General features: G+C 41.5%; 4 protein-coding genes across 9 annotated transcripts in view; 1 reads left to right on the forward strand and 3 right to left on the reverse strand.

Moving 5' to 3' along the window:
* Positions 1 to 953, reverse strand: part of nucb1 (nucleobindin 1) — a 7,652-nt gene extending 6,699 nt beyond the window's left edge. The window contains exon 1 of the mRNA XM_058653553.1: positions 872 to 953. The gene's annotated coding sequence lies outside the window, so the exon portion shown is untranslated. The remainder of the gene's footprint in view (positions 1 to 871) is intronic.
* A 706-nt stretch (positions 954 to 1,659) lies between these two features.
* ccndx (cyclin Dx) lies at positions 1,660 to 4,912 on the reverse strand. The gene is made up of 4 exons (XM_058654364.1): positions 4,293 to 4,912; positions 3,978 to 4,193; positions 2,923 to 3,276; positions 1,660 to 1,882 (listed from the first exon to the last, which is right to left on the reverse strand). Exons 1-4 carry the CDS (start codon positions 4,560 to 4,562, stop codon positions 1,733 to 1,735), a joined length of 990 nt encoding a protein of 329 aa, XP_058510347.1. The 5' UTR covers positions 4,563 to 4,912; the 3' UTR covers positions 1,660 to 1,732.
* Positions 4,913 to 21,887: 16,975 nt separating this feature from the next.
* tbc1d17 (TBC1 domain family, member 17) lies at positions 21,888 to 32,360 on the reverse strand. Its single transcript, XM_058653294.1, has 17 exons — positions 32,202 to 32,360; positions 30,257 to 30,352; positions 30,095 to 30,172; positions 29,889 to 30,000; positions 29,151 to 29,334; positions 28,958 to 29,066; positions 27,736 to 27,903; positions 27,511 to 27,636; positions 27,319 to 27,422; positions 26,992 to 27,086; positions 26,781 to 26,897; positions 26,586 to 26,686; positions 26,214 to 26,313; positions 25,477 to 25,574; positions 24,467 to 24,583; positions 24,287 to 24,373; positions 21,888 to 23,715 (listed from the first exon to the last, which is right to left on the reverse strand). The coding sequence occupies exons 1-17, from the start codon at positions 32,226 to 32,228 to the stop codon at positions 23,539 to 23,541; spliced, it is 1,896 nt and encodes a 631-aa protein (XP_058509277.1). The 5' UTR covers positions 32,229 to 32,360; the 3' UTR covers positions 21,888 to 23,538.
* Positions 32,361 to 32,446: 86 nt separating this feature from the next.
* On the forward strand, positions 32,447 to 45,600 carry elac2 (elaC ribonuclease Z 2). Of its 6 annotated transcripts, none has more exons than XM_058653289.1 (24): positions 32,452 to 32,963; positions 33,526 to 33,576; positions 33,691 to 33,761; positions 34,700 to 34,764; positions 34,976 to 35,033; positions 35,273 to 35,341; positions 35,429 to 35,554; positions 36,825 to 36,877; positions 36,979 to 37,037; positions 37,504 to 37,576; positions 37,679 to 37,791; positions 38,824 to 38,916; positions 39,067 to 39,205; positions 39,546 to 39,631; positions 39,911 to 40,032; positions 40,547 to 40,637; positions 40,883 to 41,021; positions 41,153 to 41,191; positions 41,336 to 41,445; positions 42,216 to 42,315; positions 42,410 to 42,530; positions 42,953 to 43,031; positions 43,951 to 44,095; positions 45,176 to 45,600. In XM_058653289.1, the coding sequence occupies exons 1-24, from the start codon at positions 32,617 to 32,619 to the stop codon at positions 45,425 to 45,427; spliced, it is 2,601 nt and encodes an 866-aa protein (XP_058509272.1). In that variant the 5' UTR covers positions 32,452 to 32,616; the 3' UTR covers positions 45,428 to 45,600. The 6 variants fall into 6 exon arrangements, with proteins under 6 accessions (XP_058509273.1, XP_058509272.1, XP_058509271.1 ...); XM_058653288.1 differs by having other exon boundaries at positions 32,453 to 32,963; positions 40,544 to 40,637; XM_058653292.1 differs by lacking the exon at positions 32,452 to 32,963 and adding an exon at positions 33,843 to 33,894 and having other exon boundaries at positions 33,523 to 33,576; positions 40,544 to 40,637.
* The last annotated feature ends 25,788 nt before the right edge of the window (positions 45,601 to 71,388 follow it).

Below are 71,388 nucleotides of genomic sequence, written 5' to 3' on the forward strand. Positions count from 1 at the left end.
ATCAGGTATAAGGTATAAACATGACACAGAACTGCTTATGAATGGGTTTGAGTCTCATGTTTATAACCTTATACGTGATATAATTTACTAAATACCCATATACATATAATAACAGAATGTATAAGGGGATAAACGTGAAACAAAATGTCCTATATGTCAAAGTAGTCACTATTAACAGTGCATTGGCTTTAGACAACGAGATTTGGCAGTGGCTGTTGATTATTATTAGTATTACTATTATTATAACTATAAGCCGAATGCACAATGTGACCTTAGAGATTCATATAAGCTGAAAAAGTCATCACTTTTTTGTAATCATTAAACACCGAGGTAAAAACCAAAATAAAATATCAAATTTTCTTCGTGCGGTTTCAAGTATGAAATCTTACGGGAAATTTGACACAATATGACAAGGACACAGTCGCTGTGGGACACCGGGAGTGTTAAATATTAAGTATAGAACATATAGAAGCACATTTTAATGAGAATAAAAAGGTTTCATGGCATTGTTTTTTTATTTGTAGGTGGTTATAGCTAACGAGCTCACGAATTGGGGGATGATGCGACAACAACATTTTAGAACCGAAACCTAGACATTTCTGTGGCTGCAATCACACGTGAGATGTGTGTGAAAACTAACGTGGGATTTCAACAACATTAAAGCACTCCTTCGTTCTTAAAGAGTTTAATCTTAACAGCGATGTAAATGGCTAATTGTAGCCGTGGCTGTTGCAGGGAAAACATCTAGTACCGTTCTTTCAGCGCCATTTCTCTCATCATTTTAACACTTTACATGAAATACTGAGTAGTAGTTAAATCCATAAAATTAAATATGTCACTGCAGAGGAATGTCTTTTAAAAACAAACTTACCACAGCAGTTCAATCTTTAATTCCTGATTCCTAATGCTGCAATCTCGGACGTGTACTTGTGTCGCAAAATGTTGACGTCATGACGCGAGGCGCTGTGCCGCTTTCAGGGACAGCAGTAAAATACTGATTTGTCATGAAAACGAACGTAAACCGAATGCTAAATTTAATTATTACATCCATTTACCTATTTTACGAGTAAAAACATGTATTTATGTAATTGTTTTCAAAATTTTCTGAAACCTTGAAAGCTGCCATTTCAAGTTCGCAAAATGTTCCGAATAGCATTTGAAGGCATCATCAAACGATAGCTAGCTAGATAGCTAAATAAATAAATAAATAAATAGCTAAATGAATACATTGATAAAAACACATTAGAAATAAAAAGCACACCAAATGTGTTTGTTATGTACAAAACATTTTAATTGTTTGAAAAATAGATTTGCTGTATATTAAATTCAGTACAAAAAAAACACAGTCAAGGCGTGTTGAAATAAATTAGCATTGAAAGGTCACAAAAAAATCACACAATTGCACGTGGTAATAATAATAACAACAATAATAATAATAATAATAATAATAATAATATTAAATTAAATATAATATAAATAGAAAAACAGCATCTAATCCTAGAATAAAATAACAAATAGAAAATAGATAATAATAAAAATATGGCACATGGAAAACACGGAGTTGAGGAATAAATAAAGTTGAAATAAATTAATAGAAACACTCAATAATAATAATAATAATAATAATTTTAAAACATGTCAAACCACGGCTGAGCATTTTTGAGGTCATTTTTCAATTTATATCAGTTTGACTGATGAACGTGAAGCTTTTTGATTGATTCACACTTTTGATTCAGAAATCAATGTCTCTCATGTCTGTGGGTGTCCCGGCGCGCTCGTCCTCCACGTCCTCGTCCTTGTCCGCATGTCTCTGTTGAATGCCACTGTTCAGCCGCTGCCTGAGGCCGCACTCGATCATGTCACTGTAAGACTCCAGGACGAGCTGAGGACAAACAAGAGAGCGACGACAAACAAACACAGGGTTAAAACGCAAATATCTCTCTGTGTTAGACATGGAAAATACAACACAAATGTTTCTATAAGTAAAACTCCATTAAAATGTTTTATTCTTCAAAAAAAAGTGACCCAAAGGGAAAAAAAATTAAAATAAATAATGTTTAACATTCAAGTTTAAAGGCAGAATAAAGTTTAAATCTGTTATTTTGTTGTGATATTGCTTTTTAAGATCATAACTATGCCTTTTTTTCACTTATCTCACAATTATGACTTCTCGATCACACAATGTTGACTTTTCATTGAAATTGCTCCCATAGCAGGCTAATAAGCTAGTCAGCGGTTAGCTTGCCACTGCTAGCGGGGAAGAGGCTAACGCTAACTAGCGGTTGGTGGCAAGCGCACGGCTGTAGACAACACTTTTTTACACATTTACTTCCACCAAAGACACGTTCTGGTCCCACAAAGTCTGCAGTTAAACCTTGTTTATGTCACAACTGACTTTTTGTCTCACAGTTATAACTTTTAATCTCTTATATCTTATTTATGCCACCATTTTTCTGTCTCTAGTTGTGACCTTGTAATTTAAGTTTTTTATTTCACAACAGACTCTTTTTGTTTATCTCATTGTCTCTTTTAAAATCTCACAATTTTTACTTTATATCTTATAATGTTGACATTTTATCACACAATTTCACATTTTTTGTCTGTAATTATACCCCTTTATTTGAAAATAGTTACTTTGTATCCCAACATTTTGAGTTTTCTATCTCTATTTAGATCTTTTTATATCAATAACTGTGACTTTAATCTCAGAATTGTAACTTTTTTAATCTTACAATATTGACATTTTATCACGCAGTTTTCATACACAGTGTCTAAAAGATTCAGACTCACTTGTGCACTTTTACAATTGTATGATTTTAGACAAAGAACAACTGAGTTAGTTTGTTCAAATAAATCTTTCCTCATTCATTCCTTCCTTCATTCATTCATTCATTCATTCATTCAGTCATTCAGTCTCCTCACCGGGTCAGTGTGACACAGCTCTGCCAGTTGGTCCCTAAGAAAAGTCAGCTGAGCGGGGTCCCTGTGGCCCCTGCTGCTGCTGAGGCCCCTCAGTGCACAGTTGAGTGATGCGGCGGCGACGAGAGAGGGCGGAGCTCCCAGGAAGCGAGAGTCACACACACACATGGCAGCCAGAGTGTCACTGTGTCTCCTGAGGGTGGACAGAAGCTCCTCGTCGTCCTCCTCCTCACCGCTGTCTCCTCCTCTTCCTCCTCTTTGCTGCTCCACAGAGGACAGGAAGTGAGGGAGGAAGTCCTGAGGGGTCACCGCCGCTGTGTCCCACCTGAGGGTGGCGAGGACAACGCGTTCCATCTCCTGATGGAAGACGGAAAAATGTTGGTGTTTGTCTGTCGTTTGTTGACATTTTGTCTCATATTTTCACTTCATTTTAAAAATGAAGACTTTTTAACTCACAACTTTGACTTTTATCAACATTTTTGACTTTTTTTCCTTCTATTTCTGAAATTGTGACCTTTTTCTTAATCTCTAATGATATACTTAACTTTGACATTTAATCTCATTTTTATTTCTTATTTTATAATTATGACATGTTATCTTTTAATTATTCCCTTCTGTCTCACACTGACGAGTTTGTCTCAACATTATCTCGACTTTTCATCTGTAACAATTACATTTTATCTCACAATTAGGACTTTTAATCTCAAAATATTGACTTTTTTTCTCCACAATTTTGAGTTTCTATCACTAAGTTATGACACTTAACTCACAGTTACTACTTTTTAAAGACTTTTTTTCGGAATTTCTGCCCCTATTCTGTCTAGTCCCTATTCTGCCCACACACTGGACCTTTAATGTTTCCGTATGACGATTATATGGCACAAAAATGAGTAAAACTTGATGTGATATGACTAAAAATCCAGGTTTGACTGGTTCTAAAGAGGTCGAACTCAGGGCAGTGATGTTGTTCTGAGACAGTGAAGACGTCCACACGTCCAGCTGAGGTCAGGTGAGGTCAGATTAGGTCAGATTAGGTCAGGTGAGGTCAGGTGACTCACCCGCAGGGTCGAGGGCGTGAAGTCGTACTCGGCGGCGGCGCACAGAGTGTCGGCACTGACGTTGTCGCACTCTGCCAGTTTGGACGCGATGAGGACGCAGCCGGCGACCAGACAGTACGGGGACACGGGCAGGGACAGCGAGGCGGACAGGAACCTGTCCATCAGAGACACGGACAGCGGGAAGACGGCCTCGTCGCAGCCGCACTCACAGCAGACCTGAAGAAGAGAAGAGACACACACGATCACACACGTCAGCGTCTTCACTAGGACGCACGGGTTCAGGGACAGAGTGGACGGAGACGGAGAGTGTCATACCTCCAGCGCCCACTTGGCGAGCTCCTCCCTGCGCGCCGGCTCTCTCTGGACGAGGGCGACGTAGAGTGCGGACGGCGTGTACCTCTCCTCCACGTGGAGCAGCCTCTGGACGACACGCTGTCCCGACACCGTGGGGTCCCACGCCGCCCGCAGCAGCGGGGGGGACGCCCTGAGGACATCGCCCTGATGCGTGCGGCCCTGCTCCCGACTCTGCTCGTCCTCCACCTCCTCACACCACAGAGACACGGCCACGTCTCCGTCCATGTGCATGTCCCGATGAGTCAAATGTCCAAATGTGGGGGCTTTTTTTCTGTTGTTGACGCTCGCTTGTGCCGGGACGCTGTCCTCTCCTGTGGAAGCTGAGACGAGAGTGTGTCCCCGCTCGAGTGTCTCCACCCTGGGTTTTATACCCGGGGCCAGGAAGAGAGAGAGAGGGAGAGGCTCAGAGAGGGGCGGGGACCTCGAGAGGGACGTAAAATAACAAGAGGGTCAACAACAATGCGGTCGGTGCAACAACAGGTGGGGACGGAGAGCGAGGGGAGGGAGACAAGACGAGAGGACAAGAGAGGGAGTGGCCCGAGGGGACGGAGCAACAGCTTGTGTTCGACAGTGAAAGAGAGAAGGGGCGAGAGACACAGAGGGAGAGAGAGGGAGAGAGAGAAAGAGAGAAAGAGAGAGAGAGAGAGAGAGAGAGAGGTCACCTCCAGACTGTGACAATGGGATGACGGTGTGGTGTTTGTTTACGTGTGTGTGTGTGTGTGTGTGTGTGTGTGTGTGTGTGAAACAAGTGTTTGATTTGAAGATGTTTAAATTATTTAGAGCTTAAATCACATTTTTACTCTCACAGTTTTTGACTTTTATTTGAGTTTTTTCATCATTTGGAAAGTTTATCTCATAATATTAACAATCCCACTCATAATAACTTGACTTGTTTGATCATTTTGAATGTTTAATCTAATGTCCCAATATTTGGACTTTTTTTCTAAATCAAATTATTTTATGATTCATCTTATTTCACCATTTTACTTCATTATTAAGACTTTTTTTCAAACATTTCAGACACTTTGTATCTCATCATTTCAACTATTTAATCTAACATTTGATTTCTGTCGATTATTTTGAAACTTTTATCACATTTCTTCAACAGTTTGTCTCATAAATGATGTTAATGTTTATTCTCACAATTTCCAGTTTTGATCTCATTATTATGACTTTTTTTTTAATCTAATATCTTTGATTCATTTCATAATTTTGAGTTTTGTTTCCAGGTTTTTTTCCCTCAATATTTGGAGAGTTGAGCCTTTTTTTCAGATGTCATCATTCCAACATTTTAGCTCAATATTGTTGACTTATTTCTTCATTTCGAACTTTTATCAAATCTTTCACATTTTTGAATCTGATTATTTCATTTTCCATCTCATAATCTCAACATTTTGAACTCATTGACTTTAGGACTTTATATTAATTTCACGACTGTTTCTCTCACAATGTTGACATTTTATTTCCTAAACCTTGATTCTTTATTATTAATTTCCCAGTTTTTAATCTCATAATCTCACAGTTTTGACACGTTGTGTCTCATAAATTTGACCGTTTATCTTATAATTGTGTCAGAAACCTCAGAAATATGATGTCGACTCAACAGTAACTTTGTTTTGAAAGATTCAAACTCATTTAACTCGTGGGAACTTTTGGAATGAAGTCCATTTTTGGGGGGATTTATACTTCGATAAATAAATGTTGCTGCGTGAAGCTCATATTTATGTCTTTTCGGTCTCATTGTCAAAACAACCTGTGTCCCGTCACTCTCGTGTCAGTCTGCTGCTGGTGTTTAAAGAGCACATGAAGAGGACGGACGAGCAGCCAGAGGGGAGGGCAGGGAGTGAGGGGAGGGCGGGGCCACGTATGTGCAGCAGACAGTGGAGCCGCAGCAGCTCAATGAGACGTTTTTGTGTCTCTTTACAAATCAGTGTCAGACAACAGAGGCTGACCTTCTGCTGCTGCTGCTGCTGCCACACACACACACACACACACACACAGTCATGATAATGAGAGACAAAACTGGAAATCATGAGAATAAACGTTACACAAAAGTCACCATTTATGAGACAAACAGTTGAAATCATGTGATAAAGTCTCAAAATTACAAAATGTGTCAACATTCTGAGACAAAAATCAAAAACTGTTAGATAATAAAGTTTAAATGACGAGATACAAAGTTGAAAAACTCAGATAAATTCTTTTAAAATTATGAGATAAAATGCTGGATTGAAAAGTCCAAATATTGAGATAGAAACTGGAGATAAACTTCAACATTATGAATTTAAATGTTAATATCATAAGATTAACATTTTAAATTATGACATGTTATTAGGAGCAGGAATGTTGAAATGATGAGATTAAAAAGTGATAATACTGAGATAAAGTTGATGAGCTAAAAATAAACAATGTTGGATTGAAAAGTTTAAATTATGAAATAAAATGTCAACATTGTGAACTTCTGAAATTATGGGATAAAAAGTTGAAAAACACAAATAAAAGTCAGAAATTGTGAAATAAAAATGTGATTTAAGAGCTTAAAAAAGTGATTCTTTTGTATGAAAAGTCATAATTTAAACATTCCCTACACAGACACACACACAAACACACACACACAGACACACTTGTAGACACACTTTTCACACACACACACACACACACACTCCCCGGAGGATTCCGCTGATGGTCACAGTGGGGTCGCTCCCCCCACCCCTCTCTCACTCGCTCACCCATAAGTGTGTGTGTGTGTGTGTGTGTGTGTGTCACACTTGTTACAGGTTACAGGTTTCACACATTAAAGGTTTTCAATGACGGCTCACGTTTCAAATGAGACTTAAATGACTGAGCATCAATTATTCATGCATTCATTCATTCATTCAACGTCAGCGCCTGCAGGGATTCACCCTGTCACAGAAAATCTGATTTAAACTTTAAAAAATATATCAATTCTCTATAAAACGTGTTTGTTTTTAGGTCTAATATTAAGGTCTGAGATAGTTTTATTTGTTTTATTGATGTTTCAGCTGTTGTTGTTTTTAACATGCTTTATAAATAAAGTTCTTCAAGACAAAAAGTCAAAATGGTGAGAGAAAGAGACGTCGTTTGAGATAAGAATAATAATAAATATACACATGTATGAGATAAATATTCATAATTACACGAGTAAAAAGTCATGGATTCAACACAACGTCTCATAAAATGTGATTTTAACTTTTCTGCTTATTTTGAAAAATAGAAAAAAAACATTCTGGCTTCGTCTTTTTTTTCATGGAAAGTCAAAATTTTACAAAATTTAAGGTAAAAAACAAAATCATAAAAGTCGAGGAAAAGATTGAAATTGAGATAAATATTCATAGGTTCAAAGGTTCAAACGATGAGATAAAACGCCAGAATTTACAATAAAAATACAGAATTATACGATAAAGCGTCGGGTGGCGACAAAAAGGTTCAGATTATGAGAGAAACAGTGGAAATGACAAAAAAGTCGACAGAGCTTCGGATTAAGAAGAGGTAAATGTTCATAATTATCATATAAAAGTGAAATATTTGACATAAAAACACACGCGTGTATAATTAAAAGTCATATTTTGACCTAAAGACATACTATTAATAGTTATGTGATTAAAAGTTTGAGATTTAATCCAGAAATGACTTTGATTTGACGTTAAATCCCATGAAAGCACCAGTTAATCCAGTTCCCTGTGATTACAACATAAACAGATTCATGTCAGGGATTAATTCTGGGGATTAACTTGTAAACATGGGGGGGGGGGGAAACAAGATTATAAAAATAACTAGTACTGAAAATAACTAGTACCGCGCGCGGTTCTGAACGGGTTCGAGCCGACCCACGCGGGTCGCCGTGTGCCACGGCTCCCCGCGTGCCTCGCGCTCTCACCCGTTCATTCACCGTGCGCGGTACTAGTTATTTTCAGTACTAGTTATTTTCAGTACTAGTTATTTTCAGCGGCGTCCCTGCGCATGTCGTTCCAAATTTCGAGGGGGATCGGGCAACGTATGGCAAAGTTATAGGGCACTTCCTGTTTAAAATGGCAGACTTCCTGTTCGGTCAAGTGCGTGTCCGTAAACGTGTTCAGTGAACTTCCCTTGTCTTACATATCAAGTTTTGTGCAGATCGGACAATCTTAGAGTTTACTTCCTGTTTCGGGCATTCCACTTCCTGTTGGGAGGTCACCTTTTGCAGACATGCTCAGGACAGGTCCCTGGTGTCACATATAAGGTTTTGTGCAAATCGGACAATGTACTGCAAAGTTAGAGGGCACTTCCTGTTTAAAATGGCCAACTTCCTGTTCATCTCTGGAAACATGTTCAGGGAAGGTCCCGTAACTCACATATCTAGTTTTGTGTCAATCGGACAATGTAAGACTTTACTTCCTGTTTCGGGCATTCCACTTCCTGTTGGGAGGTGACCTTTTACGGACATGCTCAGGACAGGTCCTTGGTGTCACATATAAGATTTTGTGCAAATCGGACAACGTACGGCAAAGTTAGAGGGCACTTCCTGTTTAAAATGGCCGACTTCCTGTTCGTCTCCGGAAACATGTTCAGGGAAGGTCCCGTAACTCACATATCTAGTTTCGTGTCAATCGGACAATGTAAGACTTTACTTCCTGTTTCGGGCGTTCCACTTCCTGTAGGGAGGTGACCTTTTACGGACATGTTGAGGAAGGGTCTGGGGTCCCACATACTAAGTTTCAAGCGGATACAACAATCCCTGTTGGAGCAGCATCAAAAACTATAAATGTAATTCTGTCTGCTGTCACCAGGGGGCGCTGTATTTGAAAATGAATATTTTCATATAGACGTGTTCAGGGCCGGACTGTCATCAATCCTTGCAAGTTTGGTTCAGATCGGACCAGGATTAGCAAAGTTGTAACAGTATGTTTTTTTAGAATTTTCTACCACCACCAGGAGGCGCTGTTTTCAAAATGTACCGTTTCAGCAACTAACCATCATCAACTATAGCAAGTTTGGTTGGGATCAGACCTTCCATCGCGAAGTTATAAGAGTTTCATTGTCTGTTATGAAAAATTATTATTATCTCCAATTTTGGCGCCCCCTATCTCGTACGCCATACAATATTTTAAAAAGCTTTTGATAACTTTTGATGCTCAACTCGTCCACATTGATCTCACCAAGTTTGAAGGTGATCGCACAAAAGCTCTAGGAGGAGATAATTGAAATACAAGCTGTCATATTGTCTGCTGTCACCAGGGGGCGCTGTTTTCGAAATTGAATATTTTCATATAGACGTCTTTAGGGCCGGACTATCATCAATCCTAGCAAGTTTGGTTCAGATCGGACCAGGATTTGCGAAGTTGTAGCAGTTTGATTTTTTGTCCCAAAAATCCGACTTTGCGTCGTTGCCATGGCAACACCGTTAAACGATTTGTCGTCATATTGATCACGCATCATCTACCATGTGTTTTGACTGTTGTCACCAATTTTGAGTGCGGTACGATTATCTGTGTAAAAGTTATTCCCGAAATCGTAAAAAAACTTTTTTTTTGTGTATTTTCTTTCACCACAAGGAGGCGCTGTTTTCAAACTTCACCGTTTTTTCATAGACGTCTTCAGCCATGGCCCATCATCAATGGTAGCAAGTTTGGTTCGGATCGGACCTTCCATCGCAAAGTTATAAGAGTTTTGTTTTTCTGATGCGAAACATCAGAATCATCACGAACTTTGCCGCCCCCTATCTCGTGCGCCGTGCGACATTTGAAAAAACTTTTGATACCGTGAGCTCCTCAACTGGTCCACAGGGACCTCACCAAGTTTGAAGGTGATCGCACGAAAACTCTAGGAGGAGTTAGTTCAAATACCATTGCTGCGAATTCGCCAAAATCGCCAAAAAATGGCCAATCAACCCAAGATGGCGGATTTCCTGTTGGGTTTGGATCATGGTCATAATGTAATTTTTTCTTCATCCTGACCCACTACACATGTGTACCGAATTTCGTGCATGTGCGATATTTGTGTTGGTCATGGTGAATTTGGACAGGTGGCGCCGCACTTATTGGCCCCTCCCACATTCAATTTTGGACGCACATTCCCCGAACCTTTTTCAGACGTAAATTTACACCACGATTGATGCGGTCACAAAAATCTGTGAGTTTTGGGGTATGGGAAAGGCCTCAAAAAGGCGATTTACTTTAAGGAATAATAAGAATAATAATAATAATGAAAATAACTAGTACCGCGCGCGGTTCTGAACGGGTTCGAGCCGACCCACGCGGGTCGCCGTGTGCCACGGCTCCCCGCGTGCCTCGCGCTCTCACCCGTTCATTCACCGCGCGCGGTACTAGTTATTTTCAGTACTAGTTATTTTCAGTACTAGTTATTTTCAGCGGCGTCCCTTCGCATGTCGTTCCAAATTTCGAGGGGGATCGGGCAACGTATGACAAAGTTATAGGGCACTTCCTGTTTAAAATGGCAGACTTCCTGTTCGGTCAAGTGCGTGTACGTAAACATGTTCAGGGAACTTCCCCTGTCTTACATATCAAGTTTTGTGCAGATCGGATAATCTTAGAGTTTACTTCCTGTTTCGGGCATTCCACTTCCTGTTGGGAGGTCATCTCTTGCAGACATGCTCAGGACAGGTCCCTGGTGTCACATAAAAGGTTTCGTGCAAATCGGACAACGTACGGCAAAGTTAGAGGGCACTTCCTGTTTAAAATCGCCAACTTCCTGTTCGTCTCCGTAAACGTGTTCAGGGAAGTTCCCATGTCTTACATATCAAGTTTTGTTCAGATCGGACAATGTAAGACTTTACTTCCTGTTTCGGGCGTTCCACTTCCTGTAGGGAGGTGACCTTTTACGGACATGCTCAGGACAGGTCCCTGGTGTCACATATAAGGTTTTGTGCAGATCGGACAACGTACGGCAAAGTTAGAGGGCACTTCCTGTTTAAAATGGCCGACTTCCTGTTCGGTCAACGGCGTCTCCGTAAACATGTTCAGGGAAGGTCCAGTAACTCACATATCTAGTTTCGTGTCAATCGGACAATGTAAGACTTTACTTCCTGTTTCGGGCGTTCCACTTCCTGTAGGGAGGTGACCTTTTACGGACATGTTGAGGAAGGGTCTGGGGTCCCACATACTAAGTTTCAAGTGGATACAACAATCCCTGTTGGAGCAGCATCAAAAACTATAAATGTAATTCTGTCTGCTGTCACCAGGGGGCGCTGTATTTGAAAATGAATATTTTCATATAGACGTGTTCAGGGCCGGACTGTCATCAATCCTTGCAAGTTTGGTTCAGATCGGACCAGGATTGGCAAAGTTGTAACAGTTTGTTTTTTTAGAATTTTCTACCACCACCAGGAGGCGCTGTTTTCAAAATGTACCATTTCAGCAACACAGTCGTCTTCAGCAACTAACCATCATCAACTATAGCAAGTTTGGTTGGGATCAGACCTTCCATCGCGAAGTTATAAGAGTTTCATTGTCTGTTATGAAAAATTATTATTATCTCCAATTTTGGCGCCCCCTATCTCGTACGCCATACAATATTTTAAAAAGCTTTTGATAACTTTTGATGCTCAACTCGTCCACATTGATCTCACCAAGTTTGAAGGTGATCGCACAAAAGCTCTAGGAGGAGATAATTGAAATACAAGCTGTCATATTGTCTGCTGTCACCAGGGGGCGCTGTTTTCGAAATTGAATATTTTCATATAGACGTCTTTAGGGCCGGACTATCATCAATCCTAGCAAGTTTGGTTCAGATCGGACCAGGATTCACGAAGTTGTAGCAGTTTGATTTTTTGTCCCAAAAATCCGACTTTGCGTCGTTGCCATGGCAACACCGTTAAACGATTTGTCGTCATATTGATCACGCATCATCTACCATGTGTTTTGACTGTTGTCACCAATTTTGAGTGCGGTACGATTATCTGTGTAAAAGTTATTCCCGAAATCGTAAAAAAACTTTTTTTTGGTGTATTTTCTTTCACCACAAGGAGGCGCTGTTTTCAAACTTCACCGTTTTTTCATAGACGTCTTCAGCCATGGCCCATCATCAATCATAGCAAGTTTGGTTCGGATCGGACCTTCCATCGCAAAGTTATAAGAGTTTTGTTTTTCTGATGCGAAACATCAGAATCATCACGAACTTTGCCGCCCCCTATCTCGTGCGCCGTGCGACATTTGAAAAAACTTTTGATACCGTGAGCTCCTCAACTGGTCCACAGGGACCTCACAAAGTTTGAAGGTGATCGCACGAAAACTCTAGGAGGAGTTGGTTCAAATACCATTGCTGCGAATTCGCCAAAATCGCCAAAAAATCGCCAATCAACCCAAGATGGCGGATTTCCTGTTGGGTTTGGATCATGGTCATAATGTAATTTTTTCTTCATCCTGACCCACTACACATGTGTACCGAATTTCGTGCATGTGCGATATTTGTGTTGGTCATGGTGAATTTGGACAGGTGGCGCCGCACTTATTGGCCCCTCCCACATTCAATTTTCGACGCACATTCCCCGAACCTTTTTCAGACGTAAATTTACACCAGGATTGATGCGGTCACAAAAATTGGTGAGTTTTGGGGTATGGGAAAGGCCTCAAAAAGGCAATTCATTTGGGGGAATAATAAGAATAATAATAATAACTAGTACCGCGCGCGGTTCTGAACGGGTTCGAGCCGACCCACGCGGGTCGCCGTGTGCCACGGCTCCCCGCGTGCCTCGCGCTCTCACCCGTTCATTCACCGCGCGCGGTACTAGTTATTTTCAGTACTAGTTATTTTCAATACTAGTTATTTTCAGCGGCGTCCCCGCGCATGTCGATCCAAATTTCGGGGGGGGATCGGGCAACGTATGACAAAGTTATAGGGCACTTCCTGTTTAAAATGGCAGACTTCCTGTTCGGTCAAGTGCGTGTACGTAAACGTGTTCAGGGAACTTCCCTTGTCTTACATATCAAGTTTTGTGCAGATCGGATAATCTTAGAGTTTACTTCCTGTTTCGGGCATTCCACTTCCTGTTGGGAGGTCATCTCTTGCAGACATGCTCAGGACAGGTCCCTGGTGTCACATAAAATGTTTCGTGCAAATCAGACAACGTACGGCAAAGTTAGAGGGCACTTCCTGTTTAAAATGGCCAACTTCCTGTTCGTCTCCGTAAACGTGTTCAGGGAAGTTCCCTTGTCTTACATATCAAGTTTTGTTCAGATCGGACAATGTAAGACTTTACTTCCTGTTTCGGGCGTTCCACTTCCTGTAGGGAGGTGACCTTTTACGGACATGCTCAGGACAGGTCCCTTAACTCACATATAAGGTTTTGTGCAGATCGGACAACGTACGGCAAAGTTAGAGGGCACTTCCTGTTTAAAATGGCCGACTTCCTGTTCGGTCAACGGCGTCTCCGTAAACATGTTCAGGGAAGGTCTGGTAACTCACATATCTAGTTTCGTGTCAATCGGACAATGTAAGACTTTACTTCCTGTTTCGGGCGTTCCACTTCCTGTAGGGAGGTGACCTTTTACGGACATGTTGAGGAAGGGTCTGGGGTCCCACATACTAAGTTTCAAGTGGATACAACAATCCCTGTTGGAGCAGCATCAAAAACTATAAATGTAATTCTGTCTGCTGTCACCAGGGGGCGCTGTATTTGAAAATGAATATTTTCATATAGACGTGTTCAGGGCCGGACTGTCATCAATCCTTACAAGTTTGGTTCAGATCGGACCAGGATTGGCAAAGTTGTAACAGTTTGTTTTTTTAGAATTTTCTACCACCACCAGGAGGCGCTGTTTTCAAAATGTACCGTTTCAGCAACATAGTCGTCTTCAGCAACTAACCATCATCAACTATAGCAAGTTTGGTTGGGATCAGACCTTCCATCGCGAAGTTATAAGAGTTTCATTGTCTGTTATGAAAAATTATTATTATCTCCAATTTTGGCGCCCCCTATCTCGTACGCCATACAATATTTTAAAAAGCTTTTGATAACTTTTGATGCTCAACTCGTCCACATTGATCTCACCAAGTTTGAAGGTGATCGCACAAAAGCTCTAGGAGGAGATAATTGAAATACAAGCTGTCATATTGTCTACTGTCACCAGGGGGCGCTGTTTTCGAAATTTAATATTTTCATATAGACGTCTTTAGGGCCGGACTATCATCAATCCTAGCAAGTTTGGTTCAGATCGGACCAGGATTCACGAAGTTGTAGCAGTTTGATTTTTTGTCCCAAAAATCCGACTTTGCGTCGTTGCCATGGCAACACCGTTAAACGATTTGTCGTCATATTGATCACGCATCATCTACCATGTGTTTTGACTGTTGTCACCAATTTTGAGTGCGGTACGATTATCTGTGTAAAAGTTATTCCCGAAATCGTAAAAAAACTTTTTTTTTGTGTATTTTCTTTCACCACAAGGAGGCGCTGTTTTCAAACTTCACCGTTTTTTCATAGACGTCTTCAGCCATGGCCCATCATCAATGGTAGCAAGTTTGGTTCGGATCGGACCTTCCATCGCAAAGTTATAAGAGTTTTGTTTTTCTGATGCGAAACATCAGAATCATCACGAACTTTGCCGCCCCCTATCTCGTGCGCCATGCGACATTTGAAAAAACCTTTGATACCGTGAGCTCCTCAACTGGTCCACAGGGACCTCACCAAGTTTGAAGGTGATCGCACGAAAACTCTAGGAGGAGTTAGTTCAAATACCATTGCTGCGAATTCGCCAAAATCGCCAAAAAATGGCCAATCAACCCAAGATGGCGGATTTCCTGTTGGGTTTGGATCATGGTCATAATGTAATTTTTTCTTCATCCTGACCCACTACACATGTGTACCGAATTTCGGGCATGTGCGATATTTGTGTTGGTCATGGTGAATTTGGACAGGTGGCGCCGCACTTATTGGCCCCTCCCACATTCAATTTTCGACGCACATTCCCCGAACCTTTTTCAGACGTAAATTTACACCACGATTGATGCGGTCACAAAAATCTGTGAGTTTTGGGGTATGGGAAAGGCCTCAAAAAGGCAATTTACTTTAAGGAATAATAAGAATAATAATAATAAAAATAACTAGTACTGAAAATAACTAGTACCGCGCGCGGTTCTGAACGGGTTCGAGCCGACCCACGCGGGTCGCCGTGTGCCACGGCTCCCCGCGTGCCTCGCGCTCTCACCCGTTCATTCACCGCGCGCGGTACTAGTTATTTTCAGTACTAGTTATTTTCAGTACTAGTTATTTTCAGTACTAGTTATTTTCAGCGGCGTCCCCGCGCATGTCGTTCCAAATTTCGAGGGGGATCAGGCAACGTATGGCAAAGTTATAGGGCACTTCCTGTTTAAAATGGCAGACTTCCTGTTCGGTCAAGTGCGTGTCCGTAAACGTGTTCAGGGAACTTCCCTTGTCTTACATATCAAGTTTTGTGCAGATCGGACAATCTTAGAGTTGACTTCCTGTTTCGGGCATTCCACTTCCTGTTGGGAGGTCATCTCTTGCAGACATGCTCAGGACAGGTCCCTGGTGTCACATAAAAGGTTTCGTGAAAATCGGACAACGTACGGCAAAGTTAGAGGGCACTTCCTGTTTAAAATGGCCAACTTCCTGTTCGTCTCTGGAAACATGTTCAGGGAAGGTCCCATAACTCACATATCTAGTTTTGTGTCAATCGGACAATGTAAGACTTTACTTCCTGTTTCGGGCGTTCCACTTCCTGTAGGGAGGTGACCTTATACCGACATGCTCAGGACAGGTCCCTGGTGTCACATATAAGGTTTTGTGCAGATCGGACAATGTACGGCAAAGTTAGAAGGCACTTCCTGTTTAAAATGGCCGACTTCCTGTTCGGTCAATGGCGTCTCCGTAAACATATTCAGGGAAGGTCCCGTAACTCACATATCTAGTTTCGTGTCAATCGTACTATGTAAGACTTTACTTCCTGTTTCGGGCGTTCTACTTCCTGTAGGGAGGTGACCTTTTACGGACATGTTGAGGAAGGGTCTGGGGTCCCACATACTAAGTTTCAAGTGGATACAACAATCCCTGTTGGAGCAGCATCAAAAACTATAAATGTAATTCTGTCTGCTGTCACCAGAGGGCGCTGTATTTGAAAATGAATATTTTCATATAGACGTGTTCAGGGCCGGACTGTCATCAATCCTTGCAAGTTTGGTTCAGATCGGACCAGGATTGGCAAAGTTGTAACAGTTTCCTTTTTTAGAATTTTCTACCACCACCAGGAGGCGCTGTTTTCAAAATGTACCGTTTCAGCTATACAGTCGTCTTCAGCAACTAACCATCATCAACTATAGCAAGTTTGGTTGGGATCAGACCTTCCATCGCGAAGTTATAAGAGTTTAATTGTCTGTTGTGAAAAATTATTATTATCTCCAATTTTGGCGCCCCCTATCTCGTACGCCATACAATATTTTAAAAAGCTTTTGATAACTTTTGAAGCTCAACTCGTCCACATTGATCTCACCAAGTTTGAAGGTGATCGCACAAAAGCTCTAGGAGGAGATAATTGAAATACAAGCTGTCATATTGTCTGCTGTCACCAGGGGGCGCTGTTTTCGAAATTGAATATTTTCATATAGACGTCTTTAGGGCCGGACTGTCATCAATCCTAGCCAGTTTGGTTCAGATCGGACCAGGATTCACGAAGTTGTAGCAGTTTGATTTTTTGTCCAAAAAATCCGACTTTGCGTCGTTGCCATGGCAACACCGTTAAACGATTTGTCGTCATATTGATCACGCATCATCTACCATGTGTTTTGACTGTTGTCACCAATTTTGAGTGCCGTACGATTATCTGTGTAAAAGTTATTCCCGAAATCGTAAAAAAACTTTTTTTTTGTGTATTTTCTTTCACCACAAGGAGGCGCTGTTTTCAAACTTCACCGTTTTTTCATAGACGTCTTCAGCCATGGCCCATCATCAATCATAGCAAGTTTGGTTCGGATCGGACCTTCCATCGCAAAGTTATAAGAGTTTTTTTTTTCTGATGCGAAACATCAGAATCATCACGAACTTTGCCGCCCCCTATCTCGTGCGCCGTGCAACATTTGAAAAAGCTTTTGATACCGTGAGCTCCTCAACTGGTCCACAGGGACCTCACCAAGTTTGAAGGTGATCGCACGAAAACTCTAGGAGGAGTTAGTTCAAATACCATTGCTGCGAATTCGCCAAAATCGCCAAAAAATGGCCAATCAACCCAAGATGGCGGATTTCCTGTTGGGTTTGGATCATGGTCATAATGTAATTTTTTCTTCATCCCGACCTTCTACACATGTGTACCGAATTTCGTGAATGTGCGATAATTGTGTTGGTCATGGTGAATTTGGACAGGTGGCGCCGCACTTATTGGCCCCTCCCACATTCAATTTTTGACGCACATTCCCCGAACCTTTTTCAGACGTAAATTTACACCAGGATTGATGCGGTCACAAAAATTGGTGAGTTTTGGGGTATGGGAAAGGCCTCAAAAAGGCAATTCATTTGGGGGAATAATAAGAATAATAATAATAACTAGTACTGAAAATAACTAGTACCGCGCGCGGTTCTGAACGGGTTCGAGCCGACCCACGCGGGTCGCCGTGTGCCACGGCTCCCCGCGTGCCTCGCGCTCTCACCCGTTCATTCACCGCGCGCGGTACTAGTTATTTTCAGTACTAGTTATTTTCAGCGGCGTCCCCGTGCATGTCGATCCAAACTTCGGGGGGGATCGCGGCAACGTATGGCAAAGTTATAGGGCACTTCCTGTTTAAAATGGCCGACTTCCTGTTCGGTCAAATGCTCGTCCGTAAACGTGTTCAGGGAAGTTCCCTTGTCTTACATATCAAGTTTTGTTCAGATCGGACAATCTTAGAGTTTACTTCCTGTTTCGGGCATTCCACTTCCTGTAGGGAGGTGACCTTTTACGGACATGCTCAGGACAGGTCCCTGGTGTCACATATAAGATTTTGTGCAAATCGGACAACGTACGGCAAAGTTAGAGGGCACTTCCTGTTTAAAATGGCCGACTTCCTGTTCGTCTCCGGAAACATGTTCAGGGAAGGTCCCATAACTCACATATCTAGTTTCGTGTCAATCGGACAATGTAAGACTTTACTTCCTGTTTCGGGCGTTCCACTTCCTGTAGGGAGGTGACCTTTTACGGACATGCTCAGGACAGGTCCCTTAACTCACATATAAGGTTTTGTGCAGATCGGACAACGTACGGCAAAGTTAGAGGGCACTTCCTGTTTAAAATGGCCGACTTCCTGTTCGGTCAACGGCGTCTCCGTAAACATGTTCAGGGAAGGTCCCGTAACTCACATATCTAGTTTCGTGTCAATCGGACAATGTAAGACTTTACTTCCTGTTTCGGGCGTTCCACTTCCTGTAGGGAGGTGACCTTTTACGGACATGTTGAGGAAGGGTCTGGGGTCCCACATACTAAGTTTCAAGCGGATACAACAATCCCTGTTGGAGCAGCATCAAAAACTATAAATGTAATTCTGTCTGCTGTCACCAGGGGGCGCTGTATTTGAAAATGAATATTTTCATATAGACGTGTTCAGGGCCGGACTGTCATCAATCCTTGCAAGTTTGGTTCAGATCGGACCAGGATTGGCAAAGTTGTAACAGTTTGTTTTTTTAGAATTTTCTACCACCACCAGGAGGCGCTGTTTTCAAAATGTACCGTTTCAGCAACATAGTCGTCTTCAGCAACTAACCATCATCAACTATAGCAAGTTTGGTTGGGATCAGACCTTCCATCGCGAAGTTATAAGAGTTTCATTGTCTGTTATGAAAAATTATTATTATCTCCAATTTTGGCGCCCCCTATCTCGTACGCCATACAATATTTTAAAAAGCTTTTGATAACTTTTGATGCTCAACTCGTCCACATTGATCTCACCAAGTTTGAAGGTGATCGCACAAAAGCTCTAGGAGGAGATAATTGAAATACAAGCTGTCATATTGTCTGCTGTCACCAGGGGGCGCTGTTTTCGAAATTGAATATTTTCATATAGACGTCTTTAGGGCCGGACTATCATCAATCCTAGCAAGTTTGGTTCAGATCGGACCAGGATTCACGAAGTTGTAGCAGTTTGATTTTTTGTCCCAAAAATCCGACTTTGCGTCGTTGCCATGGCAACACTGTTAAACGATTTGTCGTCATATTGATCACGCATCATCTACCATGTGTTTTGACTGTTGTCACCAATTTTCAGTGCGGTACGATTATCTGTGTAAAAGTTATTCCCGAAATCGTAAAAAAACTTTTTTTTGGTGTATTTTCTTTCACCACAAGGAGGCGCTGTTTTCAAACTTCACCGTTTTTTCATAGACGTCTTCAGCCATGGCCCATCATCAATGGTAGCAAGTTTGGTTCGGATCGGACCTTCCATCGCAAAGTTATAAGAGTTTTGTTTTTCTGATGCGAAACATCAGAATCATCACGAACTTTGCCGCCCCCTATCTCGTGCGCCATGCGACATTTGAAAAAACTTTTGATACCGTGAGCTCCTCAACTGGTCCACAGGGACCTCACCAAGTTTGAAGGTGATCGCACGAAAACTCTAGGAGGAGTTAGTTCAAATACCATTGCTGCGAATTCGCCAAAATCGCCAAAAAATCGCCAATCAACCCAAGATGGCGGATTTCCTGTTGGGTTTGGATCATGGTCATAATGTAATTTTTTCTTCATCCTGACCCACTACACATGTGTACCGAATTTCGTGCATGTGCGATATTTGTGTTGGTCATGGTGAATTTGGACAGGTGGCGCCGCACTTATTGGCCCCTCCCACATTCAATTTTCGACGCACATTCCCCGAACCTTTTTCAGACGTAAATTTACACCAGGATTGATGCGGTCACAAAAATTGGTGAGTTTTGGGGTATGGGAAAGGCCTCAAAAAGGCAATTCATTTGGGGGAATAATAAGAATAATAATAATAATAATAATAATAATAATCCTTCCAGTTTCAATAGGGTTCTTGCAACCTTGTTGCTCGAACCCTAATAATCCTTCCAGTTTCAATAGGTTTCTTGCAACCTTGTTGCTCGAACCCTAATAATAATCCTTCCAGTTTCAATAGGTTTCTTGCAACCTTGTTGCTCGAACCCTAATAATCTCACACACACACTCACACAGACATCTGTGTCTCATCATCAGACACAGATAATGAGCACATGAAGAGATTATAATCTGCCGACGCACGAGTGAGAGGACACTTTGACACTTGGACTGAGGTCAAGAGGAGGAGGAGGGGTCAAGAGGAGGAGGAGGGGTCAGGAGAAGGAGGCGGAGAGCGATGGCACACGAGTGACAGATCGTCAGTGTCTGTTTAAACAGCCGCTTAAATTCATAACATCGCAGCTGTATTCAAACAACAACAGAGATGGAGGACGGACGGGGGACGAAGAGACGCAGAGACACGTCCACCAGCCAAAAGGAGGAGTGCAGCGGGTCCTGAGAAGTGGGCGGAGCGGCCCCGCCCCTCATTTTCCAGCTCATTTCCCGGGACAGAAGAGAACAGAAGAGAACAGAAGAGGACAGAGGATCCATTTTCCCTGCTCAGTCAGACACCTGCTGCTCCCACTGCAGGAGGTCAAAGGACAAGCAGTTCACAAAGTTAAACACATAAATGTAACATTTCACACACTGAGGGACAAAAATGTCCCATTATTCATGACCGGGGGAAGAAGTCTGCAGCGTCTCACTGAGAAATAAAGTCAGTAAATATGAAGAATTCTGTGTTTTCTAAGTGAAATTATTTGTAAATAAAGTGATTTTGTCATTTTAATTTAACTTTGTTTGTTCTTCACGCATGAAAACACACTTTGGAGAGGGACCACTGGGGCACAGCACCCTCTAAAGGTTAGGGTCAGTACTACAAAAACAAACACTAAACAATTCTGAGATCATTTTTTTTCTTCTGTAGAAAAAAATCTCCTCAATAAAAAGAAATAAGGAGAAAAATCACATTTTTTTCTTTTCTTTTTTTTAAAGGGACATTGACAAATTCCCCACATCTGAAGCAAAAGTGAAACGTATAAAGGCAACTGAGGGGAACACAATTTATTTTGTGGTAAAAAAAACTGAGAAAAGGATGACTTTTTTAAAATCAAATTTTGTTTAAAATAAAAAAATAATAATAATACAACTTTTTATTTGCATTACAGTTGTTTTTCTCTTTTCTACGGTGGCTGACAGGGGCGAACACACTGCAACGACCCAAAACACATGCAGGAGGAGAAACTTCTGTTGTCAGCCGAGAGGGGCAAATGTTTTGGGACTTGCTTGCGCAAGTTTTCAAATTTTTTTAAATGTGAATTTCTTTTAAGATCTTTTATAAAATGACCTGAATGAGGAGCTAAACTTTAAAAATAAATAAATAAAAGAAGAAAAATCAGGAAAATTACCCTAAAATAAGTTTTTTCTTTGACTACCTTCCTGTTTGGTATGTGAGGGCCACCGTAGTTCCACAACGTGCTAAGAAATTTATTTTTAGCACGTTGCGTGAGCGGAGGAATCCTACGTTAACAAATGAAAGTAATAAAAGAAAGAAATCAATGTCCTGTGAAATCGGTGAGACGACCATTTATTTGACAACAATCAGCGATGAAAACAGATAATAACAAGGTTTGAAATTTAAAATATAATCTCAAACAAAGGCATGCGGTAACATTTGCATAGGAATGACTTTTAAAAACAAAAGAAATTCTTCAAAACTTCATTTTCTTCCCTTTTTCAGGACGAGGGGACGAGGGACAGGGGAACATGAATCACGTCAATATTTATACTTTTCGGTCATAATCAGGCAAATATTACACATTATTTATGTTCTCAGAACGTTTATGTGACAAAAGAGACAAAATATAGATGGTGGAGAGTTTATTTAAAGCCGCAGTGTGTGAGTTTTTCGTTCCAAACTTTGTCAAATGAATGTATTTAGTGTTTAGATCTGGTGTCGCCCAGTGACAACAAAACCTGTGGTTTTTGTTAGGCAGCAAACAAATAACGCTACATCGTTTCTGTTCGTGAAGAACAAAAAACAAAGCACAAAAATAACAACAGAAATCAAAATGTGTGTATTATTTGTTATTAAATGGTAAAACTTCACAAAAAAAGGAGGAGAAAAACACAAAGATGGCGTCGTAATATCGGAAACCAACATTTTAAAGGTGACAAATGATCGCGACATAAGCGACAAATCTGTGGGTTACGACGATAAACCTGGTGAAAAAACTATTTGAAAAGTGAAACCTAGGAAGTAGCAGTTAACCACTAGAGGGCAGCAACTCTGCTCTGCTGGTCACAAAAATAATGCTATGGGAAAAAAAACTTCTTTTAGAGTTCTCACTTGATTTTAGTTATAAAATAATAGTCAAATTCGCGAGTTTCGGCTGTTCTCCGACAAAACATGGCGTCAATTTCGTCAAAATGAAATTCGCATTTAGAGGGAAAATAGACGAAGTATGGCACATTTACGTAGACGTTAGAGGACTGACTAACGGAGACTGAGATATACATCGTAATACAGGCATAATGATAAGATATTTCACAAAAAACATTCGGATATTATGACAATAAGGTGATACATTTGATTCCCCCCAACCAAAATTGTATATTTTCAACAGTTTTCAGTCAGTTTTCTTCATCTTGTGGGATGAGTGGGAGGACGAGAGCAAGCCTGTTGCCACCTAGTGGTCGGAGGCTGAACTACAAGGCAAAAACCACCCGAAGAAAACTACTCTCCAGAATATTTGCATATCAGTATCATTATATTTTATTTCACCCCCTCAGTGGACAGTAGGGTGATTGACAGGTAGAAGGCGACGTCGGCGAAAGTTCCGGTTTCAATTTATGTGATCAATGGTCCTGGACCCAGGGGGGACGGAGGACATAGGGGGACAAGGGGACATCCAAACAAAACTCGAAAGTGTTAAATCGTTAAATAACGCATGAAAATATAAGATGGAGGAAGAAGAAAAAAAAAAGACGACGACAGAGTCAAAAACATTCACATTCAATCAAAAGAAAACAACCTCAACAGCGCCCCCTGTCCCTGACAAACAGTAAACCCCGGTCTACACTTTCCGTCTAGTCCTTCATTTGATCATATACAGTATATATGAATATATGTATTCTTTTTTTTTATATTTATATATAAATATCTTCCAAACATCAGCTCACACACACGCACGCACACACTCACACACACACAGGATTTAAGGATAAGTGGGAACTCGTGCTGCTGCATTAGAAGAAGAGGAGGAGGCAGCGCCGGCGTGTGATTGGCTGAGGAGTTGTGTCGTCTCGCTAGACTGGGTGGGTTCAGGACTGCTGTCCTCAGAGCTGAAGGGAACGTAGAGGCCGAGCACCTGCTGCACCTTTAGGGGGAGCTCCTGAGCAGGAAATACAGACATGTTTGATTTTAATTTTTATGTAAATGCTCTGAAAAAAGATTTCCAACAGGAAACTAAAGTTTGTAAACCATCTCCCTCTCCCACACAAAAATCAGCGTTTTAAGCTCACAGGGACACAGGAGCTGCTGGTCTACTGCTGCCTCATGTGGTCAGTTTGTGTCACTGCAGTAAATCTGGTTGAAGGATTTAAAAACACTGAGGTGACGAAATATCACACTTGCACTTACTGGCGGAGGCAGGAGTGGATTAAAAATGATGTAAAATCGCTGTTTTTCTCTATGGACTTTGGTGTGAGACAGTGAGCAGGTTATACAGCAACAAAAACTTAAATTTCCCGTCAGAAAAGGCTGCGTAATGATGAGATAAAGCATTTATTTTTGATTTACTAAAAATATTTTATTTTATTATATTTTTTATTGAGATATTTTAAAGTTATCTATGGAGATTTTATTAAGTGAGTCTTTTGTTACGCAGCTAAAAACAGTTTTTTCCGCAGAAAAGCAGCTGTTTTCACTGAGAATTTCCTGTAACTCCGCTCTCATCGTCTCACCTTGCACTGAACCAGCTGTAGAAAAATCGCCTCTGCGCCGCGCAGAACGCTCTGCAGATCCAACTTCATTGTCAGCTCATTAATGTGCTGCAAAATAAAATAAAAACAAAATAAAATCACAGTGAACCCGCAGGTGAAACCTGTGCCTGCCGATGAAGAAGCGACACGCGACACACGTACTTTCAGAATAGTGTTGAAGTCGTGGTCTGAGCCAATCAGCTCCCCCCGCTGGGACTCCAGGATGGAACAGGCGATCAGCAGGTGGAAGTTGTCGCAGGGACGGCGAGTCCACTGGACCTGAGGAAGAAAATAGCATCAAGCACGAGAGAGAACGAGATCACATACAAACTTTAGTGCCATGAAGGTGGAAGCATGTGAACTTTACTGCCATCCATTTTCCAACACTTTATTCTTAATTTTTCAGCAAGCTCTACAGGACGTTACGGTTATAGAAGCAGCAATGAGATGCATTCAAGGACCATCGAAAATCTCAGTACTTAAGAAAAGTAACATCTTTTCAAAGAACTTTGTAAAATTCATCACTTCTGTGAGCTCCACGGAATATTTAAGCTCATAGGAGCAGCTATGAGATGCATTCAAAGAACCTTATACATTTTAGTACTTCTGCCAGCTCCACGGGGGCAGTTACAACATTAAAAGTTACATAGTATTAAAAGAACCTCATAAATTTCAGTACGTCAGCGGGCTCCACAGGATGTTCAGCTGATAGGAGCAGCTAAGAGATGCATTCAAGGACTATAGAAAATGTCCTAACCTCTGTGGGCTTCACAGTATGATAAGCTCAGAGGAGCAGCTACAGGATGCATTCAAGGAACCTCATAAATTTCAGTCCTTCAGCAGCTAAAAGATGCATTCAAAGGCCCGCGAACATCATCATTTGGAAACATCATGGGAACATTTTTACCATTTTATGACATTTTGTGAAACAACCTGAATGCCATTTTGTTTCTCACAAGAATCTGTGGTTTGCTGAAGTAGCCTCCACCAATTAATCCCTGGTAGAGCCATGCCATCATCTGTAATCCTAAACTAACCCTCCATTGCTGCCCCCCAAAAAAGCTCTGGAACAATCTCCCATCTCATCATCTACAGATGTTTTAAAACCTAACTTAAAGCCTGATCTTTATAATCGTGCCGTGCATGTCTTTCTGTGTTCTTGTACCACTCACCTCCCACAGCGTGAGGATGTCCTCGAAGGAAAACTCTCTCTTGAACCAGATGAGCAGCCAGCGGAAACAGAAGCAGAGCGAGCCGCTGTCCTGAGAATCTGCCGGGACAAAAACACGTTTGTCTTTTCACTTTGGAAAACAAAAGCAGAAGAAGAATGAGCTCATTGTAAAAAAGATAAAGACCCAGAGTCAAACACGTGTTACCCACCCTGTGTCCCTGTCAATGAAAGTCATGAATTCCAGTTAAAGTAGAGGCTTTGTTTTTATCTTTATGTCTTTCACAATAATTAAATCTTATCATAACTGGAGCTAAAGCAATTATAACGAGCCGAAGCAAATACCAACTCATCTTTTAAGCACATGATTTTCTCCTGATGATTAAAAATGAAAACAACCGTTTAAAAACATCGACACATCTAGGTTGGGAAGTTAGTTTTAAGTTGCAGCAGCGGTTGTGCTTCCTTCAAACTAACTTCTTTATTAACTAACTTTAAAAAAGCATTCAAGTGTTCCAGCCAAACCTACGCGACAGACAGACGCATTCAAAGAACCTCGTAAATGTCATCACTTCTGCGAGCTCCACAGCATGTTGAGCTTCGAGGAGCAGCTCAAGGATTACAGTGGCATTTATAGAACAGCCTCTTGTTTCTGTACCACGTTTCACTGCATTATTTTAACACTTGTCCAGTTTTGCCTCACAGGTTTATTTTTAATCGAAGGATAAGAAGAAAACTTACCCAGGAAGTCACAAAGTTCGGGGTCCAGAGCCTTGAGCAGGATGCTGAGCTGAAGGAGCTGCTTCTTCATGGCTTCCTGAGACTCCTCAAAGTTCTGGTGCTGCAGAGAAGCAGAACCAGGCAAGGACGGTTAGACTTGGGGGACAGTATCTTGGACATGTGAAAAAAGACCCGGTGAGTCTGAAACCTTTGTCAATGATCTGACAACAGTACAACAATGATTAGGTTATCATTAACCTTTGTTTTCATTAGCACGGCAACCCCAAAAATCAGAAATGTCCTTAGTCAATATTCAGCCACAGAGCGATTCACATAAATATAAACTCATATTTCATTATTTTTAGGTTTCATAGGCTGGAAAACTCTTCTCACCACCAGCTCCATGAAGCCCGTCAGACACCAGAAAGACTCCACCTCGTTCTGTGTGACGAAGAGGAGAGGAGACAGCAGGTCGCTCATCCCCTGCACGTAACCTGCAAACAGAGAGAAGCGTGACCTGTGATTAGCAAATCATATAATCCGAGTGTAAAATTAAGGCAGCAATAGGTTTGTCCAGCTGTATAATACCTAGATCAAAGTTGAACATGCAGTACGTCATCAGGACATCGTGCAGCAGCGTCAGTCCAGGATTGTCGTTCCCGGAGAAGAACGTGTTGTGTCTGTCCGTCCTGCTGACGTCTCTCTCTGTCACAGAAGGAAAATAAGAAGTCAGTTCAGCTTCAGTGTCTCCTGCAGCTGACGATGGATCGACTGCTCTGTGGCAGATCTCAACACTGACCTATCAGGCTCCTGTAGCCTCTGAGGAGGGAGTTCCTCATCTCCTGCTCTTCACTGACCGACTTCCACTGCACCTTCATCCGGAAATACTCATCCCTGCAGATACGAATGAGCATTAAAGGCATTAAATCAACAAGTCCTGTATGCTGTCATGTAAAAGCGATGATTTTCTCCATGGACTTCGGTGTGGGAGAGCAAACGGTTTTAAATGACAAAAACTTTCATTTCCAGTTGGAAAATTATGTCTTACGGCAAGAAAGTGTGGCAATAAATTTTTTTTCCAAACTGTTAAACCATGAAAAGGACGTAAAATAAAGAAAACACTGACGTTTTGACCCTCAGAATGTCCTCCCGTTCCTTAGCTGTGCTGTTCCAGGGATAAAAACCCAGGAGGAACTTCCACACCTCCCTTCTTAGTGACGGCATGATTCCCTGCAAGAGGCCACAACCACATAAATATAACCGTTGAAAGCCATAAACAGGACAACAGACTATTCTCAGTTAGTATTTTCAGTCTCACCCCTCTGAACACGAGATCTTTGATTTTTTCTGGGTTCATCACACGGCCCTCGGGGTCCAGAAACTCCTCCCACTTGTCCATAGGACGTCCCCTGTTTACGTTAGGTCTGGGGCCAAGCTCCACCCCCTTGACGGAAACACATTAACAAACATAAACAACTCTCACGTCTCCTTGGACTCGCACGGATCATTTTAAAACGACCCCATTAGCGTCACTCTCGCTTACACAGGTGATGAGTTCAAATCCGGGCTCTTCGTCAGGATGGAGCGGGTTAGGATCCTGAGCGGAACGTGAGTGGGCGGGGAAGTCTGGAGGCCGAAGAGCCTCCCTGAAGAAATTGGTGACTTTGGAGAATCCGCCGAATGTGGTGGCATACGGGTCCTGGATAAATCTCTGTTGGAGGAGGAAGAAAGAAAAGAGGAGGAGTGGTTTCAGTCTGAGCGAGCAGAGAGTTTGTCTGCCAGCTTCTTCTGTTCATTTTGGTCTTTCATACACACAGCGATTCTTGGTTAGTTCTTTGACAGTTACAGCAGGGATGCTGTTTTGGTCAACTACAGAATCTCAGAAATATGTAGAATGTATACGTCCAACATGACTGCCACTGAAGGACAGATGTCTTTCGATTTGGTTGTTGCTTCCATTTTGAGTGACGAGCACGGACGAGTGCGGTGTTTCCACCATGCTACGGTTCAGTTTGGAACGGTAAAGCCCTGGGTCAGGCTTGCGTTTCGACTGAGAACGGTACCTTTTTCTCTGTAGACGGGGTGTGGGCTTCGCGTGGCATGACATCGCACCGACAACTTATGACAATGACACAACACCTGCTCGGTTTGTGGCTGTTTGTCTTAACAAGACGTCAAACTTTGTATGAGGATGCAGGCGATCACAAGGGAGCGATGTTTTTCGGACTTTCAAGCTGGTCTAGCTCCACCCTGACCTGTACCATTTCACTCTGGTACTCCCAAGGAAAAGGTGCCAAAGAATGGAAAGGTATTGTATTGTACCAAACTGAATCGTTGAAAACTGAAAAACGTGGCTCTAGATAGGCATCGCTCCTAGAGAAATTGCTCTGCATACTCTGGTCTGATCACCTGGTTGTCGGTCGATCTAATTGTGTACGGAGGCGTTTTGATCTTTGTCCATCCATTGATCGGACTTAATCTCCACTGTTTGACGTCAGTTTGACGTTGTGACATCATCACATTTGTTAAAATGAGGGGAGCTGTGTTTACCCTTTACTCATAGACTGCAAGAGAATACAAGTGGGAGCTTTGAAAACAATAAAATGCATCATGAAGGGGCAGCATTACACCCCTCAATATAACAATACTAATGAAATTACTACTGTGTGTATCTTAACACTGACGACGTTAATCCCCCATTAAATGCACCGTGCATTAACTCCTCCCATGTTCCCTTCATTAAAAAGTAAATAAGAGTTAATTACCGAGACCAGATCAGTGCTGTCGTCAAAGAGGTGCAGCTTGTCAAAGGACTGAGAGAGCGCACCCGAGTCATGCGGGTAAGCAAGGAAGAGCCGCCCGTCAACCGGTGACCTACAGACAACAACAACAGGAGTCATGTGATGTTTTCTTTTTTCCCCCACTCATGTGATGCATCAATAAAGACGTGACACTCACTGATCCAGGACGATGTAACGATGCATGGCCCGCAGAAGTTCCCTGGTTCCTCCTCTGTGGAAGTGCAGGGGAGGCAGCGGGTGTCCTCCTCGACTCGTCAGCACCAGGAAGTTTCGACCCAAAGAGAAGCGGGCCCTCCGAAGAGAGTACAGCTCCGAGAGGGGCAGAGAGAACGACCACTGACCTGTGCCAAGTGGAAAAAGGGATATTTTAACTTCACATATCCTTTTCAGGTGTGGTTATATGCAACTAAACGAGTTTTTTGCAAACAATAATTACTCTACTTATTTTCATGGTTAATTAATTTGTTGATTGTTTCTTGTTTTGTCCACAGGATGATGAGTATTTTGTTTGTTTCAAAGTGAATAAAGACCACTCACACCTACTTCTTTGGCCCAAGTATCAGCAGACCTAAAAATGTGATATTTCCCACTTAATCCTGCTATTAAACAGCTTTCTCTCAATGGAAATTAAGTTTGGAAAACGCTCACTATCCTGCACCACTAAGCTCACAGTCGCAGGTGTTGCTGGTCTACTGCTGCCTTGTTTAAAAAGTTTGTGCCAATGAGGTCACTCGCAAAACAAAATATTTCAAACACAGAAGTCGCAAAAATTTGACATTTTAACTAATTAACAGAGGCCAGAGTGCATCTAAAACTCTTATGTGCTGTGGCTTAATATTGACGATTTTCTCTATGGACTTTGGTGTAGGACAAAGTATCAGTTGTGAAACTGCACCTGAGTCTTGTACTGGAACGTGTTGCCGTTCTTTCTTCACAGTGCTGATCACCGCCCAGTCTGGCTCATAACCAGGGTCGTACTTTGTGTCCTCCTCCCCTGCTTCTCCGTCCTAAATCGGACAAATATGCTTGATGAAGTCAGATTTTTCATTTGAGCGAGAATAACATTTTCACATCATATCAAACACATAATCAATCACTGACCTTTTTGGAGTAGAGAACAGCAGGGGCTCTGTGACCTTCATACTCCAGGGGGCTCCACTCCAGAGCAGGCACTCCAGCCTAAAAAACAAAGGATGACAAAGATTTTCCTGATTTCCCCGCTCTTACAACCGCACGAGTCCTGTCTCCGATGTGTTGACTTACCCGCTCCACGATGCGGATAAACCCCGGGATGGTGGTCTCCTGGTTACTCCTCTTGGCATTTGTGTGGAGGTAAACGCCCTCCTTCTCAAAAATCAGCTGAGGAGGAAGAAAATCCCACATACAGTAAATATGAGCTCACAGACAGGAACAGGAATGGTAACGTGTTTTTCTAACATGGATTGAATTAGGGTCATTTTCAAATCAATCAAATCAAATCATGATTTAAAACAATGCAATTAGCATCAAGCACTCTAATTCAAACTGGGGTGAGTGACTGTAATCCTCACTTAAATCCCTTCCTCACATATCAATTAATTTCCTTTGTATTTTAGCATCACATGTAAGAAAATTCAGGAAAATTATATTTTCGGATTGGAAATAATGCTTTATTTATTTTTCTGTGTTGGCTACTTGCTGTCTAAGTCTGTGTTTGCAGTGAGCAAACAAACCTAAAGCAGCACATCAGGGTCCAGGTCAATAAAATGCCAGGAAATATTGATGAATATCGATCGGTGTTTACCAAAGCTCAGAAAGATGTTCTCAAAAGTCTCCTTTTGTCCACAAACCAAAAAGATCCAGTTTGAATGATTTCTTTGTTACATGGAGCAAAGAACAAGTAACCAACACAGAAAAATCAATCAATCAATCAATAAATAAATACATAAATAAAAGCATTTAGTTCCAATCCAAAACCATAATTTTCTTTATGCCTCCCTTAAAACATGTTCTGCTACTCCTAATAAAAACTATGAAATAACAAGTTGGATTTTTAATAATAAATGTAAACAAAATAATGAAAATACAAAGGAAATGCTATGTCATTAGTTGGTGTATGAGAGAAGGATTTAAGTAAAAGTTTGCCTCCATTTGGAGGTAAAATTACTAAATACAAAAAAAACAAAAAAGAATGATCTAAAACTACTATTATTATTGATATCACAAGGATGATACAATTCCAATTAATTAGGAATATAAATAGGAATAACATTTTAATATACAAATATTAATGTTTCACTATAGAAAGTATGGCACGTGATTTCGATATTGTTGACAAATAAGCATTGTCCCTGTCATAAAAAAATAATTATAGATATATTTAGGACACTATTTTGTTTTTTCCCATGATTAAAACCATTTATTTTTTCTTAACATTTTTCAACTTCTTAAAAGTGAATATTTAGTGGTTTATTTGCTCCATATAACAAATAAATCATTGCAACTGAATCATTTTGGTTTTAGACAAAACGAGACATTTGAGAAACATCATCTCCAGGTTTGGTAAACAACAATCAACATTTTCCGACATTCCAAACGATGACTCAAATAATCGAGAAAATTATCTGCAGTATAATCGATTATAAAAATAATCGTTAGTCGCAGCCCTACATTACACACACACACACACACACACACACACACGTACTCATCAAATGTCACCAAAATGATCAACAATAACAACATTACTGATCATAGATTAAACAAATTTAATCGGCAATGGAAATAGAGAGCTTTTATGTGTGACGTAATTGTGTAAAACACGGACCACAGATCGTTAATGACAGCGTTGTCACATGATCCGGTCTGACAGGTCGCTCCACCAGAGACAAGAGAAAAAGTATAAAAGAAAAACTTCACACAGACTTCATCGTAATAAAATATCTTCGAATGACACCAGACGGCTAATATTACTCCCTGATGGTAGATACATATATCGGCGAGCGTTACATGTCTTATATTTAACCGGAAGACAACGTTTATCTGACAGGTTTATTTTAGCGTTAACGTTACCGAGAAGAAGGCTATGGCTAGCATTTAACGGTAGCTAACATCGCCTGAAAGCTCGAGGAATTTCAGGGAAAATATCAAGTTACAGCTGTAGGGGAAGTGCTGTCAGCGTTCACATATTTAAATACAGCACATCTGTTAAGTTAAAGCGTCTCAATACCTTGTAATCTTCAACGTTTTGCTCCATTTTCTTCTGTCGCTCGAGTCACTGCGATGCTCGGCTTCTTCCACCACCACAACAAAATATTACGTCACACTTCCTTCTCACGCAAGGCCCCTCCCACGTCGAGTCACCCAGTAAGCGGCGAGCCAATCACAACCTCGAGTGAGTCGGAACAGCAATGGTCACGCCTTCTCTCGTCAAAACCTACGATGACTGGTGAGCACGCCTGCTCGTCAAAACCCACACGCCAATGACGGATAAAGAAGTACCTACGTCATCTTTAGATGCCGGATATACTGCGGTACATGTGTTTCTTCATGAAAGCTCCTGCTAAAATGACTTTCATGCGTGGAAAGGGAGCGAAGGTGTGATATACAGACGTGTGACGTATAGATTATTTTAAATATTTAGTATGAATACGGTCCATTTGAAGCTAAGTTGGTTTACGTGTCAATTTGCGAAAGGCTTCACTCTCTCCGCTGCTGCTGCTGCTGTCGCTGCTTCACGCCGGGATTCTCCAACTCTTTCCCACTTTTTACGTAGAATGGCGACGAACAGCCACAGCAGGGACAACAACAGTGGTGACCGTAGTAAGACGAGGAAAGTCAAGCAGAACGAACCGCTGCGGAAACTGAAAACCAAGGAGAAACGGATCGGACGACGGGACTTTCACGGACCGACTACGGTTTACCTGCAGGTGGTCGGTGCTGGAAGCAGAGACACGTCCGCGTCCCTTTATGTCTTCTCTGAGTACAACAGGTAGTGTCAACACCTGGACCCCACGTCCTTTGAGTTCAAAGTAGGCCTCTGAAATGTATTGTTGGATATTGGCAAACACATTGGTATGGTTTTTTGACCCAAGCATTCCCAAAATATTGGCAAAAAGTCCAGTATCAAAGTAGGGATGCACGATATTATCGGCATGGTATCGTATCAGCAGATATTGCCTCTACAATATATTATTGCATATTGGCAAACACATATATATCGGTATTGGTTATCAGCCCAAGCACTCTCAACATATCGGATATTGCCAAAAAGTCCAATATCGAAGTAGGGATGCACCATGTTATTGGCCTGATATCAGCAGATATGGGCTTTAAGATAACGGATATTGGCAAACGCTATATATCCGTATTGGTTATCGGCCCAAGCATTCCCAACATACCTGTGAAAAGTCCAATATCAAAGTAGGGATGCACGATAATATCGCCACGCTATCGGTTTTTTCTGTTTTAGTTATCTGTATTACTTTGGTGAATGGAGGTTGTTTTCATTGAAATGTGCTGCAGAAATAAACCTGGACTCTTCTCTGCTGCAGGTACCTGTTCAACTGTGGTGAAGGAACTCAGCGACTCATGCAGGAGCACAAGTGAGCCGCGTCGTCCGTCACGCTGTAAAAAAACAAAACAAAAACATCATCCTGGTCTTCGTCTGGGGTCTGATGTGTTTTCGAGAGTTAACGTGGATTTATTTGCCCCATCAGACTTCGAGCCGCTCGTCTGGACAACATCTTCCTGACCAGACTGAGCTGGGCGAACGTGGGAGGTTTATCAGGTCAGCAACATCTCTCTGATCAGTTTTGGGGGGATATTAAAATAACACAAATAATACATTTTTTGTTTTTTAAAAAAGCAGCAGTAAGCAGTGAGTGAGGATCAGGCAGGCAGATGCAGTCAGAGAGCAGCCGGTGAGCGTCACAGAGCCATTTATCTGCTCCAGTCATTCATTCTGTCCACTGAAGAGAAGGTAGATATGGATTAATGCCCTGTGCTGTGTTTGAGTCTGCCGCCCCCAAGTGGCTAAAATAAGGAATTACTGCAGGTTTGAAACATAAAAATCAGAAATTTCCTAAAACTAATACAAAATGTAATATTTTATAGAGAATATGTGACTCTTAATTCAAAAAGAAACACACACAGCATCAGCAGTAGGGAAGCAGGACTGTGAATAAATGTCTAATTACGATTATTGTTATTGGAGGGGTTTGAAAAACAGATTTAAAATAATAACTACTGTGTGCAGAGGTGATTTCTTTCTTTCTGCCTGTCTGTAGAATATAGTTTGTCGGTAGACCAGGACAATAGTTAATCTAAGAATGGTGTTTTCAATGAATGTTTTGTTAAACAAGTTAAAATCATCAATTAATCTGTCATTAATCTGTCAATTAATCTGAGTACTTGTTTTGTTTATAAAATGTCGATTGTTGTTTACTAAACCTGGAAATGTCTTGTTTTTGTCCACAAACTGAAAATGATTCAGTTTTCATGACTTTCTTTGTTCTATGGAGCAAAAAAAAAACCAGAAAATCACAGAAACTTGTTTTAAATTACTGAAAAAAACTATTTAGTGATCGATTGATAAACCTGCTGCTGCATCACACGTGAGTCGGGCTGATGACTAAAATAATTGTCAACTATTTTGTGATAAACGAGTGTTAAAATGTTTTTGTACCAGTTAAATGTGATTCTTGTGTGTTGTCGTCATAACTGCAGGGATGATCTTGACCCTGAGGGACACCGGTGTCCCCGAGTGTGTCCTCTCTGGACCTCCACAGCTGGTGAGAGACAAAAAAACAAGTCATTATTACATGTGTTATTATCTTAAATAATAAAATAAATTCCTTTTAATTTGTTTGGATTTTGCATCCCTAATTGTTATTAAAGAAAACTGTATCATGTACAACCCCTAATATGAACAGTCTGCAGGAGTTTGACATACAACACATTAATGTCCACCGTCTCTTTGTCTCTCTGTCACGTCATTTAAAGGACAACTACATCAACGCCATCAAGTCTTTCTCTGGACCTCTGGACAACATCAAGCTGTGTACGTTCACTTTACACTACTGAATTTCCCACGGGTCCTTGAAAGTTTTTGAAACTTGCCCCCAAAATAGGCACGGGTCATTGAAAGTGCTTGAATTTTGTGGCAGAAAGAAGTGACGTGATATTTAGTATACTTGCTCTGAGCTGAGTTGTTGTTTTCTTAATGTCCAGTGAGACATCATGGTCATTTTATGACTTGATTATTTACTGTTGTTGTGTTACTGTGTTGTGTTCTCGCAGCCGTTCGACCGTACACCGCAGAGACGTACTCGGACGAAACAATGACAGTTTATCAGGTGCCAGTGTTCGGTGAGTGTCTTCTCTGCTTTTTTTAAAAATGTCTTTTTTAAAAGTGCGTCTGTTGTCCACTCACTCTTTTCCCACTTGACTCCTCAGCCCAGTCGGGTCAAAAGAGTCCTGACAGGAAGTCGTCCCCCAGGTCCAGCAACCCTCCTCTTCGTCCTCCAAGTCCTGCCGCGTCACAGACGGACGACGTGGACCAGAGCTGGAGAACGAGTCCAGGTGAGTCCAGTTTCCTGTTGAGCCTGGAGGCGTCTCTGAGGGATTAACTGATCCTGAGAGTTGAGGGCAAAGGAAAAAGTCAACCAGACTAATAATTAAAGAGGATTACGTTTCCATGTTGTCCATCCATGACTCACGAATGTGATATTTAAGAAACAAGAATAGATTCTTATATTTGAGCGTGTCACCAGTAGTCCTCGTTGGTCCGAATGAGGCAGAGCCACGTTTTTGAGGGACCGGTTAAGTAGTTGGGTCAAAGTTAGGGTTAGACATGAACTGGTGCTGTACGTCCATGGTTCTCAAACTGTGGTACTAAATCAGAAATACTGTTGTACTGTATATACCACGGCATGTGATAGTAGAATTTTGACCCTGAAATGAATAAAGTAATAACTAGAATGTGACTGTATTTGTTTTATGTGTACAGATGCATATTTTATATTTATTTTATCCCTGTTTTATTCATTGTAAAGCACTTTGGAAACCTTGTGTTTGTTTAAATTTGTGCTATACAAATAAAGTGGATTGGATTGGATTGGATAGAACTCGTGTCTCCACACAAGTGTCCCCCACCCAAGTTGGGGAGTGCAGCAGTTCCCTGACCTCACGTCTGAATCCGTAAAAACAACTTTTCACCTTTTTTGATGTCTCGCTCATTTATACTTAGGGTGCAAATTGCCAAAATGGACACCAAGATTCCAAATGGCCGACTTCATGTTGAGTTGAGGCCATGGTTACAGGCGACGTTTTCGTTCGTCATCCTCCCACCAAGTTTCGGCAAATTCGGTGGAACTCAATTTGTGCCGAAGTTATAAGGCACTTCCTGTTTCGTGGGGAATGGTCGCCTTGAGTTGCCGTGGCCATATGCCGTCTTGTATCCGCAAAACCTTATGACAATATTTTTTTTTTATGCCAGTACGTTCATTTACGTAGGGTCGCCAAAATTCAAAATGGCCGACTTCCTGTTGAGTTGAGGCTATGGACTTTTGTCGACTTTTTTGTTCGTCTTGGTCGATAACATCCTCCCACCAAGTTTTGGGAAATACGGTGGAACTCAATTTCGCATTGTCACCACAACTGACGTCCTGTGACAAGTTTTTATGCACGTTAACGCCCTCAAAAATGACCGCAAAGCCAAGAATATAATAATAATCTGAACGATTAACAACATCTAATTTCAGGTTTACATGAGGAAGAGGATGATGACGATGATGAGAGAATAAATCAGCTTTATTTTCCTCTCTAATTTTATTTACTTATTTTTTTTAAGGCGAAAGACAGACCAGAGACGCGTCTGACCTGGTGGTCGCCTTCATATGTAAGGTAAGAGATCGAATATCCTCACGCTGCAATGTGACGTTTAAAACTGTGTTTGAATCACAACATTCTTCTTCTTCTTCGTCTCTTCTCTTTTCTGGTCACAGCTTCACCCAAAGAAAGGAAACTTCTTGGTGGCTCAGGCTCGAGAGCTTGGACTTCCCATGTGAGTAGAAGTTTGTCGCAGAAAGTGTCTGGTGTCATAACTGGGAATTTCATTAGTTTCTTTATTATTATTATTTTTATTATTATTAGTCCAGATTTGTGTCTGTGGGAACAAGGAGTAATATAAACTGTTTTGATTTTTCAATTGAACGTAACATACAGCATTTATTAATGTTATTCATCCCAGAGGAGACGCTTGTTCCTTCAGAAACACAAATAACACTTAACTGGATATAAAATTTAAGTTATAAGATAATTAAAACAGGATGAATCTGTTTAAATAACAAGAAACAAATGTGACGAGAATTATGCGTTTGGCAAGAAATATGACTATGAAGAGTGAATAAAAGAATTTAATTTAGTATTATAATTTTTTTTTCTGTATTGTTTGACGCCGTTACCAGACGTTGGATGTATTTAAGTGGAGTTTTATAAATTCATACTTCTTATATACTTTTCCCCTGCAGAGGCACAGCAGCCATCGGTCCACTCATCGCAGAACTGAAGGCGGGGAAAAGCATCACGTACGAAGGAAAAGAGGTGAGAGGAAAGAGTCTTTTTTTTACCTTAATTTACACCTTTACTGTGGCTGTGTCGCGTCTCCTGAGTCTGACAGCGTTGTTGTTGTTGTTGTTGTCGTAGATTCGGCCCGAGCAGGTCTGCACTCCCACTGATCCGGGACCCGTCTTTATTATTGTCGAGTGTCCGTCTGAGGAGTTTGTCGCAGCCGTTTGCAACAACGGTCAACTGAGACGGTGAGTGGACACTTTTTAACGGGACAGTTGTTGTGTTTTGAAGCGTTGGTCGTGTGAGGTCAGCGAGTACGGGTCTCACCTTCTTCACTTTTCACCCATTCACTCGCTGCAATGTGGGTTTAAGTGCAAGATACTTCAAGGACACATGTAGACGAGCAGAGCCAGGAATTGAACCCACAACCCTCCAGTTGAGCGACAACTCACTCACGCAGAGCGTCGTTATTGACTGGTTTTGCTTCCGTCTTCTTTGGAGCGCGGTGAACCTGGAGGTCATGTCACTCTAGGTTGCCGACTTCTGAGTTCCGACGTAAATGTGTTTAAACCTCAAATGTCCACGCTTCAAAAAACCCTGAACTATCCCTTAAAGGGGACATATTATGCAAAACCAACTTTTTAATAATTTTCATACTTATATTTGGGACTCTGGAGGCCCTACCAGTCGCCAAAGTTTGGAAAAAGAAAACTCAGTCCTTTGTTCGTGGTCCCCCTTAGTGTAAGTATAGGCGATAAAACACATAATGTTTAATTCCCTGCGCTTATGACGGCAGCATGCACATTTCACCGCGAATGTTACCACCCACCAGTAAGTTTACCTCGAGAGCTCCACCTTAGCTCCACCTTGTCCCTATAAAATGCGAGAGTGCAGGCGAGGGAGGAAGAGCGGTATTATGTCAACGCGGAGGGACAAGTGTGCTGTTGGTGGCTGCACAGTGGAGCACAGTGTTTTACACAAACTTCCAGCCTCAGAGGATTTTATATATGACGCTAATGTGACGGATAAAGTCAGCAAAAGTGTGTTCGCACCACTTCACATCAGACGGATGCCAGTCACCGTATTTAGTCAGCGACCGTTTAGCAGGGTTATTGAACTGCTATGGTGCTTCATCCTTATGGTATTTTGACCAAAGCATGTCATAGACATGTTCATTAGGACACCAGGGAACTATTTTAACTTGGGGAAATAGGGTATAATATGTCTCCTTTAAGGAAGTCATAGTACCTTTTAAGTATCTTCTCTCTCGTTTGTTCTAGATACCAAACCGGAGAGGACTCTGCCGTGCTGGTGGTTCACATGACTCCAGAGTCTGTTCTGAAAACAGATCAGTACAAAGGGTGGATGGACAGGTTTGAGAGTCTTCTCCTTCTCTAAGAAGAAGTCTTCTCTCTTATTATTTTTTACAGACGTTCTCACAGAGCAAGTGTTTCTTCTTCTTCTTCTTCTTCTTCTTCTTCTTCTTCTTCTTCTTCTTCCTATTCTTCTTTGCGTTCCCGCAGGTTCCCATCCACGACGGAGCACCTGATCCTCAACGAGCAGGTCTGCACCGACTACAATATCAGGAGCCACAAGATCCAAGCTCAGCTCAACATGATCCACCCCGAGATCTTCCCTCAGCTCAGGTCCTTCAGAACAAAGGTCAGACCTAAATGTGAGCAGTAGACCTGAAACACATTTTTTCACCCTGTGACTGAATCTGCGATTCCACCTATGCTTTCGGAGTTCAAAATCGCCCTCGCGTCCCCACGCGTGTCGGGGAATGCAGCAGTTCCCTGAATCCGCAAAACCTTTCGAGAACTTTTCGCCTTTGTTGCGTCTCGCTCATTTACGTAGGGTGCAAATCGCCAAAATGGACGCCAAGATTCTAAATAGCCGACTTCCTGTTGAGTTGAGGCCATGACACAGATATGATAATATCGGGCCCTAATCATGATGAACTGTTAAAATCCTTGTGGTGACAGTGTTTTCTCACCCTCAGGAGCCTCAGGCTGCTCTCCACGTCCCCAACGTCAGAGCAGAGTGTCTGCTCAAGTTCCAGCTCAGACCTGTGATGGAGTGGCAAAGGTCAGTTTGTCCTTCAATTCCCCCCAATTTAAACAACATCACTGGAACGGACGGTTGCACTCGACCTCCGTCTCTGTCTTCTTTTAAAAACTCATCTCACAAGTGTCGGCCTGTTTTCTTTCTCTTTTCCGCTCTGTTTCTGTCAAACGCTGTAGAATCATCACTGTGAGAAGAATCCCTGTTTTCCTCACCAGTGCTTTTTGCAGGGCAGTGGTGTGTGTCGCCCCTCGTCTGCTTCCTCCTCCTCCTCCTCACTCTGTGTCTCTGGTTTCGTTACAGAGACGCGATTCCCTCCTGCAGCGTGGAGGAGTTTGTGAAAGAGGCTTCAGACGTCCCGAACTTTCTGGACGAAGTGGACAAGTGCAGGAGGATCTGCTCCACTGATGCTGCAAATCCCTGCGGTCAGTTCTCCTCGCCAAACACGGCCGGATATTTTTAGCTTTACAGAGCCGGGATTGTGGATTTGTGTGTGTGTGTGTGTGTGTGTGTGTGTGTGTGTGTGTGTGTGTGTGTGTGTGTGTGTGTGTGTGTGTGTGTGTGTGTGTGTGTGTGTGTGTGTGTGTGTGTGTGTGTGTGTGTGTGTGTGTGTGTGTGTGTGTGTGTGTGTGTGTGTGTGTGTGTGTGTGTGTGTGTGTGTGTGTGTGTGTGTGTGTGTGTGTGTGTGTGTGTGTGTGTGTGTGTGTGTGTGTGTGTGTGTGTGTGTGTGTGTGTGTGTGTGTGTGTGTGTGTGTGTGTGTGTGTGTGTGTGTGTGTGTGTGTGTGTGTGTGTGTGTGTGTGTGTGTGTGTGTGTGTGTGTGTGTGTGTGTGTGTGTGTGTGTGTGTGTGTGTGTGTGTGTGTGTGTGTGTGAAAACACTGTGATTTAGAGTTATAGAGATTTAAAAAATGTGTTATTTGTAAAAAAAATTGACAGCAGAGCCAAAATATCCAGAGGTGGTTTTCTTGGGGACGGGATCAGCTCAACCGATGAAGATCAGAAACGTCAGTGGCACTTTAGTGAATATCAGGTATGAAAGTTGTGCTTTTATCTCACAAAACAAGAGATTCTTTAAATAAAAACAACTTCTTAAATGTCATATTTGCTCAGCTTTTCTGAATTAATCGTTACTTTTTTTCCAAAAAGTCATTTTCCACTCTGCTTTTTATGCCATTTTTGGTGGTCCTGGTTAATCTCCTATTAACCAGGAGTTTAAAATATTATAAGGTGACTCATTCTACGCCAATTTACTAAACTGTTTTCATGCCCTCATAGCCCGAGTCAGTCCATGCTGTTGGACTGTGGAGAGGGAACCTTCAGTCAGCTCTGCAGACACTACGGGGAGGACGTGGACGTCGCTCTGTCCAAGATGTCGACCGTCTTCATCTCGCACTTGCATGCCGACCATCACACGGTAAAAGCACCCGCACAGAACGTTCGGATAGATGACTAACGATTATTTCCTCAATTAATCCATGCAAAAGTGGTTTGGTGGATTACGGAGTCGGTTCTACATCATATTTAACCCCCAGACCTTTGTTTCAGGGTCTGCTGAATCTGCTGTACCAGAGGAAAAGAGCACTGGTAAATATAACGCTTATTAGTTCATCTTTTACGTTAGTTTTTTCCAGTTTTACATCAAACATCTTCTCTATAAAGTGCTTTAAATGTCACCTTCTTGTGCGTACATATGTCAGCCTCTAACGCCGTCACATTTCCGTCCTCCAGATGACACTGGGGATATCGTTCAGCCCTGTGACCCTGATCGCGCCGTCCCAGATCATGACCTGGCTCAACCGGTACCACGAGCACTGTGAGGAGATCCTCAGCCACGTGAAGTATGTGGTGCCGTGGTTATTTCTGATTTGTCTGATGAGTCGTGAAGTTCCTTTTCACCAGAGGAAGCTCACGCACTATTGGTGGTACATTTACCACAGCTTGAGAACCATGGTTTTAGACTTATTTGAATTAAAATGGGATCTTCATTTAAAAAAAGAAAAGAAAAAAAAGTGCTGTTTTGACCTGAAACTCGTCACTGAGACAATGAAGTCTTGAAAACTAGAGCAAAGACTGAAGTTGGCTCATTTTCTCACAGACCTACATACAAACAAGTAGAGTTTGCCCCCTGGTGGCCACTCAAGAGAATGCAGGCTTCACTTCACAAACCCAGAGATCCTGAAAAAGTCATATCAAAATTTTATTTAAGTAATTTAAGTCCCTGAAAAGTATTAAATTGTATTAAATTCGGTTTGAGAGAAGAGGGAAAAATGCAAATTTAATGACAAACGGCTAGAAGACTACAATTAAACAAAGATGATCCTTCAGGAAAAGGTGCTATTGTGAGCGTTTGATCTTGAAGATTGCTCGTGTTATTGTTCTTAAAATATTCCAAAAGTAACATTGAGGACAACATTGAGGACAATGACAATGTTTTTGTGCACATTTGTACAACGTTACTGTTATTTTAGATTATCTTTGAACAGTGTGTGGGTTATATTTTCATTCTTTTGTCTTGAATTTCATTTGAAATGGTCTTAAAAAGTCTTAAAATGAACTGATATTTCTGCTCGAGTTCGATTTGCTGACATCGTCTTTCGTCTGCTTTCAGTCTCATCCCGAATGCGTGTCTGTGCGATGGCGCCGAGTCACCTAGACAGTGGACGGAGTCGCTGATCAGAGCCGTGCTGAAGAACAACAACCTGACAAAGGTCTGCGTCCGTCTGAGCACGAACGTCCCTCCTTTTTTTTTCTCACTTAAAAAATCCCAATAATCCCAATAATCCCCCTGTGTTTGTGCCTCAGTTTCAGACGTGCACGGTGCGTCACTGCAAGAACGCCTTCGCCTGCAGCTTCACTCACCAGTCCGGCTGGAAACTGGCCTTCTCTGGCGACACCATGCCCTGCGATGGATTCGTACACATCGGTCAGTGATTAGAGAGCGCGTTCCACTGAAGTGTAATCCACACTGACAACGCTGTAGCTAATGGCAAATTGAGCGTGCACTTTATGCATTCCAGAGATGCACGTAGGGTCGTCGTCGCCAAACGGGGCCCGATCTGAATAATTTATGCGATATTTCTCGCCGCTCTGGATCACTCTCATCGCTGGCAGGCTCCCTCTAAATGGCTCCTGTGGGATCCCACTTCATTGACTCCTCCTAAATTGCTTGACTGGATTCGGTCCAAGAGGAACGGCAGCGAGCGTGCATCCCAGCCCGCGCCGGTTCATTAGAAATGGCTCATGCTCGCCAGACAAACGGGGGCGTGCCAGGGCTTGATTACCTGATTGATTTCCTGTGGGACCAGGAAAGAGACCGCAAGTGCTCGTCTGTTTTGTCTGCCGCAGGGAGGGACGCGACGCTGTTGATACACGAGGCGACGCTGGAGGACGGGCTGGAGGAGGAGGCCGTGGAGAAGAGACACAGGTGAAAACAACAGCGTCACCCAAACAGTTCATGTTTTAATAGCGTGGTAACGTGGCTGCCACTTAACAAAAGGCTCGCGTCATGACATTTACGTCTGATTAAGTCTAAATTTTTGGGTTTTTTTGCTTTTAAATTGTGAAATGAAGTGTTTACAAGACAAACGTGAGTGTAGATAGTTACAGCTTCTTGCCACAGGGGGCACTCAAAGCACAGATGTGCCAGGATCTCATAGAACTACACTTTTTCATTAATGTGATTTGCACAAATGTATTTAACTGCCAACTAACAGGTAAAAAGTAGATTATATCCACTTAACAAAAGGCTTTTACCTCATTAAAAACAACAAACCCCATAGAGAAAATCAGCGTTTTTAACTTGTGGGAACATGTAGAGCTGCTGGTCTACTGCGGCCTCATTTACAGACAAAACATTTCAAATAACACATTTAAAGTTACTGATGGAGGCAGCGATGGATCGACAACTCCTCTGTGCCTTGAAGTAAAATCACTCGTTTTCTCTATGGAGTTTGGTGTGAGAAGTGATCTCGTGGCAAAAGGAAGCGGCAAAAACATAATCCTCTAATATCGTAGACGTAAACTGGATTAGATTTTGTGTAAAAATCCTGAAATGTCCCTTTTTATGCAGACTTTTTGTGCAGACTGTCGGCCACGTAAAGACAAAATAACTTGATTAGCTGTCAGAGGTTTGCAGTTGTGGTTTTAGTAGCTTGTTAAATTTCCTTCACCCTCCACAGACGATTGCCATTGATTTCTTTTCACCTTTTTTACGGCGGCAGAGTGAGCATCCGTCTCCACAAAGGTGTCTCTTATGTCTGTGGAGAACGATATCAGCACCGGAACGTTTTCCCCTGAGAGTCTCTCGCTTAAACCTGTCTCGTTTTTGTTTTTTTTCCCGGCAGCACGACGTCCCAGGCCATCGGCATCGGCGTGAAGATGAACGCCGACTTCATCGTGCTCAACCACTTCAGCCAACGCTACGCCAAGATCCCGCTCTTCAGCGAGGACTTCACCGACAAAGTCGGGATATCCTTCGACCACATGAGAGTACGTAGCGCTGTATTATCGTGTTTAAAAAAAAAAAAACCGAAATAGTGACGGGTAAGGGTGGGTGTCACAGGGTACCTCACGATACGGTCCACGATAACAATAAATGTCCCCTATCACATTTTGAAGTTCGTAATCACAGTTTGAAGTTTGTTAACTGTCCTATTTTTTACCGATATCTCTCGTCCAAACTCCTCTAAAGTCGGCAGAGGACACACTTATCAACTTTGAAGCCCGTCAAGCAAACTATTGGACAGTTATGAGGGACAGATGGACAAATAAACCAGTTAATAGACCGATGAATTGGTTTGAGTGCTTTATAAGCCACTCAAACAAGTTCTAAATATCATTATTTTCTGGTGTTTTTTGCTCCATATAACAAAGTAATCATTAGAGCTGAAACAATTACTCGATTCTTCGATTATTAAATGATTCGTCAACTATGTTTGAAGCTTTTTTTCATGATTAAAACAAGATTTCTATTGTTTCAGCTTCTTAAATGTGAATATTTTCTAGTTTCTTTGCTCCAGATAACAAAGAAATCGATAAAAGTGAATCATTTTGGTTTGTGGACAAAACAAAGACATTCGAGAACAACATCATTTCCAGCTGATCAATGTTTTTTAACGTTTTCTGACATTTTATGGACCAAAACTATTACTCGATTAATTGAGAAAATAGTCAACCTAATTTACACTAGTGATGGGGTAATCGTATGCAGCAAAAAGACAATTTTTATATCTTAATTGTCAATATTTTTCTGTATTGCACATTTTTAGATGTGAAAAATGTGTGTTTGGAGGCATTTTAGATTTTAAAGACTAGTTTGACCGTCTGTGGTCTATTTTGTTGACATAAAAATGTTTATAACAAGATGTATAGACTAAATCTTTTATTTTATTGGATGAAAGTTTACTTTATGGCCATGATTATACAGTTGAAAAAGAGGGGGGGGGGAATCCCAATATATATATATTGCAATATTGTGTTAATATCGTATTGTGACGTCAATATTGTGATGTATCGCAATCATGGATTTGGTGCATTCTCTAAACCTTCATCCTCATCACCTGTTCTCAGATTCGTTTCGGAGACTTTAAAACCCTTCCCAGACTCATTCCCGCACTTAAAACCCTCTTTGCCAACGATATCGAAGAGATGGAGGAGAGAAGAGAGAGGAGGGAGCTGAAAAATCCAAGAGGCGGCTACGAGGTGAACAGCACAGCAGTTGCTGCCATGACTGCCGCGGTGGCGGCTGACGCCCGTGGTGCCAAACGGAACCAGGAGGAGGCTGACGTCGACGCAAAGAGACAGAAACTTTATGAAACATGAGCTAAGAGGAAATGACTTAGGCATTTTATTTAAATGAATTTCAGATTGTTTAATTTGGCTTGTGTGTGGATTGACTGAAGAAAACGCAATGTATATTGTTTTTTGCGTTGTACATTAATTAGTGAGCTCTGAATATAGGTTTTGGTTGAAATGAATAAAGAAATACCACACAATTTGTAGTTTTGTCCAATTTGTAAAACATGATGGAAACAGCCTCTACAAACTCAAAGAAATGAGGTGTTTTTAGATTTTGGGGATTAAATAAGTTATTTCTTAACTTAAGAAAATAACTTGGGTCATCTGCCTCTATGCCTGTAGTTTATCTACATGCTGCGTTAAATGTACGCCGTGATGTCACATCAGAGTTAATCGCGTTCCAGTTGAGAAGTCGCACAAAAAAATATAAACATAAACATGGGACAGTACATTTACTGCGAAGGAAATAATACTGAAAGTGCACTTAATAGTGAAACTAGCAGTGCTTTTACTATTTACGTGAGTGGGAGCCATCTTGGAAGCCTATGTTGGGGTTTGCTCTGAGTTTACTAGTTCTAGTTGTAGTCGTGGAACGCACTATGACTTTTAGATTGGGTTTCATTTTGTGTTGATCCCTTTTAAATAAAAAAAAAATAACCATGATTGTCATTGTCCTCGAAGGATTTACTCTCAATAAATTTGATGATCCTTTATCGGCTCAAAAGTTTAAAATCTTTGTTAGAGAACATATTTGCCCGAAAGAGACAGCAGTAGCTGGTCTACCATTGTGTCAACTATTTTCTCTCCCACACCAAATATAGAGAAAAGGTGTGATTTTGCGTCACAGCACACAGTTATTGACAGACTCTTGAATTCAGATTAAAGGAACTAAAACGTGTGTAAACAGGAATGTGGTTCAACAAAGTAGCTTCATGTGTTTTGTGTGCTAATTTACAAATGCTACTCTACGCTAACATGCTAGACGCCTATATAAACATAAAGTGACTGCTAACAAATAAGCATGTTAGCCCTTTAAATACAGTCTGTGTCACTTATTTTCTGTGGCTGCTTTGGTACATCTGGTACTGTTTTGTGGGTTTTTTCCTTGTTTTGACGTGTGTTACGGTTTGAAAATGACTAGATTCACAAGCTAGTTTTATGTTTTCTACCCAGGTAAAAGTTGTTGCTTCTTTCTCTTCAAACAAGAACATTAGAACCAATTTAAGAATATTTGGCTTGTTTCTAATACAGCTGTTTTTGCAGTCTAATTAACGTGACCTGTATTTGTCCTCCATTGCAAGAAAGTAAAATAAGGCTCATTTCTGGATTTCTTTTTTATTTTATTTTTGACCTATAAAGACCTAAAATAACTTTAGCAAGTTTTTCACTTGAAAAATAATGTTTAATTTTATCTTAATGAGGTAATAAAGCTTGTTTTAGCTAAAGTAACAAGTCGGAACAATTCACTATCATGGACTGGTGTGTGTACAGATTTAAGAAATTCGAAAGTATACATTCTTAAATTCAGTTTAAATATTAAAGACTGATTTTAAGTGAACATTTCTTACATGACAGAAATTTTTTTGCATGTGATAAGTACTACTTTGGCCTGTTTTTCCTCATTTTAAGGCACATTACAGTTTACAAGTGGCTAGATTTACAAGCTAGTTTTACGTAATCTATCCAGGTAAAATTTGTTCAGAGATTTTTGTGGTGTTATGAGGACTTTTTGTCGTGTTTTTTATTGAGAGGCTGTTCAATAATCATCAATCTCATTTCCCAGTTATTTTTGTGCCTAAATCACCATAAAATACAACTTTTCAACCAAGATGTGGACAAATATCTGCCGTGAAAAAGGTCTTTGACCAGTTTTATTACATACTGTAGGTGGGAGAAAAAGAAAATTCCACTTCAATCCACATGGGGGCTTCAGTAAGCCATCACCAACCATGCAGCTGCCGATGCTCTCAACATGGTAATAAGCTCATGAGGAGTTGACTTATCATCGGGAACCAGTGGAGGGAGCAGTGGCTGCATGGATATCCTCCCGTTCGCAGCACCATTGAAGAAAACAGTGAGGATTTTCAGTCATTAGAAGGGTCAGGTGTATTGTTTCAACCACTGGGAGATTTCGAGACACCGCCTTGATGTGTGCGCAGTGAGGGGGAGCATCTTAAATTTGGTTTTGTTTTCTTTTTCGTAGCCTTTTTGATGTGACATATAACAGATGCCAACCACACGCCCGTCTACAGGCATGGGTGCACTTTGATTTCAGAGGTCTGACCTTTCAATTACAGGGAGGAAGCAGCCTCTCAGAGAAAAAAAACAAAAACATTTACCACTGCCTTGTTTGTTTCCCAGCACTTTGCTTGCAGTACAATTTGAGCCCCGCTGTTTTTGTTTAAACGGTCAAATTTTATTTAATAGGAAACTCCTGGGAGGCGAATTCAAGGCCAAACGTGAAACAGCCTTCTGCACGCAGAGGAAACCGCCGCTGCCGCCGCCATGACTCCCTCCATCTCTCTGCAGATAAGACAGGTGCCAGAACTCTGAAGTAAATGTGACTTTTCAGAGATTAGTGGGGTTGAATGGAGTGTGAAGTGCCGAGATGAAGACGCACCGACTCCATTTAGGAGCCTTTGCCCGCCACCGAGGTCGCATCTATCAGAGCAGGCGTGGTTGATAAGCAGGGAAAAGGAGGCAGAGATGAGTTCTGACACAAGCGTCGCAGAGTCATAATAGTGGACTGATAGACCTAATCATCACTTGACCAGCAGTGAACCACGGCAAATGAATTTTGAAGGCACAATGCTGCATTCAAAAAACCCCATCTGAGCATTCAATGGGTGGCGTCTTCTTTTCTTTCTTTCTTTTTGGAAGGATCATTTCAATGTCAGGTTGTTTTTTTTCTCTATAAAGAACATTTTACGTTTATTACAATATAATTGTATTGATAATACATTACAGATTTAAAGTGTAGTTAAGTGTAGTTTACATTAAGCAAATCGACAGAGAACCTCTTTATTTGAAGGTAAGGAAATTTGAACCAACAGTTCATAGTTTAGGTCAGGGTTTCTCAATCCGAGTCCTTGGGGACTCACTGTCCTGCATGTTTTATGGCCATTTTGTAATATACAGTTCTAGCACCGCTCGAGCCGATAAAAAAACGACTGCCGGCCACTGATTGGTCAGAGAGTGTCATCACTGAAAGAGTAGTGAGCGCGACATCCGACACAAGAATCAAAGCAGACAATGCCGAACGGTAGATGAGTTAAAAATACTTAAAAAAAAAACAGATATCATGTATATTCTAAGGAGACAGACGAAGCCTTTAGTCCATACTTTGCGTTCCTTTACGGACGGATGGCGGACAAAATGAAGCAATACCACCAGAAATCGTGAGGGCAGTATAGAGTCATGAAGAGTCTGTATGGACATGAGTTTGAAGCGTCTTACATTCCCTCGGCACGAAAAATCCACTCCTGTGTCCGTCTTTCTCTGATCATGCACAATGAAATAGCCTCCTCAATGTTTGCTTATGCCTTCAGTTTGGTGCACGGCACTGCCCTCCAAAGGTACACACAAACACACCCTCAAGCATGTGGCCCTACCAAAGAAGAAGGGAACGATGCTACAGCTGCCTCTGACATGTCTGGTATGAGCGTCTCACAGCTGAAAGGCCCGTCGGGCAGGGGACCCAACGCGCTCTTTGCACAAGGTTCTAAAATCTGGAACGCAACGGTGCACATTGGGGGCCTTCACTGACTGAAGTCAGGTCTGTTAGATTTGAGTCTGTTGTCAGATGAAAGGAAGCAGCAAACAAATCATTTTGACATCATTTCTGTTGACGAAGACCAAACAGAGGAAGAGTAATGATATAAACAGACTGTCCTGGGACTGAACACCGGGAATAACATTATCAAAGCCGCCGGCAGCTGCGGTGCTCATGTTTGTCATTATTTATTTGGTACGGAATGAAGGGAGACAGACCTGAACGGAGCGGCACGCCACTAATCAGACACGCCTCGTCCACCTGAATTGTCCGCTTCAACCCTCACCCTCCCTTCACATTTTCTGCCCCAGCTGCTGATTCAGACAGTAGGCTGGTTCTGCTCTGGCAGGAATCAAAGTGTGAGGTAATCCGAGGGGACGAGGCACGGAGGCCCAGAGCCTCTCAGATTGGAGGTCACACTCCTGGCCGCAACGGAGGAGCGTCACACAGACAGGTCAGTAATTGTGTGCAGATCATCTCTCCCCGCTGATCCAAGCGGCTATTCCCCACATCGCTGTCCGTCAAGCTGTCACCTCACATCGAGGCGTATTCATCCAGACACCTTCATCCATCAGCTGTAAAGCACTCCAGAGCCAGAGGGGACCAAGCCGGAGCCTCGCCTGTCCCTCCCAAACATGGCAGCATGAAGAAGGCGAAAAGGCAGAGATCAAAGACCTTTGATACGTTTTCAAAAATACTTGACAGAAAAAAAGCCCCTTTTTCTGTACATGGTAAAGGAGCTGTGCAACACACGCGGCATTGGTATTCTATGTGGCTCTGCCTGTATTACCCCCCCCCACCCCACCCCCCCGCCACATCACACACACACAAACTAACATCACCCTCATCCACTGCTGTGCATTAACAGACTGTCTGAATGTGAAAGCTCTGCCGCAACCTGGTCCTGCATCTGAATGAAGTGAAGATAGAAAACAATCAGTACACCGTGGTCACCAGGCACAGGACGCTTCAAGGGACTTCAGGTACACGCACGTGCGTTCTATCTGAATTGAGCATTTTTCTCTGATGATTTATTGATAAAAGTGTGAATAAACAAATAACCAAAAAGCTAGTTACTGTTAGCATTTACAACCAAGCCAATTGTTTTACAGCTTGCTTTCACTGGCAGATTTTTAGCTAGTTAACAAAGTAGCTTAGGTCAAGAGTAATTCCTCGCCTTGAGCACTAGGTGGCCTTGAAACCAGCCTTGGACTTGGGCGTGTCTCCACTGTGGGGTACCACATGGTTCAACATTTGGACCCCTCGTTTTTTTGCTCTACTTTCGTCCTTCTATTTTAAGGAAATATGGCGATTAGTCATCGCTATGCAGACGACAATTAAGTATCAGGACACTAGATTATGCTGAGATAGATAACAAAACATTGATCTTTTTCTCTCGACTCTAAAGGGGATTAAGGATCTCGAAGAGATGCTTTTTGTCCATTTATCTTAACTTACGCGTTAAAAATGTTCCCGTGAGAGTTTGTGAGCAAAAAGGATTTTCTTCAAAATATCAGTCAGGCTTCAAGGATTAAAACGCCGCCTCTTTTTTGGGTCAACCCGTCGTCGTCTTCTTCGTTTTCCTTCTTTCTTCTTCTTGATGTTTTGTTCAGGGAGGGAAAAACATGGCAGCTGCTGCTGCTCTGTGTTTGGGAGCCGGTGAGTGACACAGATGTGGAGGAAAAAGCCCCACACGCCCCAGAGGACAGCGTGCAATACTGGAGAAAATGGCAAAGGACAAGCTGTAACAACCTCATACTTTACATCCACAGAGGCGGACGTACGTGAAGGTGAAGTGAGACTCTCTGTTTCAAGTGTCAGGACCAAAAAATATGAAAAACACAACACGTTTCCTTTTCTACTCCCCCCCCGGTACTTCTTCACTAATGAAACCGTCAGAGTCCACTTGTGCTGTACAGATGGAGGAGAAGAGGCCAGGGATCATTTCGTCTTTATATTATTGGCTCTGAGCAGGTGAAAGCACATTTTCAAAAGATTCTTAACCCTCTTTAATCAACCTTGACTTTTGTTTTAGTAAAAAAAGACCATCTATATTTTGACTCATCAAAGAAGCCACCTTTGGCAGATATAACAGCTGAACACTTGTGGAATTCTTTCTACAATGGAAATCAAATATTCTGCAGAAAGTTCATCCCAACTCTGTTGCAGAAGTTCTCATAAATGTGTGGGACTTGTAGGTTGCTTTGCTTTCACTCTTCTGTCCAGTTCATCCCAAACCAGCTCGATGGGGTTTAAGTCTGGAGACTGTGCTGACCACTCCATGTTTTCAAGCTTACCATCTTGTTCTTTTTTCCTGAGGTAGTTCTGGCATAGCTTGGACATATGTTTTGGGTCATTATCTTGCTGTAGGATGAACCCCTGACAGATGGTACTGCATGGCGCTGCAGAATGCTGTGGTAGCCGTTTTGGTTCAGGGTGCCTCTCACTCTGTACAAGTTACCGACCCTGGATCCAGAAAAACAGCCCCAGACCATCACGCTTCCTCCTCCATGTTTGACAGTTGATGTCCCACACTGAGGAACCATCCTTTCGTCTACTCGACGGCGTACGAAACTCCTGCGTGATGAACCGAAGATCTCAAACTTTGATTCATCAGTCCATAACACCTTCTTCCAGTCTTCAGTAGTCCATTGGTGGTGTTTCATGGCCCAGGCAAACCTCTTCTTCGTACTCTGACGTCTTAGCAATGGCTTTCTTGCTGCAACTAGACCGTTCAAACCTGCAACTCTAAGTCTTCTCTTCACAGTTGAAACTGAGACTTGCTTACTTTGACCAATATTAAGCTGTGCTTGAAGCTGTTGACTCTCAGAAACTTGTCTTCTGATTCTGTTGTGGCTTTGGGTCTGCCAGACCTCTTTTCTCACAGAGTTTCTCACAGTTTCTGAGTGCGTTTTGATGGTGAAGGAAACTGTACTCACTGAAACCTTGACTTTCTTCGCAATTTCTCTGTAGGAAAGCCCTACATTTTTAAGTGTTATGATGGTCTGTCTCTCTTCCATTGTTAATTGCCCTTTTCTTGCCATTTTTATGGTAACACACTACTTTCTGCAGTACAATACTGTTCAAATGATGCTCACAAAGTTATGGTACCACAGTGTGTTCCAACACTACCTTTATGCAGACAGAGGGGGTTGTAAGTAATCAAGAAAAGTTGGAACACCATCAAGCTCCATTGCTGCAGAACAGCTCTAAGTTGTTAACCCATTTCTTGTTCCCTGAAAAAGGTCATTCTGAAATGTATATTATTTCTCAGTTTTGGGTAACCTAACTTTTTTTTTTTAACCTCTAGCAGTTCACTACTTACCTTTGTACCATTTCAAACTATTCATTGGACTTGAATGGCTTAAATTTCAATAAAAAAACTGGAAAAATTGGGGTGTTCTAAAACTTTTGACCGGTAGTGTATATTTAAATGACTTCGTTTTAATAAGATAGTCAGTCAAATTGACTCACAGATTTGGTGTGTGTGTGTAAATATGACCAATCCAGAGGTTATAGTTTTTGCTTGAATTTTTTCATTATGCACGACCTCCTCCTGGTTTGTCTGCGTCCTGCCCTCCGCTGTCAGTCTGTCTGTCTGTCTGTCACTGTAATTGTATTCAAACAGTGGGAAAATCACATTACATGTTGCCTGCCTCTGCGGAAGGATTGAGGCCAGCGTCCGCACGGAGCCTCATGACTGCCTGACGCTAATAATGACATCATGAAGACATCGAGGCGACTCACACATACACACACACACATAAACCTGTGTTTACATCATCATGAGGACACGTCATTGACATTCCATTGCCCCTTAACCTAACCATAATAATCACAACTAAGTGCCTTACCCTGACCCTAAAACCAGATCTTAACTCCCGTAAAGCCCTTTAATGTTGGGGCTTAATGTTCCTTAAAATGAGGAAAACAGACCAAAAACTAGACAAAAGTTACCCACAATTAAAGAAAGTTGTACTAACCAGGCAAAGAAATTCAACGTTTACTGAAGACGAGTCTTCCTTTACTTGATTAAGCATGAATTTAAGAAGTTGTACCTCAGAATTTCTTATGATGGCCAGTCTGGGATTATGAATTTTACTTATTGTATTTAACACAAACCAGCGGTGAGCATTGTTTTAGCAAACCGTAAATATCGTATTCAGACAATGTGCAAAACTGGCTTGCTAAATTTTTTTTTTCTTTTTCTACAAAAAAAATAAGAAACAATTTGCCAGAAATGAAGCTCGTTTTACTTTCTTAGAAATCTGTCATGTGTGGTGTGAAGTTTGTGTCACTTTTCACACCAACGGCTCACTTGTGTTGCTGCTCTAGCAGTTTTTTACGCGTCACGTGACGCTCGGGTTTGAGTGATTGGTTGCCTTCATTACAGTGTGACGCTGGCTCCTTTCCCGCTGACAATCTAACGTATCGAGGGCTTTAACAGCTTTAAATACCTGCTCAATACCAACGATTAAACAGTTTCCTGACGATTCACCAGAGGGCAGATCAGTGGGGTCAAAAGGTCGTGTGAAGTGTGACGATGAGGTCACCGCGATAACTAAAGCCAAAGCCTGGTGAATATTCATCAACTCATCCATTAATCTGGCCATTTAATTACGAGGTCGGCACACACGCGGGAAAAGCTTCGGTCTAGATTCTGTTTTCTCCACAGATTCTCGGCCTCCATCCCTGCAGAGAGCAGAGCCGTTTGACCTGCACCTCTGCACGGCCCGCCCCCCCCATTATCCTGAGAAAACAAGACGCACACCCACACCGTGAATTAGGACGGCGCGGAGACACGGGCAGTTAGAGAGGACGGACGGGGCTGATATCACTGAGCACAGTTTCCCTCGCTCCTCTCCTCTCCACTCCACTCTGTCGCTCTTTAACGTGGATGAGTCATTCCACAATAAGACTCTGCTCGAGCTCTGAGGAGGACGGAGGAGGGACAGACACACATGCCATTTCATTAAATATGAACCACATCTAGATCTCTAATAGGAACAAAATCCTAATTAAAATGAAAGTAATGAGCTTTTATTTTTTTTTTACTGCAATGTACACGAACTATAGGTGTCAAGAATTACAGCTAAATTGCTTCCTGGTCCTTGTTGGCCTGAACCAAAGAAGCAAAGTCTTTTTTCTCTGCTTCTTTTTCCCCCAGACGATCTTCTAAAATAACACTATCACTGCCTTGATCTTATAGTCGGTACGAGACCTGCTGATTCTGAGGACTACAGACCGGTGGACCTGATCTTGCAAGGCTGGTTTTCTGCTAACTGACAGTAGGGGGCGATGGAGAGAGCCCCCCCCCATCTCCCCACAACAACACAGTTAACCATCACGACACTGAAGCTGTTAAAGTCCTGCATAGTTCTTCTTTAAAGCTTGAAATTGACACTGGTATCGTTTAATTTTGCCAACATGGCGGTGTTAATACTACTCCCTCTCAGTTAAACAAAATGGAGAGACCAAATGCTCTCGATCAGTGAGAGTCTGTCCGAATATTCGACACAGATTTTAACAAAAGGACGTCTGACAAATACTCTAATGAGGTGTGAACTCAGTGAAACTGCACCTGCTATGACGCCGTCGTCTCATCTCAGAAACAAGTGGAGGTGATGAGCTGCTTCGGCTTCTTCCTCTCCTCATTTCATGTCTCCTGCATCTTTTAGCTCCATTTAAGGAAACCACTGTGGAGCTCTTTGAAGGAGAAAACAAGCTCTCTGGATCAAAAGTGTTTTCCCTAAGTGTGCACAAACACAATTTGCTGGGAACGGCGGGTCAGTCCAATTACAGATGCAAACAGTGGAGGCAGCGGAGAGAAACTCTGTCATGGAGCTAAGAGTTCAGAGTCACTTGACGGAAAAAAAAGGAAAACAGGGGCCATTCGAAGACCAAGATCAGCTGCGATGAAGACAAATCTTTCTGTCTTTAATTACAACATCCACCAACAACGGTGTTTGCTCACTATCCAGTAACAGTAGGTGGAAACGCCCACAAAAACTGCCATAACAAATGTAGGATGTCACGGTCCTTTGAGAATGTTCCCGTGTGTTTGTACGGAGTTCCACTGGGGAGCAGGACCCAAACCACGAATGGCAGGGGCTGAAACGGCTCCTGGCACAAGTTTGTGCGAGGAACCTATTGTTATCCTTCCAATTATTATCATATCGGTGGCTTTGTGGTCATTTTTGAGGCCGTTAACGTGCATCAAAACTCTTGAAACTTGGCATGGAGGTCAGGTCTGTGTTATAATGTGATATTGGCACAGTAACCAGACCCGTGTGTTGCTCAAGGGCTCTATAGCGCTCTCTTGGGAAGATGTTATAGACCAAGACGAACAAAAAAGTCGACTGTAACTATGGCCTCAACTCAACAGGAAGTCGGCCATTTTGAATTTTGGTGTCCATTTTGGCAATTTGCACCCTACGTAAATGAGTAAACCATGGATGTATTATAAGAACTGGATAGAGCAACGCCTTGAAGACAATTTTGTCATGGTGGCCACTTCCATGTACTGCAACAAAAAATACTCCAGGTGCCAAAAAGCAATTTTCCCAATAGTAAAAGAGACGCCTCTAAAACTGTCCACAGGACACCTCGAGACATGGAAATAGGCATGTATAGATCTTTATATTCTATATAAAGATCTATACATGCCTATTCTCGGGAACGGCGCTACTGTCAGGGAACCGTACGATGTGAAAACTTTACGAGAAATGTGAATAAATTAAGGCAATTAGGAGAACACGGGCCGGCTCGTTCACATAGCCGAAAGGCATCATGGGGGGTAACACTACTGGGCATGCTCGTGCTCTACACAACCCGGAAATAAACATGGAAGTCAGAAACTTTTTTGGCATATGCGCTGGGTGAGAAACTCGGCGGTGCTCTAGCCAGTTCTTATAATACATCCATGGAGCACGTTTGTCGTACCGACATAAAAACACATCAAAAACATCGAAAAGTTTTGTGGATTTAAAACGTTTTGGCGAATTTTGACCATTTTATTCACGTTATTTATTTTATTTTGCCAGATTGGGGGACGATGGTTTGTTGGGATGTAGTTGCTGAGAAAATTTCAATAAAAACATGTTTAAAAAATAAATGAAAGAATATTTGTCTTATTTCTACCAGGGCTGTTTTTGCAGGACAGGACACGGGGACAGCAGCATCGTTCTGCTCTGTTATGAGTGGGTCTTAAATTGCACAGGTGATGCTGGCGCTGTAATGAGAGTGTTTGTGTTCACGATAACACCGTGTGTGTGTGTGTGTGTTTTCTCTCTGTATAGGAGCCTTGATTAAAATCACTGATTTGGCTCCTGCAGATAAAATGAATCAAAGCAGGAGAGTGAAAGAACAACTTCCACCGAGACACACGATTGGAGTAAATCACCACCTCTACAAACCTCTTCTCTTCCTCCTCCTCCTCATCACTGCTCCTCACAATCACCACACACACACACACACACACACACACACACACACACACACAGACACACACAAGCACACGATTACCTGTCCAGTGTAATCACAGAGCTGTCTCACAGCACAGGAAGTCTGGATGTGCACTGGAGGCTGAATATGACACACACACAAACACACACACACACACACACACACACACACTGCAGATAAATTACAAGTCGAGGTAAAAACAAAGTAAAGGAGTTTTCATTCACTGTGAATCCTCCTGCAGTTCATCATGATATTTTCCACTACACAGTCCTGGCACGCCTTGCCTCGGCTCTTCTATGGTTTTCCATTGCTATAGTTCCTCCTCTCTGTAGGCTGAGTTTAACTGCCACGGCGTGGTTTCACTCGCAACACAAACACACGCTAACTAGTGACTTGTAAAGCAGTTGCCTTGGGTGTAACAGAATCATTAGAATGAGTTGATTTTAAAAAACATTGTTCACACATGTTGTTGGAGATGTCACGTGTATAACTGAATGTCATCTGCATAACAGTGAATGAAATATCTTTGAGGATGTTTATTAACACTCTAAGCTTCCAGCAGGTGGGGGGTAAATAGCAACGGGCTAAGGGCAGAACCTTGCGGGACTCCACAGAACAGAAAAGTGTCTGCAAAGGTTTTGTCTCACAGCTATTTGGACGGGAAAAATAAGTAATTCTAAAATTCAATGTGGAAATCAACGTATGTCCGTAAAATTAAAAAAGAAAATTGAGAAGCCCCTTTAAATTAATTACTATCAACAACACAGTTTTCTGAAATGTATTGTGGAAATCAACTTCAGTCCTCATGAACATTTTCTAAGATTCTAATCAACTTCAGTAGAAACAAAATAGAACATTTCTGAAAAGGCCCTTTATGTTAAATCATATCAAAAACCTGGTTTTCCAAAGATTTTCTAAAATTGAATGTGGAAATTAATTTTGAGTAGCCCCTTCACATTAGATACCACCAACAGCCTAGTTTTCTAGACATTTCCTAAAATTTGATGTGGAAATGAATGTTAGTCCCCAAAAATGTAAAGCTATTGCTTTTCAATTTGGGGGTAAAATGAAGGTTTGGTTGAAGGGTCCATTTGCCAGGGGCCCACAGAGGGCCTAGATAGGGCCCTGATCCACACCTGACAGTGGTGTGTATAAATCCACTCAGGAAAACTGATGGTTCCACTTGGACAAGCTGAGGTCCTGAAGTGGAAAAGACCGGAATCAAATTCCCGATAAGAGAAAGTCCATCAGATCTGACAGTTGTTAGGATTAGAGATGAATCTGCTGAGATTACACGGGGTCAAATTCCCTCAATAATTGAAACAGCACGAGTCAGACTTTGTTGCAATCGGCCAATAACATCTTGAAGGAGCTCATGTTGGACGTCAGAGATGTCAGAGTGTGTGTCCACCTTATCTGCCTCATCTGGTTTGTACTGTGTTTCTATGCAGCGACTGTAGAAGAAAACAACAACAACAACAACAACAACAACAACAGGAGGGACTGCAGACTGAGGCAGAGTAACTGTGGACTGAAATGAGCCAGAATGATCATATTTACTCTGTGGATTGTTCATGGAGGAAATGGAGGATTTTAATCACATGCAGTGAAACTGTTCTTCTACAGCCTGTGGTGAGAGAAACTATAGAATTTCAACACTTTGTGTAATTCTGCTTCTACTTACTGTTGTTCATGAGTTATAACTAAACCCAAATATATCAAAATGCAGCATTTTTGTTTCATACACATTTAATTGTAGGGTATCGTCAGAATCATTGCAGTTAATAAGAATGGACCGTTTGGAGATGTTACAAGTATTACTGAATATCATCTGCATAGCAGTGAATTAAATATCTTTGAAGCTGTTTATTAACTCTCACAGTGGAAGCTGGTCGAGGGTAAATAGCAACGGGCCAAGATCAGTACCTTGTAGGACACCACAGAACAGAAAAGTGGCTATAAATTGAGTTTTGTCTGACAGCTAGTGTGGATTATGTATTACGGTACTGCCTGTTCATTTTAATACTATACACATTAATTAAATACTATAAAATGATATCTAGGGGTCTGGAGATTGACAGGCGGATCTGGAGACCGGTCTGTTGTGGTGAAAAGGTAGCTAAGCCGGAAGGGCAAAGTTCTCGATTTACCAGTTGATCTACGTTCCAAACCTTTACCTATGTTCTTGAGCTTTGGGTAATGACTGAAAGAATGAGATCGTAAATACAGGCGGCCGAAATGAGTTTCCTCTGCAGGGTAACCAGGCCCAGCCTTACAGATAAGGTGAAAAGCTTAGACATCCACGAGAGGCTCAGAGTAGAACCGCTGCTACTCCACGTCAAGAAGAGCCAGCTGAGGTGATTCAGGGATCTGGTTAAGATACCTCCTAGAGGTGTTTTCGGGTATGTCCTTGTGGGAGGAGACACTGGGGCTGTCTCAGGATACACTGGAGGGATTATATCTCTTGGCTGGCCTGGGAACACCTTAGGATTTCCCCCGGAGGAGCTGGCAGAAGTGGCTGGGGAGAGGGTGGTCTCGGATTCCGGACCCGGATAGCAGAAGACAACGGAACTATAAAATGATCACAACCAATTTAGAGCTATCCTAACTGAATGTAATACCCGCTGTTTTACATCTAGCCCTGGTCTCTCTCTTCTGTCTCTACTGTACCTTGCTTTCTTTTTCTGTATCTAACCTCTCCTCTGTCCCCCGATTATTGTCTTTCACCACAACCGGCCTTGGCAGATGCTATCAACAACCCAGTTTTGCAAACATTTTCTGAAATTTAACGTGGAAATCAAAAAAAAAATCACAAAAATTAACTATTTTGAGAAGCCCCTTTAAATTAAATACTATAAATACTATGTTCCTCTCTTCTGTCTCTACCTCACCTTTCAACATTCCTTTTCTGTCCCCCTTTTCTGTCCGTGACTTTTGTCTTTCACCCCAATAGACCTTGTCAGATGCTGCTGCACACGTTTGACTCTGATTCTGTCTGACGCCAAGTGCTTGCTCAAAATGTCCTCTCTCCATAAGGTCTATAACACACACACACACAGGCACGTACACAAAAGTTTGTAGCATATAGCAAATTTAAACCAAGGACAGAGTCAGGGATTTATGGAAACACTGAGATTATATCACCACACTGTACAATGATAATGCGTCTCCACCAATTCATCACCTCAGCCAGGAAAACCTTACCTCAGCTAAAGTCTCCATTCATTTCATCTCTCCTCAATAGAAACAGTCTCTCACACCTTCCACCTCCATCCCTCCTTCCCTCCCTCCTCTTCCTCATTCCGATTCCTCTTCTTGATAAATGGAAAGTTCCCTCGGCTCAGAAACAATCGCTTTCCTCCACGTATCTGTGAGTCTTTTCAGAAACACACGACTGCTCTTGTTCATTTGTACTGTGAGCTGCCGTTTACACACACACACACACACTGCACTTTATTCATATTGTTTAAATAAAAACAAAAGTAAACGCTCTAACACAGTGGTTGTCCATCTTTTTATACCAAGTACCATGTGAGAAAATATTGATCTCTCTCTCATTAAAAAAAACAACGTTAATTTAAAAGTCAATGACATGGAGGGAATTCTTTGATCATTTTTATTCCACACAGGGTCAAAAGTCAAAATCTACCATGCTGGAGAGAACGTGGTGTTACCATGCTAGTGATAGAGATTTTTCTTTAAATTGTATTAGCTTGTTACTGGTAATAAAAGCTATTAGGACAAAGTTTTTCTTAAAATGTTATTGTTTTTTTAGGTGCAAAACTAAAAATAATGCTTATACTCACTTGAAAATGTGAAAAAGGTCATATTAGAAATAACCCACAAACCTACATTTGTTTGCATTTTCTTGTTTTAAGGGAAAGAATCTGTCAATGCGGGTAAATTCAATTGATTGGGCTGGAAAAATTTTAAACTAGCTCATAAATTTAGCTACTTTCGGACTGTAATGTGCCTTAAAACACGGGAAAATGGGTCAAAACTGGCAACAAATTTGAGACAATTATACTCATGCTTATTATACTTTCTTGAAAATCTATTTTTGGTGTGTAGATTCACAAGCTGGTGGTAATTTGGAATATTTGGCTGATTTTGTAACAGGGCTATTTTTTTTACAGTGCAGTCTTCTATGACGTCCTGATTGGAGGCCGAGGTCCCAATTATCTCACAACTTCCTAAATGAAGCGTCTCTCGCATGCGGGTCGCCCGTTTAAGACGATGAGGAAACTCTGTCCTCGCCTGGCTGTTGTCCCGGGAGGTTCGCCGCCACGTTCATCTCCTCGCAGCCATCTCCACTTTTGCAGAGAGTGTGATTATCCTTTTCTTCTTGGCTCAGCAGTAAAGAAATGTTGTCACTTTCCTTCCCTGGGCTTTTGCAGGCTGCTCTTCAGTGCTGATTAGCATTTGTGAGGAGAGAAAAAGGGGCAGAAAAAAAAGGAATCCTCTTCCGTCCGTCCCTCATTCTGGAGGTTTATTATCACAGGAGAGCTGGAGATCACAGACCTCGTATTTCACAGCGTTTCCAACTTCACTTCCAGCAACAAGGACACACTCATCGTGATGAAGCGTGCATGGTTTTCCCATCTCCATGTTACAGGTGTGAGTGAGAGGGAAAACAGAACACAGCAGCGGCAGCGACCACCGCGGCCTGAGGGAGAAGAAAAATGCGGAGGTGGACATAGAAACTCCAGAATGCTGAGGTTTGTCGTGTTAGTTCCCGACAAATCTGACTGCAAATACAGCTTGTTAGCGGTGTTTGAAGGGAAGGCGATCAAAGTTCATCGTCCTGATAATTGTAGCAGCACACGAGCAGCTCGGGTCTGACAACTTATAGCTCCAGTACATGACTTTTAAACACAAACACAAAGCGTCTGTGACGAACTAAGCATACACATGCAGCAGTAATCAGACTATGAATCACATTATCCAGGTATGTTAGTCTGACTAAGACTAGCTCGATTTTCGTCTGACTAAGTGTATACATGCAGGAGTAATCAGACTATGAATCACGGTATCCAGGTACGTTAGTCCGACTAAGACGAGCTCGATTTTAGTCTGACTAAGTGTATACACGCAGGAGTAATAAGACTATGAATCACGGTATCCAGGTATGTTAGTCCGACTAAGACAAGCTCGATTTTAATCTGACTAAGTGTATACATGCAGGAGTAATCAGACTATGAATCACGGTATCCAGATATGTTAGTCCGACTAAGACGAGCTCGATTTTAGTCTGACTAAGTGTATACATGCAGGAGTAATCAGACTATGAATCACGGTATCCAGGTATGTTAGTCCGACTAAGACAAGCTCGATTTTAGTCTGAGTAAGTGTATACATGCAGGAGTAATCAGACTATGAATCACGGTATCCAGGTATGTTAGTCCGACTAAGACAAGCTCGATTTTAGTCTGACTAAGTGTATACATGCAGGAGTAATCGGACAGTTAATAATTTGTCAATTTTAAAATCTAATCTTTATTTGTTCTGGTTTGAACCACTTTACTATGTGGTTAAAAACCCCCAACATATATTTTCCACTGTACAAACACATGTCGGGTCTGATAGCAGCTTCAATCACGCCAGGAGAAACAAAACAACATGTACAATAAATGGCGTCTTATAAATGGAGACATGGAGACAAACGGAGACAATCTCACATTCTTGGGGGTTCTTTGTGTTTCAGGAAAAGAAACATCATCATTGTTCAGAACACCTGCATCCACACCACACATTGACTGACGTGTTTGTTGAGAAGTAATTTGCTATTCTACCCACACACACACACACACACACACACACACGCACACACAGGCAGCTGTTGTGCAGCAGCGTCTCCTTGCAAAACCCACTCTCACAGATAAACTGCAAGATTTGCATCTAAATTAGTGTTGAACTTGAATTGACACTTTGAAGCGTAGTTGTCAGAACCCAGAAGTGGGATTGACGTCACCTGTGAGTGGACTACATTCTTATTGAGAAGTCTGGGGGTGGGGGGGGGGACTAGTATCCAGTCGCTAACAACACTCTACAGCAGGGGTCAACAACTGCATGTGTTAACCCTTCTGTTACCATCCTGTCTACACCAACAGGATTTGTGGTTGTCGTGTTGTCCGTAGAAAGACGCCACTGCCGACTATACGTCGTCTCCTTCTACTTCTCTGTCAAAGACCGGGGAGGACCTTTTCGTTCGTGCCCTGAACGCCAAATCTGACCCCAGTCCGACTAAGTGTATACATGCAGGAGTAATCGGACTATGAATATCATTATCCAGGTATGTCAGTCTGACTAAGACAAGCTCCACTTTAGTCTGACTAAGCATATACATGCAGGAGTAATTGGACTATGAATCTCATTATCCAGGTATGTTAGTCTGACTAAGACAAGCTCGACTTTAGTCTGACTAAGCATATACATGCAGGAGTAATTGGACTATGAATCTCATTATCCAGGTATGTTAGTCCGACAAAGACGAGCTCAATTTTAGTTGGACTAAGTGTATACATGCAGGAGTAATCAGACTATGAATCACATTATCCAGGTAAGTTAGTCTGACTAAGACAAGCTCGACTTTAGTTGGACTAAGCGTATACATGCCTATCTTTACCGACAGGATTTGGCATGCGTACTTCTCATTACCATAATTCCTAGACGGTTGAATAACTTCCAGGAAAGTGAAAGTTATCTTTATCTTTATCAACTTTTCTCCAAACACTATTGGGGGGCCCAACCGTGTGTCTGCTCTACATCATTATTAACTACAAAGTCAGTTAGGCCGCATTTTCAATGAATAAATACATGTCATATTCAACAGAATACAATGAAAGAAATATCAATGAGGTCACGCAGAGCACAGTTACCCGTGAAGACCAGCGTGCACTGTGTCGTCAGCGCTGGTCCGAGCCGCGGCGCCTTGAATAAAAGTTTGAGAGGCGAACGTTCCCACATAAATCACACGGCCGTTATGAGTGGAACTGGCTCGGGCCAAGTCGAGGAACTGCTGGAGGAAAATAAATCATTTATCACCTGTGTGTAAAGCGTGCGATGAACCGTGAGCCGGTGAAATAAGGGAGGTGGGTGTGGAGAGCACTTTGTCACCGACTCACAAAGACAACGGCAGTCTATCAGCGACGCACTCGGCGAGCGTGAGGCGCAAGTGAAATGAGTCAGGCGACGAACACGACGTTAATCACAGTGTGAGGCAGGAAACAGCGGCGTGTGAGTGTGTTAGTGTGTTTGTTTTAATCATGAGTCGGAATTCACTTCTTGTTTTTGCTAAACGACATTAGTTTGAACTTGTGAGCGGAAACACGGTGGAATTTAAATTTCAATTTAAGCTGATATTAGATTTTTTTCCTGTTTCTTTTTTGTTGTAAAATGTGTCCATTTTGGAAAAGACAACAGAACATGGAGCTGACAGCAAAGATTTCTCCTCGTACAGAGAGTGGGAGGTGACAGCTGTGTGGAAAATCATAATAACATCTGGGACTGCACAGTCATAAAGTCACATTCTGAGAAATGTTTCAGAATTCTGAGATCATAAAATCGTAATTCTGAGATTATAAAGTCATTATTCTAAGATTAAAAATCATAATTCTGAGATTAACGTCAGAATTGTGAGAAAAATTTCCAATTGTGAGTCATAATTCTGAGATTGAAATCAAATTCTGAGATCAAACATTTTTTCAAACACCAAATTGTGTGTGCTGTGATGTTAAAATCAATGGTTTCCAGTCTGAAAATGCTGTCAAACAGTAAAATAAAGCAGCAAACATGTTTGTAAGAGACCAGAAACTTAAGGCGATGTAGATTTCACTACGTAAGCTGTTTAAGTTTAAAATCTGTTTTTGAAAAGAAAACACGAGGAAATGATTCAATAACTCAATAATTCAATAATTTCTAATCTTCTCTGTGGTTTTGAAATGATTCATTTGTTTTATTCTCACAGGAACCTTTAGCAAATAAATGTATGTCATTAAATAAAGATTTAAATTTGCTCAGTGGAACAAAATTTAACAAAAACTAATTCGACCAAATTAGATTTTGAGAAACGCTACAAAGAGACACTTTGTGATTGTGAAGTAAATACAAACACACACGAGAAGAATAATCTATTATGAGAAAAAAGTCAAATTGTGAGTCATAATTTTGAGATTATAAAGTCATAATTCTGAGATTGAAATCAAATTCTGAGATCAAAAGTTAGAATTCTGAATTGAAGCCGGAATCCATTTTTTCTTTTTGTCAGAAATTCTGAGTTAATTCAGAATTGTGAGATTAAATTTGTGATTCAGATTTAGTTTTTTTTTTAATATTGTTTATTATTGTTTGGTTTTCTAACACTTTTTAAACGTGGCTTGAGGTCAAAATGTGATCTAAGAATTGTGAATGTGATCTCAGAATGACTTAAACATTTTCTGGTTGAAAAGTGGCACTGTGAACTTTCTGTAAATCCCAGACTCTCCCAAACCAAATCCCATAGAGACAATCTGCATTTTGAGCTCACAGGGACACAGTAGCCACGGCTCTACTGCTGCCTCATTTGGTTAGTTTGTGTCATTTTGGTAAATTAAAAGGAAAGATTTCAAACACCAAAGTGTGTGTGCAGTTTCCAGTCTGAAAACGCTGTCAAACAGTAAAATAAAGCAGCAAACATGTTTGTAAGAGACCAGAAACTTAAGGCGATGTAGATTTCACTACGTAAGCTGTTTAAGTTTAAAATCTATTTTTGAAATGAGAGAAAAAACTACTTTTTAATCAGACGGGAACAAGAAAACATGAGGAAATAATTCAATAATTCAATAATTTCTAATCTTCTCTGTGGTTTTGAAATGATTCATTTGTTTTATACTCACAGGAACTTTTAGCAAATAAATGTATGTCATTAAATAAAGATTTAAATTTGCTCAGTGGAACAAAAAAAACCCAAATTTAACAAAAACTAATTCGACCAAATTAGATTTTGAGAAACGCTACAAAGAGACACTTTGTTGATTGTTTATCGTGTTTGTTTTATTTATTTATTTTGTATTTCATTTTTCAGACAAAGTAAATACAAACGAGAAGAATAATCTTGTTATATTATTATTATTATTTTTATCTGCTCCGTTACACAAGATGTTAATAAACAAAACACAAGAAAGTGAAACTAAAATGAGGGCGACTCGTCCAAATGTTTCTCAGATACATTTTCATATTTTAATTTACCTGACTCGACATAAAAGAGTCATTTTGTCTTTTATTGTCTTTAATTATCTCTGTTCCTTTTCAGTCATAATCCTGTCTGAATATTGGTGGACACAAAAATGATAAATGAATGTTCTTTTGAGACGTGATCCACAAAAAATATTATAATATGTAAGTAATTGATAATAAATGAATGATAAATTTGTGTGTGTGTGTGTGTGTGTGTGAAATGACATCACTGGCCACTCTAAGGATTTTCCCGGTGTAACCACAGCGATCACTCGTCTATCCTCCTCCCTCTGTCTCTGCTGTCCATCTCCCTTCGCCGTGACGACGGTCCCCCACAGCGGGGCTGAGAGGACGTTTGCTGGGATGTGATTGGTCAGCCTGGTTGCTATGGAGAGGCTGCTTTTTTTGTTGTTGTTGTTTTTTTTTTTTTTAAAAGCCAGTTTTCATACGTGTGTGTGTGACGTCCAGTGATTTGTCCCGCGTCTCTTAAATCAGACGCAGATCAGATTAAAGTTGAGTGGATTTTAACGACGGCTGTGAAGTGGGTCAGTCCACACTCTCTCACTCTCAGAAACAGATGTTCAGGCATGTTAACGCTGACCTTCACCTTCAAACACCCAAATATAGTCAATTAAAACCGTGACAAACGTGATCTAAGAAAAAATGTAGGTTCAGAATCATGTTTACAGACGTGGTGTATACAGATTATCTGTGATAATCCAGTGTGTATAACATTCAGCAGGGGTTATTGGCAGACATTGACTATAGCACGCAAGGTATTAACTGCATTTATTGTATCAAAGACACATTTCTGCATCTCCACAAAGCAGATAACATCATAAAAAGGCGAGTGAAATAAATGAAAGAATCAATTTCCTCAAATAAAAATAGGGATTTCTGTGGTTTTAAACATGACTACATGACTACTGTAAAAAAATATTTTAATGCAGAAATGTGTCTTTAATACAATAAATGCAGTTAATTCCTTGCGTTTTATACATTTACATTGACAAATGTATGTGTGCTATAGTCAATTTCTGCTAATAACCCCTGCTGAATGTTATACACACTGGATTATCACAGATTATCTGCATATACCATGTCTGTAAACATGTTTCTGTTGTCGTAAATACAAAGCTAAACGCAAATCAGTGAAGAATTTCTTTAAGTTTTCTCTCTTATATTTAAACATCCGTTTCTTTGTTGCTTGATTGCAGGAGGAGAACGTGAAAAACATGACATTTAATGACTAAAGTTAGTGAATTAAGTCAAAGTTTCCTCTTAACAATAACTCACTGGTCGTTACAGTGCTGGCATATGTTTACATTTGTATCTGCAAGTTGAAAAGTCACATGTTTTGCATCAGAAATAGCGAAAGTTACCAAACCTAAAAAAAAAGCCTCAGTTCTCATCTCAAAAACGTCTATATACAGAGATTATAGTAATATATGTGTATTGTAATGTGTCTTTTATGCCCTTTTTTCTGCACAATCTATAGGTATAGGCAAAATATATGAGATATAAAATGAATCATAACAAGATATGACGTATAAACACACACCCAGGATGTCCATATAAGGAGTTGTGTATTATTTCCATACAGAACTTTGAGGCTGTTTTTAAATGTGTGGTTTAAATAAACTTGCCGGTGTATTTTACCATTTTTACAAATAAGTATAATTTGAGTTGAGATTTATGAGTTTTACATTTAATCCCATTAAACTCTGTGGTGTGCTTTCATTGTCCCATCACTGCTCTTTCTTGCATCATAAGAAGAAGAAGGAAAAGAAAAACCCTGCAGATGACTCGATGACTGCAATATTCCCAACATCAGTGTGAAAGAGAATAAAACATGTTTAACTCCCACACTGCCGTACATGTGGAAAGCATCTTTTTTTTTTTCTCCTTTCATGCATTTTAGAGACGAGGAAACGGATCCAAAGGCCAGCGATACTTTGATCACAGCTCTGCTCGGTTTGTTTATTTTTATTTTTACTGTGAGTTGATAAACCATCTGCTCCCGTGACACTTCAGAGCAGAGCGTCGTCAACGGCGCCGCTCGCGTTTCTCGCAGATGCTGCTGCTGTCAGACTGTCAGCGGGGGGGGGGGGCAAAGAGACAGAGGGACGGACGAAGGGACGGGGACACCCACCACTGCAGACTCAGTGTACGAGTGTGTTTGTTGTTCAAGTCTCCGTTGACAAAAACTACAACTATAAACTAACTGGGAGGAGAACCAATCAGAAGAGAGAAGAAGAAGATCCAGTCTGACTCCGTCTCTCTGGCTCCTTCCAAGAGAGGGTGTCACGATAGACGACCAGTTGACCTTCACAGATCTCATGTCGCCTCTGTGACTTTGCACTGTTCAATATAAGAAACATCCGGCCGTACCTGACTCAGCAGATTACCTGCAAACATGAGGAGGACATTTAAATACCTGAATCTCAGCGTGCACAACACCCATGTCTGTTTAGGGCCATTTTCAAAAACTTTCAAAGACCCTTGTCGGGTTTTTTCCTTTTACTGTAAAACTCGTGTGAGAATGTGACGGCGTCGTCGACTGATGTTTATTTAATTTGACTGAAGCTTCCGTCTCTTCATGACGCAGCCTGACGCAAAAGAGCGAGACTTTTCAACAGAACAATGGCACAGTTTCACATTGTGAAACCTGGAGAAACACGCGCTGTAAAATATTGAAGCAAAACTCTGACTTCCTCAAGTGTCACATTTCATCACCGGGTGAAAATGCAAAGACAAAAGGAAAAGAGAACGAAGCGCAGGCCTCAGCGTTTCCTGTCCTCTTGTCGTCGTCATGGAAAAAGCTGACGAGATGCAACATGTTTGTTTTTTGATTAGAGGAAAAAGTCTTGTCTGGATGTAAAGAGAGAGAGAGTGAGAGGGAGAGAGAGAGAGAGGGAGGGAGAGGGAGAGAGAGAGAGAGAGGGAGAGAGAGTGAGAGGGAGAGAGAGAGAGAGAGAGGAGCGTGCTCTAGCACGTTTGTTCCATTATTCAACTGTCTCTCTCTCTCTCTCTGTGAAATCTGATTATTTGAGGACGGGGGCCCGTTGCCACGACGGCGGCTGCCGGAGCCCCGGAGAACGACAACATGGTTGATATGCACTCAGCGCGGTCGCCTTAAGAGAAGTGGGCAGTGAGTAATGGTGGAGGAGGAAAGATCAATTCGTCCCTCAGCGTGTGCATATATTCATGTCGATGCAGGGAAACACACTAATGGAGTGTAACACACACACACACACACACACACACACAATGACTGTGGCGTGCAGGAATATTAAAATGTCTGATTCCATGAGGGATATTGATGTGACTTCTACCTTTGTGCCGACGCTATTTTTCACTCTCCCCCTAAATATGTATAGTGTGATCACGTTTGATAGGACTTTATTTTGAAAGGCCTCTTACTTACTTTTTCAAAAAAAAAGACAGTTTTATGATTGTCTTCCCGTGTGAGGCTCCTCCCCTGTCACAGGTCACTTCCGGGACCTTCAGGTTGCGTAACTTGCTGCTAGCTTTTTTTTCTTCATTTTATTTTGAAAATCAAATTCACAGTTCGTTTTTCGTTTCATTTTGAAAGATGAAAGAAAATTATTAAAAGAGTTATTATGACAAAAAATCAACGATCCTGGACAAGTATAACAGCGACAGACCCGTCTGTGCCAAAAGAGAGGAAAAAAAAGATCAAGAAACTTCTACTGAAAACGTATTAAATCCAAAAAGTGCCTCAGAAAGAAATGTTTTTAATCAGCATCAGTGAGGAACGCAAAACCCTTCATCATTACTGTATGTTTTTATGTATAGTTTTAGATTATTTTCAAATATAATGCTACATACCAGCCGTAAACCATGTAATATCCTCTTAAAGTCAATAAAAGTCGACTTCTGCCTAAAGAAAAAAAAAAAAAAAGTATTGCAAAGATAATAAAACTAATCAAATGTGTCCCAAACGTTCACTTCAGTATAAGATGTGACCTGGGAGAGCTTTAATCTCAGCGCTCAGTTTTAATTCTTTAATTCACCCACTGGATTTTTATAAACACAGTTCATTTGATTGAACGTATCAAATATATATTATATATAATATTTGTTTCAATGATTCCCCGGTTTCAGAGCGAGAGCCTGATTTCACATCAATTACCACTAAATCTCTATTGGTCGATTCTGAATATCATATACTGTAAGTTTAGCTGCCGGCTCAAGTTAAAAACATTAAAGTAGGAAATTACATCTGCATGAAGCTAATTTCCAGCATAATCTCTTTTCATAATCTCAGTCATTTCTACCGCTTTTACGTTATAATGTGGAGCTTGTTCCTGTAGATCAAGAGCTGGAGTCGCACACCTGAGGAAACTGTTTCAAGAAGGTCTACACTCAGGCTTTGAGGAACTGGCTCTGGAATATGTTCATGAAATAACCTACAAGTTTTAAAACTGTAGAGTTTTCACTCGTCATTAGCTCATTTTAGTCGACATCAAATGTTGCCTTGTTGTTTTTCTCCACATCTCTGATGAAACATTTAATGCACAAATACTTCAGATACTAGTATCAGTGGCGAAACAGTGTAAACACACACCAGAGGAATCGTATTTGATTCTGAACGTGAAGGCTGGTATACGTCGATCGTCATTCAGATCGTGTATCATAAATATTGACGTCCTGGTTTGGTGCTATCACGTCTCTTGATTCATGTATTTCTGTTTTGTTGCTGCTGTATTTCCATTCCAAAAATGAAAAAATAAAACTGACAGAAAGTGACAGATGCAGAAGAGGAGGACAATGAGAGGAAGTGAAGCTTCTTCTTCTTCTGGAAAATGAGGGCCAGGATAGAGCGGAGAATGTCACACTACATTTTTGTAAGCAGACCAAACCAAACGTGCCACCGTTACAACAGCTGACCAGGAAGAACAAATGAGCCTTCACTCGTTCACCACAGAAACAAACAATGAAGTGACACCAAATGAATGAATGAATGAATGAATGAATGCAGTCTGGGGTTTCTGTTTGCACTTGGACCTTGCTTTGGACCAGCACTAGGATTACACAGGATATGGCCCCCTAGTGGCTGAGGTCAATATAGAATGTCCAAGTAACAATGATCAATGGGGATTGGGTACTTTGCTCAGGGGTTACTTGAGCCGTTGACCTGGCGGGGACTCGAATTGGCAACCCTTTTGTTTACAAACCAAGTTCCCCTCCCGCTTTTGCCATGGCCTCACTGGCCATTTTCCGACTTTACAAAAGTTTCCTCTCTACATTTCACAGGGGGCATTAAAATTCTCTGTCATGTAAATTTCAAGGCCAATTTCAAACATTTCAAGGTTATTTTGCCCTGAGCCGCTGCTAATTTCCTACCTCGGTGAGTAAACACAAATGATCCGGTGACCATGAAATTCTCTCTGCGTCCAGTCTGAACGAACCATAACACATCAGCCATTTACGGCGCTCGAGCAGATCTTATTTGATTGATCTTAAACTCGGTCGGCGAGCGCCGGGAGATTGGGGGTAAACACGTCTGGTA

The sequence above is a fragment of the Solea solea genome, chromosome 16, assembly GCF_958295425.1.
Source record: "Solea solea chromosome 16, fSolSol10.1, whole genome shotgun sequence".
NCBI lineage: Eukaryota > Metazoa > Chordata > Actinopteri > Pleuronectiformes > Soleidae > Solea > Solea solea.

What these genes read in the sequence shown, in the direction of transcription:
- ccndx (XM_058654364.1), bottom strand. Translation starts at nt 4,562, where the DNA reads ATGCACATGGACGGAGACGTGGCCGTGTCTCTGTGGTGTGAGGAGGTG. An exon ending in TCACGCCCTCGACCCTGCGG is followed by an intron (nt 3,277 to 3,977) that starts GTGAGTCACCTG and finishes GTCTTCCATCAG; the next exon opens with GAGATGGAACGCGTTGTCCT. An exon ending in AGCTGTGTCACACTGACCCG is followed by an intron (nt 1,883 to 2,922) that starts GTGAGGAGACTG and finishes GTTTGTCCTCAG; the next exon opens with CTCGTCCTGGAGTCTTACAG.
- tbc1d17 (XM_058653294.1), bottom strand. Translation starts at nt 32,228, where the DNA reads ATGGAGCAAAACGTTGAAGATTACAAG. An exon ending in ACAGCACTGATCTGGTCTCG is followed by an intron (nt 27,904 to 28,957) that starts GTAATTAACTCT and finishes CTCCTCCAACAG; the next exon opens with AGATTTATCCAGGACCCGTA. An exon ending in GACATTCTGAGGGTCAAAAC is followed by an intron (nt 27,087 to 27,318) that starts GTCAGTGTTTTC and finishes TCGTATCTGCAG; the next exon opens with GGATGAGTATTTCCGGATGA.
- elac2 (XM_058653288.1), top strand. Translation starts at nt 32,617, where the DNA reads ATGAATACGGTCCATTTGAAGCTAAGTTGGTTTACGTGTCAATTTGCG. An exon ending in GAACGTGGGAGGTTTATCAG is followed by an intron (nt 33,762 to 34,699) that starts GTCAGCAACATC and finishes TCATAACTGCAG; the next exon opens with GGATGATCTTGACCCTGAGG. An exon ending in TGGTCGCCTTCATATGTAAG is followed by an intron (nt 36,878 to 36,978) that starts GTAAGAGATCGA and finishes TTCTGGTCACAG; the next exon opens with CTTCACCCAAAGAAAGGAAA.